The 72089-nt window shown below is 41.7% G+C and overlaps 1 protein-coding gene and 1 long non-coding RNA gene across 2 annotated transcripts; one reads left to right on the top strand and one right to left on the bottom strand.

Moving 5' to 3' along the window:
• Window positions 1-23300: 23300 nt before the first annotated feature.
• Window positions 23301-24500, bottom strand: GAS1 (growth arrest specific 1). Its single transcript, XM_087742613.1, has one exon. It carries the CDS (start codon window positions 24356-24358, stop codon window positions 23369-23371), a length of 990 nt encoding a protein of 329 aa, XP_087598739.1. The 5' UTR covers window positions 24359-24500; the 3' UTR covers window positions 23301-23368.
• Window positions 24501-25592: 1092 nt separating this feature from the next.
• Window positions 25593-56345, top strand: LOC148050556 (uncharacterized). Its single transcript, XR_015700909.1, has 4 exons — window positions 25593-25793; window positions 32328-32373; window positions 33838-33966; window positions 56062-56345. It is a non-coding gene; the product is annotated as an uncharacterized LOC148050556 (long non-coding RNA).
• The last annotated feature ends 15744 nt before the right edge of the window (window positions 56346-72089 follow it).

Genomic DNA, 72089 nt, shown 5'->3' with positions numbered 1-72089 from the left:
GTTGAAGGAATTGACAAGGGATAGCCAAAGAGCATCTTCTCTCCTCTCATTATCAGCATTTGGGAGGCCACTAGTAAGTGTTGTTTTATTTAAATGCATCCCCATAGTGGGCCTGAAGGAGCCTGAGGTTTTAAAAAAAGTATAAATACCAACAACAATGCAGGGATCAAAAAAATCCAATAATTCAATTCATTTTCTACAGGCCTCAAATGAAGAATGTTGTTGTGATATTATTAAGCTCTGTGTGCATGAGAAGTACAAACCATCAAACAGAAAGGTCTAGAGGGATGTAAAAAATTGAACATTCTGCAGAAAAATAGGTACCTTTTTTCTATTGATGGGAAAAATAGATTTTTCTCAGCACCGTTAACCTTACTTCCCTGACACAGACTTGCCAAAATGTTTTATAGTAAGTAAACCCACATACCATTTTTTTTTTCCTAGAATTGATGTATCTGTCATTAGAATGTCTCACAGTGGGCCACAGTCCAGCGCGTACGAGTGTAAACTGCTTGTAATGAAATATGGAAGTTTAGAAATGTGACTGTCGAGTGCCATTATTCTGAGTCTAACAAGCTGATGGAAAATAGTTGCAAAATAATAGACCATCTACAAAATGGAGATGTGGCACCAGCTTCTATTCCATATGTAGTACAGCTGCCTCAAAGAAACTGCACCAGCAGCAGCTGACAATTTGAAAACTTAAAAAAAAGAACACCTGAGCTGGTAGAAATGCATGTCAGAGCCACTGGGGAGCATGCCAATGTATACATAAGGAGACAAATAAGGCAAACACACAAACCTGACTTATATAAACTAGAGTTCTGGAGGGTACCCTATCTCGGAAAAATATGTGGACGCACATCTGGGTATGTAGAGGTGATGCACACACCCATGCACAGTTCTTTAGAGCTATGTCTAAAGAACAGTTGGACACGTAAAGGAGATGGCACACACTACCTCTGGCTGATGTAGACTCCAGGGAAGCAGGCAAAACTTCTAGACCCTAAAAAGTATAGATAAAAGGAGCAATTTTTGCTTTGAGTAGCCACTTCTGGTATTTATCATAAGTAACAATTCAAAAGATTGCCAGAAGTTGGACTTCTAACAAAAGTAGAGTGAATGGCACTTAAGTGCATTAGGGGATTCATGGGTCCAGTCCTCTAAGGCAGGCAGTCGCTTAATTAATTCAGATGTTCAGGTTCCATATACAAGTTTCACTCTGATCTCAGATCTTATTTCCATCTATTACTTTATTTCCACCACTGCCTGTGAGTTCATGAAGTTTTTGCTTTGGTTTAAGTTACACCATAATTAGTTCACCAAAGGAACAAAAAGCGTGTTGCTGCTGCTAGATATGGAAAGTTTTAAGGATGTGAAAATCACTACTACATTGCTTTGAATCCTCCTATTGCTGGGTCAGTTATTATCTTTGCATTAAAAACATGCCAATTAAGAAATGCTGCTGGCCAAGGAAAGCAAGTGCTTGAGAGGGGAGTCCAGACAAACAGCTGGAGTAAATCAGATATTATACTAATGGCAGACAATGGAAGGATGCTGATTTACATCCTCTGCAAATCCAAATCCCAGGCATTCTTCTTGTAAATCACACCAGTTTTTCTGGGAACATAGTAAGGAAGTGTTTTATCTACACTTTATTGTAACACACAGGGCTTTTTTATGATTTCAAAATTGTTTAGGTTTTATTAGTATGAGTTTACAGCTCTTTGTTCCCTGGACCATGTGAAGAATGGAAGCAGGGGGACTCGCTGCTATTTTACTTTTAGCTGGTGAATCATAGAGGATGTCTCACATTTCATTAGTGTTTGAGTCCTTAACTCCTCATATTTCTCAGGTTCTTTTCCCCTTTGCACAATGTATGCAGGGACAAGAATGTGTAAGTGCCACAGCTACCCCATTCAGACTTTCACTGAATTGGTGTAATTGGATTTTGCACCTCAATTTGCAAGATACAGTTCCTCTGAAAACCAACCCATTTTGGTGGGTATAAAAATAAAATGAAATAAAAATAATAATAAAGACAGGGCAGGCATTCATAAGGTACCAGGTCTCCACAGTCTTCAGCTGAGAGACCCCAGATTTCAATGTACCCTGAAAAGGGTGATTAATTTAAAGTGAGTGGAGTCTGTTTCTTTAAGACAAGCTCATAAATCGTGAAAGATCACCACTTCTTTTCAAAAGGCTCTCCACGGTCTGAGTTTCCCTTCTGGGTCAGTAAAGGCATTGAAGTTTTAATGGCATGCCATGGCAGATTACACGATACAGCTGTCCCGGCACCGTGAAAATTAAGTTATGCCCCGTGTCAGCAAGGTTTTTTTCCCTTTTCTTTCCCTACCCTCCCCCCTTCACTCTCCCTCTTTCTTTCTCTCTCCCTGTCCCCTTCTTCATTCTCCTTTCTGCTGGGAAGTGCGCATCCGAGGAGGAGGTGGGAGCCCGGCAGGAGCTGCTGCCACGACTGCTGTTGAGCCCTAGCTATTGAGACTGAGTAAATGGAGCTGATGGGTGAAGAAGAGCCGTCAAAATGGAGGCTTTTGTTCCTCCTCCTCTCCCCAGGGCCCGGCGGCAGAGGCAGCCCTCCCTGCGCACTCACATGCAAGCACCTACTCTGCCTTCCCGGCATCGCCAGACACCCGCCACACTACATCCATCCTTCTCCTCCACACCCAAGCAGGTCTGCGCTGCCCACCCCTCGCCTCCATGGCTCAGGCACCAGTTAGCCCCCTTACGCCACTAAGTCCTGTCACAGGAGGCTTACGCTCTCGTTGCTGGAGATGTTTTTTTTCCACAGGTCAGGGCCTCATGCATTGCCGCGCACATGCATGTGCAAGCACACCCACGCACAAACCCACGCGCAAACGCAGCTTCTTGCATTAAAAGCAATAGCAATACAACCTGGCACACCCTCCCCCCACTATTCTTCTAGCTTCCTATCTTCACTCTCCAAAGAATGAGAGAGCAAAGAACTTCTTGCAGCATGAGAAATCAGTCACGTTAGTCCTTAGTCTGGCAGAGTGGGGATGTGTGAATGGACGAAAGAGATGAGGAAGCAAAACGGAAAGAATAATTTGCAAACCTATCTACAGATATTCTGGGTCAATCATTTCCAATCTGTTCTTCATTTTCATGACCTTAAAAACTTCGATCTCTGAATAGTAATTTAAACGTATTGATCTGGAGCTTCATGGTCTGATTTCTTTAAGGGACCTGCTGAGAGATGTCCACAACCACAAGCCACAGAGGGCCACCAGTTGAAAATTAGTGTTCTATGTAATATTTTTAATACCTCAAGATATTGAGGTATGACAGGAGATTACCCCTATGCCTCTTCAGTCAAGTCAGAGCTGTTTGGTAAATCTTTGTTTTGGAAAATTAGTAAGTTAATTAAGACTTCAAGTAGAAATACCCGTTCTGATATGAAGCCAATACGCTGGCTAGTTTATCTCTTCCAGTCTGGGCCTATCTTTAATGGATATATAGATATACTTTACATATAAACAATTTTGTCCACCTGAAGTGCTTGTGTACCACCACATGCAGTAACTTACCCAAAAGTTTCTGGCTTTAGACTTGCACACTTTGCAGTTAGCCCTCTATTCTAACCCAGGACAATGATTTCAATGGGATTATTTGTGCTAGGGCTCACTAATGCAGGGATACTTTGAGTAAGCTCTTTATTTGTTCCGCTGTTTCTGTGTGTATTGATAGTAGAGGATGAAGTCTGACTACCTGCATATTCAGCCACCTCTAGTTTATGAATGTTTGATTAGGTATTAAAGTATTCTATGTTGGAATTAATTTGCTAATAGGACTTGGCAATTTTTCCTTGCTTTCCTCAGTTGTTCCTAGGTACAACGTGCTGTTCACAGCCAGCGTATCACTCAATATGCTAGAAGCAATGATGATAGTAATAATAGTGTAAAGACTGCAGGATGAAATCATCTGTATATTGCCTTGTATTCCTAAAACCATGGGCATGTAACTCAAGCACACAAAATGTTAAGGACATTTGCCAACACAATATGAGCCAAACTTCACCAGTCTACCAGAAAGTGTCCAGACCTGGGACAAGATGAAATTTTTGCCATTATTCTTGAGTCGTTGCTTGCAATACTTTTCACAGGTGTGACATGAGTTCATGAGAAGAGGGGACTTTTAGCCAAAGGACTCTGGATCAGGAAACATTGACTAAGGAGTTTTAGCAGCCATGTGCCTCCTTATGTACTTTCCATTTGTAGTTGGCATAAGTGATTTGAGAACTGAATGGATGTGATACTATTATATGGGGATGAGGCAGAATAAGGGGTTTGCAATTTTTTTCCTACATAGGTGATGTACAGGCAATAATAAGAGCAACTTTCACAGCACTACAATAATTCTGCTTGGGTAGTAGCAGAGACAATGACATTTGGGACCAACTCATCCCATAGCTTTACCATTGCACTTGTTTTCTTGCATACCTCAGTATCTTAATACACATCGGGAGGGGGAGAGCTGGTTCCTATTCCTATTTGTGTTGTTAGTTGTTGTTAACAGCTTCACAAAAAGTAGATCTTTCCCATGTTTTTTGTGATAGGTTCAGGCCTTTATTGAGTGAGGAGAGCTGTGAGCTGCCCAAGAGCTGTTTTGTTGGCAGGGGGTTAAGAAGAATTGTCTGTCACATCAATTATCTGCCCTTGGGCTCTTAGAAAGTAGGTGCCTAGAGACCGGCCACTTCTCTTGCTTGTACATCCACACACATGGACACCAAAACAGCTCCCACTTTGATTGGAAGTTGCTCTCCCCCTCTCTCAGCGGTGCTGCAATCCATGTTAAATCAGCTCATTCCTCCTTCTCAGTAAAACTAGACAGGCCCCTGCTTTGAATACACTGGACCACACAAGGGAGAGGGGAGAAATATCTTTCTCTCAACCCTTTCTCTCCTTCGTCATTTGGAAGCCTGTGTTCTAATAACAAATGGTAATTTAAAAAAAAAAAAAAAAAAGAAAAAGACAAGCCTTCCCTTCTTCCCTTTTTGGAGCGACAGCTCTGAGCCTTGGTCAAGGGAGCCCATGAATTGGACTTGCAAAAGGCCCGGGAGGGGTCCCTATAAATCTTCCCCACACAGAGGAGGCTGTCTGTCTACTTCTGGGCTGCTGCTCATTGTGACGAAAGCTTAACTGCTTTACTTTCATTCAGAAAAAAAAAAAAAAAAGTCACATAAACCTGAGGTTTATGGATATTGCTTTATTTCTTTGTTGTTTTCAAAGGCATTTGTTTCGTTCATTATTATTCCCTTAGAAGAGTAGCTCATACAATTTTTTTCTACTTTGTTTATTGCCTAATTTTCTTTATTCCTCCATTCTTATGCTGCTGTTTATGAAATGGAAACTATATTAAGTCACTCAACATTTGTGAGAATATAAACAGCCACTTCCTTTGGCTGCTCATCCTAGAAAGACAAAGACAACTACTATCAAAATAATAAAAAAATAAATTTAAAAGTGATTATATATAAATCCTATGTGCCTGTGTGTATAAATACATACGTGCATACACACAGGCATACAGATATGCAGACACAGACACACACACACTTGATACTTTGGAGAAATGTTGGCTGTAATTGCCACAAAATAAACATGGCTTATGTTTTCTCACTGATGATTTTACCCGTCATATTCTGCCTTTCTGCTCAGGACTAATTTCTTGATCCCATTTCACGGGCCACAGAGCAACATACTTACCCATTTAGTAGCAGTACATACATACGTTTTGGATATAGTTTGAGTATGATGTCACCAAAATTACAAGAATATAGAGTATTACTAAACATCACCAATGCATGTGAATTCTTATAATTGTAAGAATGGATTATCCAGCTATATTGCTGTAAAAAGTTTTTTTTATCTCCACAGATTACCCTACCATATAATCTGAATCTGAGAGCATAACAGACAATTTCTGATTCTGAAAACTATAAACAGGGTAATGGAATTGTTAATTTCAGCTTTCATGCATGGCAAATTATCCACGGTCTTTCAACTTTTATCTTAAGGAGAAAGTTGCCTGAAGACTGAATCCAAGACTAAGCATTGTAATGTGAAAGTGAAGCAAAGATACTTTGAAACAGAAAGCCCGTTCCATCCATTTGCAAATAATGTTACAGGTAGAGAGCAAATTGCACCATTTACAGCTATGAGTTTCACCCAGTTCTCAAAATAATTTGACCGAATGAGAAAAACTAGACCTGCAAAATAAGGACAGAGCTGACCATGCTAGGGGTGTGGATGTTCCTTTATACCAGAAAGAGGAAGGGAGAAAGGCGTCTCCCCGTTCTTAGGCACCGGCTTGTTTGGAGTACTGTTTGTGAGCAAAGCATGTAAAGTTGGGCAGTTTGTTTGCGCCTGCATGTGTGTGCATGGGTGGGTGAGGGGAGTTTGAGAATTCCTAATCCTGCAGCTCTCAGGACCTGGAGAGTTGTACCCCATCTGGGGTAACTGGATTAAAAATCTTTTCTCATTTCAAAGGTTTGATCTCAACAAGGGTTTGATGTGATGAAATCAAAGTGGCAGCTTGGATTTGAAAACTATTTGGATTTGAACTTCCTGAAGTCTAGATCTGAGGGAATGGCTGGAGTGGATATGAATGTGTGGTAACTGCACTAATGCCTATATAAAGAAGAAAGTTATGCTTGAGGAAATATAAAAATATCCCATTTTCAAAATAATACCAATTACAGTGAGAATAACCTTATAGCAAAATAACTTTTGTCAACTAAGATAAGTGGCTCTTGTGATATCTGATTTTAACACAGCCCCTCAGTGACAATAATAGAAGACTTTATCTTAACACAGGTGAACCTAAAATAATAGCAGCTACAAAAATTATGTATTATATGGTAATTACTACTATTATTTTGTTGTCCTTGTCACTACCTGGTGTTCAAGGACCCCAAAGACTTGAGAGCAGTTCATTGACCTATCCCAGGGAAGGGCAGATCCCACGTGATTTTGAGTAAGTCACTTTCCCTCTTTCTCAACCTCAGTTCCTAATCTGCAAACTGGGGATAATAATAGCATACCTATTTCACAACGACTTTCTGAGGGAAGTGTGCTACAATGCTTTGAGGCATTCACAGTCTTTGCGATGAAGCCCTGCAACAAATTCATGCACTTTTGAAATTAAACACAAATCAAGTTCTCCATAAAAGCAAATAATAATCTATGGCTCCAGGTGTAGCTTCACATGGAATTAGAAACACAAGCTTAGAGGGAGGGTTAATAAGTTATACATTTATAAGAAAGTATACACAAAGAAATTGTGCATATAACCCCTTAAAAATTAGGTACTCAGAATGAAAACATGCTATATGTACAAGGGCCAAAATACTTTAACCTTGAAAGGTTACAGTAAAGGAAAACAAGACAATTAATGCTGCCTTTTTTTAATCGTCATATACTGTCTATGCATCTGTTCCACACCTACTGAAACTGACTACTGTTTTCAAATGATATAAGATCATAACTTTTATACAGAAGAAATTATTCCCATTTTTTGGTACATGGGAAGGTGAAAAATCCCCAGATTCCCCCTTCTAGCAGATATTTTCTGTTTAACTTAGACAAAAGCATCATATAGTATAAAGAATGGATTACAAGATCTGTCTCTGAGGCATCAAAGAGATCTTTTGTATGTTTATAATGAAAGACTGTAAAAACTTACCAAGAGTACTCCAAAAAGCTCACTGTGTATGAGAAAGAACATCATCATCAACAGCTCTTCGCTGATGACACTTTGGGGTCATCTACGGAAAGAGTGAAATGCAACTTTCCAAGCAATAGACCTTTCTCAAAGACCAGTACCAGCCTGTAGAACCATTCACTGCACATATCAGACCATTAGAAACCCCAACACTTTCCATTCTAACTGCAGATTCACTTTGACCTTTTCTTGCATAAACACACAGCATATAATATGTATATGAGTGCCTGTACATGTATAAATACATACAAGAAGAGAATGAAAAAAAGGATGTCTTCTGCAAAATTGTCTGTAAAGTAAAGATGGAAAACTGCGCACCAGTGATGTCTCTCAGCCTGTACTCTTGGGAAAATCTTGGACAATTTAGTGATATTTATTGAGGTGACTGAGATCCAGACTTGTGTTTTAGATATACCAACTATTAAATTTTACTTCAAACGAAAAAAAGAACAGCATACAAAAAGTAGTAGTGCATAATGTGCATCTGTAAACAGAATTCAGCATAACAGAACCTGTGCAAGGTAATATGCCAAAGGATGGAGAAATATGCTGTGGCATTAAGAAACTATTTAAGTTTTACAGTTCTCTCTTTCAAATGTTTTTCCTTATGTAAACACCTACTATACCCAAGTCTTGAGTTTTCCAGGGTGCCTCTGAATCATCTAGTCCCATCCTCTATGCCTAGTTGTGCTCGTTTTGGCTGGGACAGAGTTAATTTTCCTCATAGCAGCTCATATGGTGCTATGTTTTGGATTTGTGACCAAAACAGTCTTGACAACACACTGTTTCGGCTATTGCTGAATAGTGCTTACAGTGTCAAGGCTTTCTCTGTTTCTCACACTGTCCCCAAGTAAAGTAGGCTGGGGGTGGACAAGAGATTGGGAGGGGACACAGCTGGGACAGCTGACCCCAACTGACCAGGGGGATATCCCATGCCATATGACATCATGCTCAGCAATAAAAACTGAACAAAAGGAGAAGAAAGGGGGTGGCAATCGTTGTTATGGCATTTGTCTTCCCAAGTAAACGTTATGCATGATGAAGGTCTGCTGTCCTGGAGATGGCCAAACACCTGCCTGCCAATGGGAAGTAGGGAATGAATTCCTTATTTTGCTTTGCTTTACCTATTAAACTGTAAACTGTCCTTATCTCAAACCATGACTTTTCTCACTTTTGCCTTTCCAATTCTCTTCCCCATCTCCTGGTGAGGAGTGAGTGAGGGACTGTGTGGGGTTCAGCACTTATTGGGCTTAACTCACACCACTACTCCAGATCAGCAGCATCTTGTCAGATATTCTTAAAAATTGTCAGTGAAGAAAAATCTAGTCCTGAGTAGATACATGTCCAATTCTAACCATAAGAAATAACTTATTCCTCTTCCTTGCAACAGCCTTTTATGTTGTTGAAAACTCTTATACCTCTCCTCACTATTCTCCTTTCCTTTCTTCTCCCCATTTTCACAAGGAGTTTGTCTTGGTTTGGTTTCTAAAGTTTCATCTACTCTTTATGAATTCTTGGAACTAATGGCTAAAGGTTGTGTCTGAAATTGCTTTATCCAACTTTGTAAGTACTATAGGATTAATCTCCTATAGATGTATAAATATCTAATTTATTTAACTGTTGTATCAAGCTGTATTCCCTATTCTGTCTTGAGTTCTTGCCCTTTATTTACTGATACACTAAACTAACACTGCTTGTAAGCAACCTTTTTAAGGAACAATTTGTAGTTAAGGAAAATATAAATGGAATTAAGCATGCTGGCATTCTTGCCATCACATCTTAAAAGGTAAGCAGTGCATCAAGGCCATTTTTTCTCTTCTTGAATCCCTTATGCACTTCCAGAATTATTTCTTTATGCACTTACGTTTATCTCTTAGCTTATATGTTAGACTTTCTGATTTTAGTCCTATATTTCTGTGCTGCTTCTATGCTGTAATCACTTGAGTTAGACACCTTTGAGAATATCATGGTTTGACCATACTACTCGTATTCCACTTTCCATCTCAGAGATAGTTTCATAATCAGCCTCATTCAAACTGTCTTTAAACATAAGATCTCCTGACAGGACAAATCATGAGTATTCCCCAGGTTAATATTGCATTATACTCCTAAGGGGTCAAGAATCAAAATCTGTTTAAAACAACAAAAAAAGAGGATTTTCCCTTCATGTTTCTAGTGTCTCTGGAGGAAGGCAGTGCAGGGTAGTGAAGGATCCTGGGTAAAATTGTAATTCATAAGCCACGCTGGCTGAGTTTATAAAAGGCAACTGGTGTCAATAGAAACTGTGAATACTTTACTTTTCTGGAGAATTAAACTCCATTTAATGATTATCTTAGTACTGTTAAACACTATTGTCTGTGCTGACAGCGTTAACTGCTCTGTCCTAGTCACTGTTTTGAAAAGCTTTCTGACAACAACCTGTAAAAACAAATTTCTTAGTTTCATAAAGATTTGTGTCATCATACATACGTCATCAGTAGGCTAGATCAAGTGTTCTAGACCTGAGGAATTTGGTCCTTTTGAATACCTGTCTCATTGAACAGGACCCAGATCACTGATCTCATATCATAAGGCACTACCTTAATAAGGCTTAAAATAATCCTGAGTTCATGATGAGTAAATGAGTTCTGGGAATATCCTGCAAGATACAGCACTGTTCTAAACCCTCCTTATGGTGGCAAATCACAAGGAGAAGAAGCAGAGCACACTATGACCTTTGGTTGAATGCCAGGATGCTGTACTGCCCAGAGCAGAAAAGACAAAATGCAAGTTTTTATATTTAAGTAGGAAGATCATGACAGGAGTCTAAAAGGAAAGGGTAGCAAGCAGTGCTGGACATTTTATGGGTAAAAGTGCATTGTGAGAGTCCTAATGACGAGAACGGCAAAAAACTCTTTTAAAAAGGTAAGAGATCAAAGTGGAATATGTCCTTAATAACTAATAGTGCTCCACTTTTCTTTCTTTTCTAATCTATGTCATGCTCATTGAATGGACTATAGTAAGGCTACCAAGGCAGCAGAAGGTCTCGGCTATAATGGTAAAAAATAAAGGAAATATGTATAAACTGTGGAATGTGCAGTGCAATCCTTTCCCTAGTAAATCTTGCCAGTTACTGGGCATCAAAAGTATCACAAAAATCAGTGAATTTAAATTTCCATCTCTGTATAGGTCACAGCATGTTAGTCATCTTTTAAAGAAATCAAAGGGAAAAAAAGACTAAAGGGCTTGCCCTATCATGCAACAAACTTTGACAGAAATGAAAAATCTAAACCTCTGCATTCATTACATTCCTGTCCTCAACTAGACTCATCCACTGCAAACTGAACTGAGACACTCAAGTCATTGCATTTAGGGTACTAGTAGCCATTTGTGGTCATTACTTTTCGTTTACTCCAAGCTAGAAATACTCTGTCATGATTAATTCTCTGAATCAACCTGTTCAAATCCATCCACATAATCTTGAGCTTGGAAACCATCTAAAAGAAGACGACAGAGTATCTTCCCAGAGTTCACTCAGATCTGCTCCTCTTATCCCCAACGTATTGTAATAAAACTAGAGGTAGCAAAGAAAAGAGCAGGAAGACTGATCAAAGGGATGGAATGGCTCCATGGAAAAAGGATTGAGAAGGAATGTGGAAAAGCACTATAAAATCAGTGTGGGGCAAGGGAGAGGTGTCAAGAGACTTTTTTCTTTTTCCACAAAAAAGCAGGGTTTCAGGTGGCAAAGTCCCACCAAAGAAAAGGTAAATCTTCTTCAGACTGTGTAGTTAAGCAGTGGAACTCCTTGGTGCAGGATGCCAAGGGCACAGAAGGTGTAGGTGTAGCATGGCAAACTGAAGGCAGAAAAATCCTGCAGTACTGCCAGAAAAATAGAACTATTGATACTCTATCTCTTACACTTTATTTATCATATATGTGAAAGAAAAACTGTAAGCTACAAATTAGTATTATTCTGCTGAAATCTCAGAATAAGTCTTGGCTGCTGAAGACAAAAACAGATTGCTGTAAAAATATCGGTATATATGTGTCTGCAAAGTCCTCCTGTTTGTGTTGAATGAAAGACATGCAGTGAAGTTGTGACAGTGTGGATTCAAATCCCATGGGTTGATTTGATTATATGAGTTTTCCTGCCTCTGCCTAACTGCAAAGGGCTCCTGCCGTGCAAGTTCGCTAAAGGATAACCCTTTGACTCTAGCAATTACTTGTTAGTGTGGCAAACTGAGGCATCACGTTAACATGCACCACTCTAGCCTCAGGAGGAGAGGCTGTGTACTCAAGTCAGCACTGGAGACTCCTAGCCCGAGGGCCTTTTTGGAGCAGTGGGATAGGGATGGGAAAAAAGATGCCCCTGCCAACAGCAACCACACCCAAGGTACCTTCTTCAGCATCTTCCCCAAAACCTGTCTCTGTGTGGTGCCAGCCGCAGCAGCTTGCTCTCCTCACTCTCCATGATGCTCTTCCTGCCTCAGGAGTAGTGGTGTGACTGGGGGAATGGCAGCAAATAAGTAGGTAGTTTTTTGAACACTTGGTAGAAAAAAGACAAGACATTCCTGTAAGTTTTCAATACCACTTCAAAACAGGGAAACCAAGACTGACACAGATATTCAATCTCACAGTTTAAATGCAGCCTGTTTCTTTTGTGGAGATTAGTATAAATACTTGACTATAACATAGGTTGATAAACATGAATGCTAGTGTTTTGTAAAGAGCAACAATTTGTGTCTCTATATCCTAGCTATATCTTGATAGGAAAAATTATTTTGCAGGTGGTGGAGAGTTATGTCAAGATAAATTCATAGAGCGCTTTGTAGGAAAAACATATTAAGCATTCAGCAGCATTTACAAATATACACTTTCTATATCCCACATATCTGTTAATTTTATTTACATATAGCATAGCCAAACATTTTAAGACAACCCATGTCTGGACAAAGCGATATGCATTTTATTAAATCAATGCACACATCAATTTAATATTTTACTACTAAATGTGTGGATATATTTCATATTAAAATGTCTGTGTCTGTATTTGAATGTGTAATTAGCCCCAAGCCTGTTTTAGTCTTCACATTTAGTTGTTCAAAAGTGCAAGTTTTAATGCCAATATTTTCTTTAAAAGATCTGGGAAAACAGTTGTGGAGTCAGTTCCTATAGAGATTACACAAAGTGGTTGTCTGAAGGATAAAATTTTGCTTAAAGTCTCTTCAGTTCTGCCTCTTATCTAGTAGTCACAGTTATGCCAAATGTCTTACTATTTTTTCATCAGGGAGCAGATAATAACTCAAAAGCCTCAGCCAAAACAAACTCTTTGAAATGATCTTATGAAATAATTTCTCCTTGCAAATCCATAAAAATCGCCTCGGACTCCTTATCAATAGAAAGGCTTAAAGAGGGTGCAGAAGTCGTTGAATTATGATGTGCTTGTTTTAATGAAATTCCACTCCTGCTGGGATGTTCCCTGCAGATTTTCCATATTTCAGCATGGGAAAGGTTTGATGCTTTCCTGCCGGTGCCAAGAGTTAATTGAAAACATTTCAGGATAAATTCAGCTTGGGGGCCAACGCTCCCATTCCTTCATTATTCTTAACAATAATAGAGGAGTAATACAATTATTAATAGGCATGTTGTATCCTCTTAAAGAGGCAGTGTGTTTCTGAAACCGTGTCTTTCGCATTCTTTTTCTTAAGCAAATCTGAAACAAATGGAAGAATAGAAATCTTAGGAGAAAAGCAAGCCTGGCTGGTATATTATACTGTTCATCACTTTTTCACCACAGTGAGTATTTAGCTATTGTTAAATACAGGTAGTTACTTAAAGTAAATTTAAAAAAAAAAAAAAATCACTCATCTCGACCAGAATTTTCTGAAGGTTTTTATGTTTCAAGTCTCAGCCCTGGTGTGATATTAAATTATTTTCTTTGAAGGTACGTATATCCTCAGAGTTATTCAAGGAAATTAAAAAAAGTGAAATGCAGTTTTTAATAAAACTACCATTGTTTTAAAGATTAAATCAGTTTTGAAATCACATGTCCTTCTTAGGATTTATGTTTTTAGTATAATGAATCTGAAATAATGCTTTTTTTCTCCAGAATACATGAGATTGTCTTGCTGGCCCAGGGCTACTTATGTGTTATCTCCCAAGGTAAACAATTTGTATTATAACCTTGCAGAAAATATTATTTTAATTTTCATTACTTTTCTTCTGACCTAGAGTCTTGACACATTCATTGCAATTTTGTCAGTATTTACGCACTCCTGATGGTAACTTAAATGTTGAAACTCATAAAAGTTATAAATAGTTAGGGAAACATTTCCAAAGTAATGTTATGTTCTCACATAACTTATTATCATCACTGAGAACCAAGGAATTAGGACAAAAGGTTTAGCATTATTCTCTCCAAATTTTAGGCAAAGTTCTGAATACATTTTTATCTCTTCTTCACACTAATCCTCCCAAAACAGACAACACAAAATATAAAGCATCTCTAATTGTTTGCAGAACTATTTTGCCATAAAGCTCGCCCACTGAAGGATCACAAAAATAGTCCAAACAAACAGAAGTTAAAGGTTTCCTATAGACTACAATGAGTCAAGGCCATATTTGTACCATTTCAAAAGGCTGTATCTGACTTACTACAGTTATTCCCATTTTTTAACAGAAGTCCTGCTGGCAAAAGTCTATGATGGGGTCCCTGCCCATTTTGGCAGCAGACATGATATTTAGAACTGCCCCAGTGTAGAAGACTCTCCAGACAGAGCTGAGGTAGTTTAACCAGCTTTCTGCACCCTGTCTTAATCTCCTCACACAGAAGGACAGCAGGGGTAAAAGGGATTAGGCTGGAACACTTTTCCAAGCAGCAGTGCCCAGTTGATGTAACATCCCAGGAGACAACTGAAAGGCAGGTGTAGTTTAAAACAGTTTTTATACCCTGGTATGAGGGTAAGGCTTGCATAGAATCAGGGCCAGGGTTAGGAACAATTTCTGCCTCAGCTATCCCTACTGCAAACCAGGAATATATGATGGGTCAGAGCTACCAGTGGGCAACCACCTCCCTCGATTTGCACAGCAGAGCACTGAGACCATGCCAGGCTTCAAATCCGGGCTGAGAAAGCGTCACCACACAACGCTTTCACTTGTTCTCATAAAGTTAGCAAATTTTCCCTAGCAAACTGTTTGAGAAAATCAAATCTGCTCCCATGAATATCAAAAAGGCAGACTTCAGCTAGCTTGCAAATACAGCTTAGAGGACAGGATGCTTCTTAATACAGAGGAAGCACTTGGTTGCTACAGCTCTTTTCCTTGCTTACTGCACACAGATCTGGGCAAACCAGACAATATTCTGACCAAAGTGTTGCCAATGAGCTCTGAAAAGACGCAGAATTATTTCTGAATATAATGGCAAGGATTATATTCAGACTCTACATGCAGGCAGTAAGTTCTAAAATTTAGCCCAATACTGCCAAAAACGAAGCCACTCAAGGTTTGTACAGCCCAAAAGGGGAAAGGTTTCACAGTTTCTCAGATTTCCATATCTATCTTTCTTATCTGCTCCTTTTCCAAACATGTCCTCTCCACTCTAGCAACAGCTTTTGCATAGTAACATGTTCTTCAACACATCCAGGCACTCAGCTTTACTCACCTCAGTAGGTTTTTGGCCAACTCTCTAAGCTACACCAGGCCAAACCCATGTTTCACATGATTCACATAACCTTGTGTCTTCTCAACCACCATTTATCTGAGTAATCTTTCACTCTAAGTACAGAAATAAAGCCATAGGCTAAATACTGACATCAGTTACACTGTTGTGAACTCAGACTACCTCTAATGGGAGTCAATGATTTGGAACTATGCAAACAAGACTCTACCTCATAAAAAGGTGAGATGTATCGGACAAGCTATTTGTCACAAATGTACTTTCAGTCATTTCTATACAATACACACTCCTATATTGCATTTGCTTCCATGGCCTCCATTCCTGAGATGCACAGACCAAGACATATGTCTATACTTGACTTCCCCATGTCCTTTAGACTAATTTGCAAATATATGGTATATGCCTGAATACACTAATATGAGAAAGAAAAGTAAGATAGCGTAAGAGTTTCTGTGGACTGCTGCTTTACTTCCTGTTATAATCCACTTTTACATGACATCCAAAATGTTTTAACGAGTTTTGAATGACACTGTAACTCCTGAAAAGAGATAACATGCAGACCATCGTTACTGAGTAATTATTCTGATGGCACTTTCTTTTCCACAGTCGAAAAACTATTTTGTGATTTCACTCGCCTATGTCAGAATGCAATAGGATTTCAGAAGACAGGTAAGTATCCTGGTAGAGAAGTTTCCAGATTTAGGTGTCATCACACTAAAACTACAAAGATCATGTCTACAATAGTATTTCCTCAACTGCAGCCACTGGTTGAATTAGAAGAAGGCTTAGCGCCATTGCCTGTGGATGACAGGAAAGTGTAGTGCTTGTATTTGTTCTGTTGAAAGAATCTAACCTCATATATTTTTTAAACAATGAAAACTAGCACAAGCCAAATACACACTCACACCATAAAGTAGTAGGTGATTGCATTATTTTAGTATAAGACATTATAAACAGATGTGGCTTGATTTCTGTATTAAGAGACGACATCTAGCAAGCTATGTTTATTTCCATGGGGATGTGTTTTTGTGACTACACAGAGCACCATAATCTCTCAGATAGTACTATGTTAAAAATACAGACTGTGTCCACATTGTCTATATTTATATGTAGGCATACTTACAAGGGAGAAGACTTGGTTGTCTTGTATTTCTATTGTTTTGAGGCAGCAAAATACTGTGGTGATGAGTGCCAAGGACATGTTTATAAACAAGTATTTCTGTCTTGGAAAGGAAAGGGAGGTCCCTTCTGCACTTTCAGTTTCCTCTCAATTCTCTTCCCAGTCCTGGCCTTCCCTTTTCCAATCAAACTGCCCATTTTCCAATTCATAAGTGTTACCATCAGACGGTCACTTTCCTTTTCCCCTTTATATTCCTTTACATTTCAGTATTTCCCTTGTATTATACTTCCTCTCTCCCTCTTGTCTCCAGGTCCTGAACTAAATTATATGCTTTGGTCTCCACTCTCCTCCTAAACTTCCACTGACCCCTTAACTGTTTTCCACCGTCTCTGGCCTTGTGGGCCTGTGTAACAGCTACCTCTTCTCCCCAGCCTTCCTGCATCTCCATCGAAGTGTGCCATATGTATTCCTGAGCCTGATCTCACTCTAGATCTACCCAAGAGCATCTTGGATTTCCCATCGTCATGTCAACATTAAAATTACAGAATTATAGAAAGTTATTTAGATGGGACCTCTGGAGATCATCTACTCCCACCTTCTGCTAGAAGCTGTATTCCAGCCAACACTAGATGAAATCAGCTGCGGCTCTTGCTAGCCAAGTCTTTAAAACCTCTAAGGATGGAGGTGCCAGAGTTTCTCTGGGAAACCTGTCCCAGTGCTGCACTACTCCTCCTGGCGAAGTTCTTCCTAATGCTCAGTCTGAACCTTCCAGCCACAGTTTGTGCCTGCTGCACCTTGTCATACCTTCTAACACTACCAAGAAGAGTCTGGCCCTGTAGTCTTTACAAGTCCCTTCCAGTGGCTATAGGCTGCTGTTAGATTACTGGTGGCCTCTTCTCAGCTGGACTAAAGTTCAGCTCCCTCATCTTTTCCTCATTCGTCACAAACTCTAGCCATCCTGCCAGCCTTCCACTAGCCCCTCCAGTTTCTCAATATCCTTCTTGAACTTGAGGGAGGAGTTGTCTCAAAACTGGACACAGTGTTTGAGGCGCAGTGTCATGAACACCAAGAACACCAGGATGACAACTTCCTTCTCCAGCTTCTGGAGATGGGGAAAAAAAATCCTCTCCAAAACTGAATATTCCTCTTACTTCCACACTGCTCTTCATTTTCTGGCCCTGGCAACATTACTAAAGCCAGTTACCTTTCTTTCCCCAGCTCTGTTATTTTCAATCTGTGTCTCAGCTCACCTCTTGATAATCTTTCATAGCTTCTTTCTCCTTATTAGGAAGTACACTATTTGTTCATTCTCCAAACCTTCTCTACACAATGCTCATCTTCTTTCCTCACCCCTTCTTCCTCTCACCCATTCAAAATACCACTTTTGAAAGGGAATTTCTCTTTACACAGCCATGTCTTTGCTCTGTATCACTTTATTAATGTTGGGTTGCCTACACCTCACACTTCACCTTCTGACCCATCCTACTAAACCTCAGTCCATCTACTTCCTTACTCCAGGGTGTTCCTCCTTCCCCTCCCTGACTTATGTCCAAGGTATAGTATTAGCACTATGTCACTGTGTGTTTACAAAAATCTCTCATCATGCACATTCACCTTCTACTATAATATCCACTTGGCTCATAATAAATTAATGAAAAGAACTTTAAAAAAAAAGGGTTTTTTGTCAATGACTATTTTGATTTTGGGCACCAAATGCCGATCACTAGCAGTAGCTGCATAAATCATCCCTCTTTATTGTTTTATTTTTATGCCCTTCAGTTACATTTGCACTGCCTGAGTTTTGGAGGTAAATATCCAAAATATTAGCTGAAAGCTTCCTCAGAAAGCGAATCTTTCCCACATCCTTCCCTGCAGTTCCTCTTTAAGAGGTGTCAGCATGGCTGAGAGAATGAAGTGGCTCCACATTGTTTGCCTGAACTATTATGTGTTTAACATTTCCATAACAAAAGTGCCACTCGACTTCTCCCCGATTAATGCAGCTCGAGGGCTCTTGTCCTCCTTTAATAAAACATTGTTGAAATCATTTATTTAGAGCCCCTGGTTACTAGTGGGAGAATGACCATCTTTGTGCCAAAATATAGTGTATACAGTCCACTATTTTGTAGTAGATCATTCTGTTATTTAAGAAATTGATTAAATGGATGTCTTAGAAAGTATTTATGCTAATAGCGCATTACTTATGTCATTCAGTCAGTCAATGTGAGCCTTTTCAACTGTCTACCACAGCCAATGCCTCAAGTAAAATACAGTAACTTTCGACTTTACTGCTTACAACTCTGCATCACAGACTTGAAATCTCACAGAGAAGCACTGCTCTTCCCATTTGGAAATGTTTGCTGTTGCAAGACTACCTACTTTTCCTGAGGACTTGCAACGGGTATGTTATCACAGGCAGTGTGGCAGCGTGTGATGTTATTACTGGGGACAGGAACAAAATCGATTGAAGGTCTGAATTTGTTTTAGTGACATTGAAGATGCAACGCAACTCAGTCACTCAAGCAATGTTTTCTATGACTCAGCTGGTGATGACGTTGCATCCCACTACTTTTTCTACACAGACCTTGGTTATTTTGGAGTTCCTCTCACCCTCCTCCAGTGTACTCAAATGAAAAAGCAAACCAAAAAGCAAGTACTGGTTTTGCATTGCATTGAGGTGGAATTTCCTGTTCTGCACCTGCAAAGTTGTCTGCAGCCACCTTTGCATCCCTACCATAGACATGCGCTACAGATGCATGCCTGCAGTGAGAGATCTGGTACACTAGCAGCTCTTAGGACGAGTGGAGAGGAGATTGCAACTAAAATCCATCATGCTTTCCAATGTGACCATGAAAGACTTGGCCAAACCAGAGCTTTGCTTTCCCTCATTGTAAGGCTTCGTTTCATAACAATTTTGAAAGTTACGTATGCCTGCCTGTATACATTGGTGTATATTGTTAAAAATAAACAGAGACCTTATGTTATGTCCATTGTGATTGCATACAAAAGCTTTGCTGTGCGCTTGGGTGATCAGTGAAGCTTGAATCTCCCTCTATTTACTGTATGGTCACTGTCAGTTCAATGAACTGCCTCCTTGTTCCCCACCATTGTCCCACACTCCCTTAAACATTTGTCACTGGAGTGCCTCCAAAGACAAATAAACTGTCACCAAGAATTCAAACCTGGTAACTGGGAATGAAAAGGGAGCAGAACCTACTGGATTATTTTACATGAAATGGTGGAGAGCTCCTTCTCCCCCCGGAAGAGATTGGCTGGACAGGACCTTGGCAAGGAGCACTTTCAAATATCCAGACAAATGAGAGAACTTCCTTTCCTGTGGAAAATCTCCCTCTGTCAGGGAACATGAAGTCTTTTCCTCGCTTAAAGCTGTCCTTGCTACATCCCTTGACATTTCAAGAATTTCCATTTGTCTCAAAACCAAGCAAAAGAAATACGAATTTGATGGACACCAACATCTGCACAGGCTTTGTAGGCTGGGACACATACCAATACAGGAAGCCTTTCCTCCTGGAAATTGTGCTTACTCCGACAACATGACAAACCCCACAGAGTTATCTCCTTACGGGGAGGAGCTCACAGGACAGAATTAGTTCAGCCGTATTTATTGTACAATTATTTAAATTAAAACAATCCACTTTCTGTGGGGAAGGAAGCATACAGATGAGTCCTCCCTGCCTAGTGGTGCTCCATGTTGATTTATTCCAGGCAGATGCTTTTGACAGGAGCCTGTAAAATCAAGTCTTGAGTTTATTGCAGCAGTTAATTATCAGTCCTTTTCTACTGCTAATGTCTTTACTCCTAACTGAAGAAAAATAAAGGCTTTTAGCTGGGACTTAATTTTTCATCAACAATGAGTTAAATAGTCCTTGTGGGCGCTAGCTGTTGACAAACTGAAAATATGTTTCTGAGCATCTCCTGAAGAACTGGAGAAAATATTTAAGATCACCCCTGTGCAACTGTGAACTCAGCACTTTGTAAAGAAAGCTGACTCTATTTACACGTCTCACCCAACTACTCTGTCCTCTTCCTGAAGAAACAACGTCTCCAGCTTTGTTTTAACAATAAGCTTACTCAACCGTTCAGTTGACTTTAAAAACGAACTTCAGATCATAGCCGCACACCGTACTCATACACTTGTTTGGTATCACAACTACTTGGGGGTTGGTTTATGTGTGCGCACGTGCACCCGCGTGCATTTATCGCTGGGCAACCCAATCAAATTCACACCCTAAAGGAATAATAAAATAATCTGTCGTTGAAATAACTAATCCAGAAGCAGGGATTTCTAATTTTGTTGATTTATACAACAGACAGATGTGGATTTGCCTTCTGTCAAGATCTGGTAAGATGAAAAAGACACTATCTTGCTAATCTGTCACCCCCTCAGCCAAAGTTTATTTGTGGTAGCTTTTAAACTTCTGACTCGCCTCCCAATCACGGCATTTAAAATGAAAAGCTTTAAATAAACACCACGAATAGAAGATAAATAAACTCCCCCCCCCCCTTTTCCTTTTTTTTTTGTGAGTGCCTAGCTCAGTGCAGTCCAAACTCAAAATCCCCAGAGGACTGAGCTCTCTCTTTTGTGTTAATGTTTAAAAGATTTTCCAATGCTGGAGTTTATTCCTACTGCAAACATTTCTATTTACAAGGTCAAGTGTATCAGCACTCGACACAGCTTAAGAGTGTAATTATTTATCTAAGGGCGTTTGAGTGTAGATCAGTAGCTCTGGCAGCAAACCAGGCTTCAGCGCGATGCAAAGCAACCCCTAAGAACAATATTACAAGATCTAGTAATTGCTGATCCCTCCAGCGTGTTTACTTTTGCATTCTTCGCTGTAGGAGAAGGCAGGCTGAATGGCCAACTTTCGTGCGTTTTGTTGCGGCCCCCTTGATGCGTGCACCGCTGCCTGGGCGAAGCCTTGTTGGAAACGCTTGCCACCTCCGCGTGATGTATTTCTCACCATTTACTTGTTTGCACGCCCAGGAGCATTTCTAAGAGCGTCAGTGAGAGCAACATGCCTCCACTTCACGAAGAAAGCCCGGCGCGCTAGTAATGCCACATACATACAGCAGCAGTGTCCTTGAATTGCTTTACTCTCTTCTGGCACTGGCAAGTTACCATGCCAACGCATTATAAAATCAACCACTCTTTTAAAGTAGTACTTTCAAAGCTGTATTTACTTCTTGCATGTAATTATTCATTAAAGTAAGAATAGCAGTAATTTACATCTATGTAAAGTATTACAGGCAGACAGAGATTTTTGTTTGTTGATTGTTTTTGGTTTGTTATTCTGTGGTTCGCAACCCCCCGCCCCCGCTCCCTCCCCCTCCCCCCTCCCCGGGGTGCTGAGAGTTCAAGTGTCCCTGGAAAACAATTTCACTACATCCATTATTTAAAGCTCTTTCTTTACTAATTTACACGTTTAGAAAATACAAAAAGCCATACATATTTAAAACACAGGCCTTTTTTACGCCTCCTATAAAAAATACAAGGTTTAAGGCAGCTCAGAAATGCATTTATACAATTCTACAACGTTCATAAAGTCTCTCCAAATAAGAAAGTTAGCTTCCAATCTATAAAATACACTGTACATTTGATGTTCTAGAGAATACTTCACTGAATCACTGTTGCTGGTATCCCTTTAAACATAAAATGAAATCTGTACCTTTCCAGAAAAGAATAGCAAATGCAATTATCTGGCAAATAGGATGTGGACTTTAAACTTTTATTTTTTTTTTCTTAAATAAATTATCCCCAAAGCATACAATTTATAAAATTGTATATATAAAGAAGAGCGACTGGTAACAAATCCCAGTTTTAAATACATTTTTTATATAAGATTTACCAGAGGTCAGCACCCTGATATGACAAGAGGCAATATAACTTTTCAGGATATTTGTACATACATGTTCTCGATTTTAAAAGTGTCTTTCAAAGATGGCAGTGCAGAGCTCTCTTAAAACAAAAGTTGCATTGTTCAGTATAGCCAACAACTCTGAAAAAAAAAAAGATAGATTTTTTTTTTTTATGTCGCTAGGTTAAAGAGGAAGAGACGGCTGCTGGCACACTTTTGTTATAGCGAAGATGTGTGTGCAAGAGGGAGTGCTGTAAGCCACAGAATTTATTCAGTCTGCTATTTCCTTAAATCTTATTAACGGCAGATGCGGCGTAGCCCCCTTTCGGGCACCACTGCGTGACGAAGAGCGCGACTCGGCGAATGACAACCAAGCTGTTGGCTAACCCAGAACGGCGACAGCTCTGGCAGCGAGTTTGGGCAGCTCGCCTCTTCCTCACCTTCATGTCAAGTCGCGTACAAAAAGCCACCCCCAGCGCGCCGCGGCTCCCGCGTTCTGCCGGGGGGGCGGCCTCGCCCGCAGTCTCTCGCTCGGCCGCCCGCTCGCGGCGAGCCCGGGGGCAGGCTGGCAGCAATTGCATAGTGCACACTCGAGACCAACGCCCGAGCAACCAGCGCCCCGCGGCCGCCCGCTCCGTTCCGGCCACCGCCCGCGCAGCCGGCTGGCAAGGCCGAAGGCTGCCGGGGAGGCGAGGCGAGGCCGGGCCGGGGGAAGGGTGCGGCGGGGCGCCGCGGGCAGCGGCGGGGGCAGAGGGGGGAGCCTCCGCCTTCGGGGAGCCGCGGGGGGACGGCGCGGGGGGGGCCGGACTAACGGTCGGAGGAGCAACGCTCACGGCGTTTCAAACCGCGCCGCGCGGAGCGGCCTCGCCGGCCGGGCCCCCCCCCCGCCGCCGCGGGCGGGCCCGCGGGGCGGCCAGCGGCGGCCCGGCGCGGAGGGAGGGAGGGAGGGCGGGAGAGACGCTAGAGCGGCGGCAGCAGCGGCAGCAAGATGGAGGCCAGCAGGGCGCAGGCCGCGGCGGCGGGCCGGCCGGCGCTATCCGCCTGCACGGGGAAGCCGGGCTCGGAGCCCGCATTGTCCTCCGCGTCGTCCCTCCCCTTCTGGCTGGGCTCCTCCTCGTAGTCCTCGTCGTAGTACTCCTCCAGGCCGCCGTCCGAGCCGCCGCTGCTGCCGGCGCCGTTGCCGCCCATGTCCGCGCCGAAGCAGAGGCGGGCCATGTTCTCCTTGACCGACTCGCAGATGGGCCGCTCCAGCCCGTCGCAGACGCAGTCGTTGAGCAGCACGGCCTTGGGCACGGCCAGCATGTCCTCGATGACGGCGCGGCACTCCGGCGTGCAGCGCAGCCCGTTGAACAGCTTCCCGCAGTAGGTCATGTAGCGGTTGAGGGCCAGGCTGCAGCGGCTGTCCCAGTCGCAGCGCCGCCGCGCCTCCGTGCAGCCCATGACGCCGGGGCCGCCGCCGCCGGGGCCGCCGCCCGGCCCGCCGGGGCCACCGCCCGCCGGGCTGCTGGTGCGGGGCAGGCAGGGCTCGATGGCGCGCTTGGTGGCGCGGCAGTTCTCGTCCTGCGCGCAGTCGCAGTCCTCCAGCGCCGGGCCGCGCCGGGTGTGGTTGAGCTGGATGAGGGCCGCGATGCAGTGGCTGGGGCACCGCCGCCTGGAGGAGGCGGCGGAGCCTGCAGCGGCCGCCGGCCCGTCGCCGCCGCCTCCCGCCGGCGGCTGCTGCTGGAGCACCGGGGCGCACGCCTCGGCGTACTGGTTGTAAGCGTAGCTGCACTCGGGCTCCCCCTGACACTGCAGCACCGCCTGCCAGCAGATCAGCCGCCGGCCCTGCACCAGCGAGCCCCGCGGCGGCCACACGGCGCCCAGCGCCGCCGCCAGCCACAGCCAGGCGGCCGGCCGCGGCCAGCGGCGCCCGCCGCCGCCTCCGTGCCGAGCGGGCGAGCGGGCCACCATCGCGGGCGGCGGCGGCGGCTGCCGCAGGCGAGCGGGGCAGAGGCGCTGGTAGACGAGGAGGAGGAGGAGGAGAAGGAGCTGCCGCCCGTGGAAAAGTTTGCAAAACTCCCGCCGGCCGTGTGCATGAGGTCTCCTCGCATCAATCCATCCGCGCCGGCTCCGAGGCCCTCCAGCCCCCGGGAGCTGAAACCGGCGGGGCTGCGGTACGAAGCAGGCGCCCGGGGCCGTCCCGTGCCCCCCACCCGCTGCTCCCGGCTTGGCGAGGCGGCGGCGGCGAAGGCGCCCGGAGAGGTGGGGGGAATCAGTGCAAACGGGGGCTCGGAGGAGAGCGGCTCCGGAGTCCGCTCGGGGACTTGCAGGCTGCGCCGGGAGAGCTCATGGTGCTGCCCTGCTCCTCGTGCAGTTCCGTTTCTCTTTTTTTTCTTTTTTTTTTTTCACAAAATAAATGCCCAGCTGCTGCTGCTGCTGCTTCCTCGGGAGCTTTTAACTCTCCGCTCGCAGCATCTCTGCACATGCCAGCCGCTCCGATCCCATTCGCAGTCCCGGCTCCGCTCACTCCCTCTCGGTACGGGTTGCGCTTTCGGGTGGCGGGGAGGAGAAATCTCTCTCCCCGCTAGCGAGAAGATAGCACGGGGAAAGGAGAAGAGGCAGCCTTCAGGGTCTCTTTCTCTCTGGGCGACTGATGCTGCTGCTGTTGTCAACAAGCCCTGCAAGCTGCTCTGCGGATCCGTCTGTGGATCTTTTTTTCTTTGCAAGGCTTTAAATACAAAAGTGCCCTCCGAGCAGCAGCAACGTGCTCTGATTAGGCCTCATTATGCATGCATGGAAAAGCAAACAAACAAAAAAAATTAGCAACGCTTCTTCTTTTACACATCCCCCCAGCCTGCGCTCTCTCGCTCTCTTTCTCCTTTTCTCCACTTTTTTCTCCCTTCGCTCGGCCCCCTTTCCCTGCCTCGCCACTTGCCATTGGTCCAGCCTGTTGTTGAAACTTTTTTTTTTTTCCCTCCTCTCTTTACGATCTGCTGGAGGGAGGGAGGGAGAGAGGGGGGCTGGCGGGCAGCTCACATTCAAAGCTTGAAAGGAAAGGCTTAAGGAGAGTGACAGCCCCCCGAGGAGCCCCTCCTCCCGTTAAGGCGGCGCAGCGCTCGGCCGAGAGGCGGGCGGCGAAGGCGGCGGCGGCGGCGGCGGGGCGGCTCGGCGCTGCGGGGCCGGCCGGGCGGCTGCGGCGGCGGCGGCGGCGGCGGCGGCGGCGGGGCTCCCCGGGAGCGGCGTGCTGCCTGGCCGCCCAGGCGACAGGGCGGGCGGCGGGGATGCTGCTCTTAAGCTGGCCCCGCTTCTTGCAGCAAGGGGGGAAAAAAAAGGTCTCTAGCCCCGAGTGATGTGTGTACCCAAACTACCCGCTGGTTCAAGTGAGGGCAGAGCTGCTTCCCCAAAGGTAGGGAGGTCAGCCTCAAAACGGGACCGACTTTGTTCTTACTGAAATCTAAAGAGAGCTCCTGGTTTCAGTGTGTTGGTACACTGAGGGAGAGCAAAGTTAACTCTGTTAGTGGTGTACTGCGACCACGTAAGTACTGCTTTGCTATGCCTTCAGTATTGCAACTTAGTTTCCACTTGCCGCATCCCCCACCGATTTTAAACTCGTTCAACTCAGCCTCTCGGCCGGGGTTTTGTGCACGGGTCTGAGACACTGACCTGCGAGGATGCCTGTCGACAGAAATACAGTAGATCTCAGTATAGTTCTTTGATACTTTATGAAGATCTGCCAATTAGTAAAAAGTTGTTTAAAATCTGTTAGTTAATAGGATGAAGTGTGTTTTCATTGAAAGCAAAATACCTTGCCGACATCCTGCCTTCCTGTTATACTCGCTGTTCGCTTTGCTTTGCTTACAAGGAAGTCGACACAAAAATACAAATATTAAGGCACAGCGAGAGGAGCATAACAAAATAAGTAGTGGTGCATTTACCCATTGCCTTTCGTTCTAGTGCTACCTTAATTCCAGAGCAACATCGTCTCCAACCACAAGGGGCATCGGTATCTGCTGCCTGTCAAAACTGGCGCTTTTTTCATCCTGAGACTATCGACTCCATCTGTCACAAAAATTTGGACTAAATCTATTTTCCAGAAACTTGGGGATCTTGGGATCCTATGCGGTGTGGACTGATGTCTGTCTGAAAGTGCGTGGAAGGTGGAATGGCAGTGCGGTGTGGCTGGGAGTCAGTACCATTGATGTGTTGAGAAGCATTCGTAACGATTTGCTCCATTGTCATCAGTGTTACAAGCTGCTTGTGTTTCTCCTTCAGTACGGTTTTGCCCCTTCTGGTGCAAAAATTGTGTTTGCTTGTGGTTTCAAATCCGTGAAAACTGCATTCAGAAACCCTGCCTTCATCCACCCAGTTTAGAGCCGTTTCTTTCAATTCTTGTTTAATAGTGTTACTAAAAATGCCAGGTGCCGTTCAGGCAGGGTGCGGTAAATACACATTGCTGTCTCCACTGGGCTCGTTCATGCATTAGTTTGCAGCCCTGTTCACTGATGAGAACACTGTTACTGGTGGAAGTTGGCTAGTTTGGGGTGGGTAAGTTGGAGATGACATTGCTTAGAAAAGTCGCTTAGAAAGTGCTGCCACGCTGCCTGATTGCTAGGGAAACCGGTCCACATTGGTGCAGCTGGAGGGAAGGGGGCCTGGATGCTGGGATGTTCCAGGCGTAGAAGGCAGGATCACGCCTTGGCATGGGACAGGGGTCTCCTGAGCTTCCCCAGCACAGGGGGGCAGGAATGGGTGGCTATCTGTCCCAGTGGGGCTGCCTTCTGCGGACAGCTGGGGGATGAGCTCTGCCCCCTCCCAGCTCCTGCCTTCATCTGCAAAATCCATCCCGCTCGGCTGTCCTTCGTTTCTGGAGCAGAAAGCAGGCCCTTTGCTTTGTTGAGGAATGGCAGCAGCTGAACTTCGGACCTCCCAGGAGGGGGAGTAGAGGAGCCTCCGCTGCCGGCCTTGCATCCTTGCGTGGCTGGGAAGAGGCTGCTGCGATGCTGCCTGAGCAGGAGGAGGATCAGTGCATGGTCCCACTAGTGCTGACAGGCTTCCCTGGCTGGGGACAGCGTTCGTTCTGCCTGCTGGTCTGAAGGGCAGGGCATGGCATGAAGCATTGCGTCATTCGTAGGCAGAGATTCTCACATACACCTTTCACTTAAGGAAATGCAAGTTCCATGCAGTAATAATGATAATAATGGAAATGTTGACTTTGAAGTTTGGAATTTGCAGTTATCTTTGGTATCATACAACTGACAAAAATCATAACAGAAGATAGCTGGCCTCTTCACTTTCCACACTTTTTAGCCATGTAGAATATGATTATCTACATCCAGGATTATATATCCTTTGTTGATAAATTAACTTCTTAAAATGGTTTAAAAACATACTAGTCTGTCTTTATTTAATGAGCATTTGGATTCTGTCCGTCCGTATTTGTAACTGCCATTTTGGATAAGGACTTTGGGGCTCACGGTGCTCTGTTGGAGGAAGGAAATCTTTTCTTGTGTGGAACTAAACCTAGGGAAATAACTCTCTGGTCCCTCTTCTTCAGTGCAGGTTTTCTAATGGCAGAAATGATACTGTCAAATTCAGCTTCTCAGTTTTCAGAGTAGCTCTAAAAGTAATGAGGAAAGCGACTTTGCTCTTTTTCACAAAGCAGCATCTAGGAAAATATATCCCATGACTGGACAGTAAAATAAGATCTGATAGCTTTCTTAATTCCCATTTGCTATGTTTTCCGTTCTCCATCCTTTCCTGTTTTAGCAATTAATTTCATTCTTTACATCAGCTCTCCAAATTGTTACAGAGTAGCAGTCTTCCATCACTAGGGGTCATTTTGGCAGCCAGAAAAGCCAGTATGTATCTGATCTGCATTTATTGTAAAGACTCCTGGGCACCTTTTTGTTTAATGCTGGCATCTTTTCCCCCTTTTTATTTCACACCCTTTCCTAATGGATCTGCTTTCCAACTCATGTTTTCTTTACTTTTTTCTCTGACCTATTTTACATTGAGAGTGTTTAGAAAATAAGAAAATCAGATAGACACAATAACAATTGACCTTAAAATTTAGCGGTTCACATTCAGATGTAATTAAAAATATGTGGCCTATATATGTGGTTAATTCCTCTCAAATGATTTCTAAGCACATTTCTTTTATTGGATTATATTGCTTTTTCTACATTTCAAGAGATTTACAACTATGATTAAAAATGTCTGGCAGGAGTCCTGTGCATTAATTAGCTGATAAAATTTCAGCTTGTGCATCCAGTAATATCTTAGTATGTGCCTGATGGAGATACACAGTGAGAGAGCACCTTTCCTTCTTGAAGAAGGGGTTGAATTCTCACTAATAGAGGATTTCACCTGTCAGTGAAAGGGAGCCTCTTACCGAACTCTGTCAGTAGTTCTCAGAACCTTGGCATCACAGTGCCTGGGGGTCACAGGAGGCAGTAAAAGTCCTACTCATATAGCAACATTCTTCCAGTAGACATGGCCCAGTAAGGTGTCACTCACAGTAGCCCATGCAGATGACTGAATATGGACATGTGCATACTGCTGAGTTCTTGGATTTGAAGTACCTTCAGAGACCCATAAATAATAACTTCTGCACTCTAAAGTTACAAAAGAAAAACCTTGTGACTTAACAGACTTGGGGGCGGGGGGAATGAACATAATGCCTTCCCAAGTGGTGACTGTTTCAATGGAGAAGTGAGGGCAAGTGAAGGCATCTAAATTAGGTTCTTGCTCCACATCTGGAGTAGTTTATTCTTTTATTGCCTGTGCAGGGCTGTTTGGGAGATTGGGGTCCTAAGTTAGCCACCTAAAGAGTGAATACTCCCCAAAATAGTAATTTATTCACTAGAATGTGCAGGGCTTTCCAGTGTGAGCATCCCTCCTCTCTCTTGCTTTAGTCAGAAAGAAAAATAATGAACAGGGAGGATAGTGAGTAATTGTATTGATCAACACTCGCCTCATTGAGTTGAAGCTTGTAGCTGATGAGACTACTGCACTTCATGCTGTAGGATCAGTTAGACATTGTTATGTAGGCTATACATTTTTAAGGTTATCTTTGCCAATGTAAAGTCTTGTGAACATTACTGAGGGCATTCAACACCTGGCCTTCAGGCCAATTATTTTGAACTAATTCACCTATACATAATCTAGGATTGATCCCTTCTGGAACAGGCTGCACATGTCCGCTTGCACACCAGTCAGCCTGGGGCTCCTGTTGACACCCTACGATACTTTATAGCCTTTTTCCACTCACTGCATGCTCCAGACTGCCAGCAGGATTTGTTTATAGCGTGGTTCTTGAGACTATGTGTTGCATGCTATGGGGCATGATTTGGGAATGTGTGGGAGCAAAGCATGCTGATGTAGCATTGGAGGACTGTGTGGGGACTGTGTAGGATCACCTGTATTGACTCTGGAGTGTGCTACGTGTGGAGATGCTCCCTGGTTGCCTCCCAGAAGAAAGCTTGGGAATGAACTGACATGTATGCTGGATGGAATTGGAGTGACTCAAGCCGTAAGCAACTGACTGTACTTCAATCTCTGAAGTGTTATGGGAGCAGAGAATAAAAAGAAGTGCAGATGGTCTTGTCTTATTACAGGACGGGGACAGGCATAGAAAGAGAATGTGGAGTGGGCCTGTTTGGAAGAGTTGGAGGCAGGATATCATTAGTAATTTTGGAATATTAATGACTTAGGTCCTGCAAATACAGTGCTGTAACGGTTAACTGCATACATAGAATCATAGAATGGTTTGGGTTGGAGGGTACCTTTAAAGGTCAACTAGTCCAATCCTCCTGCAATGAGCAGGGACATCTTCAACCAGATCAGGTTGCTCAGAGCCCTGTCCAACCTGACCTTGAATGTTTCCAGGGATGGGACACCTACCGCCTCTCTGGGCAACCTGTTCCAGTGTTTCACCACCCTCATCATAAAAAAATTCTTCCTTATATCTAGTCTGAATCTACCCTCTTTTAGTTTAAAACCATTACCCCTTGTCCTATTGCTACAGGCCCTACTATTTTTAGTCCTATTTTAGGCCGTACTTTTGGCTGCCCCCATCTTTCTTATAAGCCCCCTTTAAGAATTGAAAGGCTGCAATAAGGTCTCCCCGCAGCCTTCTCTTCTCCAGGCTGAACAACCCCAATTCTCTCAGCCTTTCTTCATAGGAGAGGTGCTCCAGCCCATCTTTGTGGCCCTCCTCTGCACCCGCTCCAACAGGTCCATGTCTTTCCTGTGCTGAGGACCCCAGAGCTGGACGCAGTACTCAGGTGGGGTCTCACCAGAGCAGAGTAGAGGGGTGGAATCCCCTCCCTCGACCTGCTGGCCACACTTCTTTTGATGCATCCCAGGATACAGTTGCCTTTCTGGGCTGCAGGAGCACATTGCCGGCTCATGTCCAGCTTTTCATCCACCAGTACCTCCAAGTCCTTCTCGGCAGGGCTGCTCTCAATCCCTTCATCCCCCAGCCTGTATTGATACTGGGGGTTGCCCCGACCCATGTGCAGGACCTTGCACAACCTCATGAGGTTCATGTGGGCCCACTTCTCGAGCTTGTCCAGGTCCCTCTGGATGGCATCCTGTCCCTCAGGCGTGTCAACCACACCACTCAGTTTGGTGTCATCTGCAAATTTGCTGAGGGTGCACTCAATCCCACTATGTAATTGATGAAGATATTAAACAGTAGTGGTCCCAATGTGGTCCCCCGAGGGACACCACTCATCACTGGTCTCCATCTGGACATTGAGCTGTCGATCACTACTCTCTGGATGTAACCATCCAGCCAATTCTGAGCAGTCCGCCCATCAAATCCATATCTCTCCAATTTAGAGAGAAGGATGTTTTGGGGGACTGTGTCAAAGGCCTTACAGATGTCCAGACAGATGACAGCCATAGCTCTTCCCTTGTCCACTGATGTAGTCACTCCATCACAGAAGGCCACTAGGTTGGTCAGGCAGGACTTGCCCTTGGTGAAGCCATGCTGGCTGTCTCGAATCACCTCCCTGTTCCCCATGTACCTTAGCACAGCTTCTAGGAGGATCTGTTCCATGATCTTCCCAGGCACAGAGGTGAGGCTGACAGGTTGGTAGTTCCCAGCATCCTCCTTTCTACCCTTTTTAAAAATGGGTGCACTGTTTCCCTTTTTCCAGTCACTGGAGACTTCACCTGACTGCCATGACTTTCCAAATATCATGGAGAGTGACTTGGCAACTACATCAGCCAGTTCTCTCAGGAGCCTGGGATACATCTCATCAGGTCCCATAAACTTATGGTGGTCTCAAACCTGATGTTCTCTTACAGTGGGAGGGACTTTGCTCCCCGAGTCCCTGCCTTGAGGTCTATCCAGTCAAGAGGATACATAAACTTGCTTTAAATATATTTTTAATTCAGTGTCTCTTTTTTTCTCAATATGCCTTTTCCATGTATAATATTTACTTAAAAACTGAGTAGCATCCTTGTAAAGTTGGAGATTGTTATTTATACATGAAATAGTAAGTATCATTGAGAGTATTTACCCAGTGCATCCAGTACAGTAAACATGGAAATATTGCACAATACTTTGCTGGACTTCTGCTTTTTTGAACTCTGTTCCAATCTAAACTACAAACTAGACCACACATGCTGTTAAAACAAATCTAAGAACAGAGTAGGACTCCAACCCTTTTTTGGTCCTAACAAAACCAAAAATAATTGCAAAGGCAACATATTTCTGGTCACCTGTTAAGCCAGTTAGATAAAGGTTTTAAATGACCATGTTCTACAAAGATGAACGTAAACCACACATGCTGTCACTATGTCAAACCAATTTCAACCATCACAGTATATGGGAGTTCTTTGTTGGACACGTCAACATATACACACACAAAAGCAGTTAGATGTTTTGTGTTTAGTTGTTTTCGGTTTGTTGATTTTTTTCTATTTTCAGATTTTTCAGATGTTTACAACCAGATATTCCCTGAAGCAGCCAATAGGTTTGTGTTTCTTTGAAATTCATATAATACAAGTTTGCAAGAAATAGGAAATTCTGAGTTTTCTTATATGAGAAGCATGAAGAAATGAATAGGTTTGTGGGTAAGCAGAGTTCCACTCTATATAGTCTGAAGGACAAAAATAAAAGTAGCAGTTTCATTTTTGTGGTTTCAGATTACACCAACACAAATGTAACATGTACTCTGGAAGGGTAATACCTAATTTGGTCTCCTACTTCTTCTACATCCAGATTCAATTTCTGTATTAGAATTTGAAGATGGCTGCAGTGAACCATGCTGTTCAAAAGCATATCCCCAATTTTTTCAGTTATCAGGTATCCTTGATATATCCTGTGATGATGTTTGCCTAAGGCTGCGTTTACACACAAAAGTAGCTGTGGTTAAAATAAAACTCTTTCAAAACAATTTCATTAAAGTAACAAAAATCTAATTCAACATAAACTTGGAGTTAGCACACTGATTTTGGGTGTGTTTCAATAGGTCTCTTTAAGCACAGCTGGCTTCATATCATCAAGAAATGGTGATGTCTTTATTGAGTTGACCTGCTATAAAAAAGTGTCAGACTTGTTTATTACACCTTCTTAGAAGAGTTTCATTCTTTCATTGTACTAAAACAAAATGTGTATAGACTAAATAGTACGCTAAACATGAAGTAGGCATGCAAATATTTCAGAGTCCTGACCCAGATTACCAAATTCAAATAAATCAGTGTTACTCAATAAATAAACTGATTTAAGTGTGCTCGGGCAAGGATTTGCTCTGATTTAACTAGGTCTTTTAAAAGGCAGTTTTAGTTAATCAGTGCAACTTTTGATACAGCCAGCAGCCTAAACTCCCTTCAGTTCATTTGTTCATTTGCTTGAAATACCAGAGGAGAAGAATGAATTAAGATGGATTTTTATACAGAGGGAGATAGCTTGAATAATTAGCAGATTTTATGACAAGAACAGCAGCTATGTTCATGCAGGCACATGCATCGTTCTTCCTACACTTCACCTAAAATTAAAAGATATTAAAGCAGTTAGTAGAGTTCCGCTCCATTCCTCTATTACGCCCTTAGCTGTGGTATCTGAATGCTGGGATTAAAGAAAAATGTCTGTGTGTCTTAAAAGTTTAATTTGCAAAAGTGATGAATGATTCAGTTGCTTCCATATTAGGGGCACGGTCTGAGACATTTCCCGACAGCCTGATTCTCAGAATACGTCAAACACCTAACCTTTGAAAATCAGATTTTCTAGTTTGACAATCAAAAAGGAATCATTCACAGTCACAGATAGCTTTGAAAATGTATCTCCTTTCTGCAGCTATCAAAAATTAAGGGCTTCAGAAATGGTGGAGAAACACAGTCAGTCATAAACTTGTCACTGTGCCAATAATAAGCATTAAGATACTGAGCTGGGAGATCTCGGTAACAACACCGCATAATAACTGTGGTTTTCTTTTCAGGTGAAATATTGTGTTCAGGGCTTTGATACATCAAAATACACTGAGCCACCAGCCGTTCTCAGACATGTTTCAAATGAGCATTCTGTTCTTCCTAACCAACAGTGATCATTCTCTGTGTGCATCGTGGAGGTGAGCTATGCTGTCATCTTTCTGCTTGCCTGAGGCGACTACTGTTTTCAAAGTTCCCCAAAAGGGATGGACCAGATTAGGGAGACTGTAAAGATGAGACTGGAGTTGGTACTTTTGGGAAAGTGGTTAGCAACAGCGGTGCTCTGGAGGTTTCCCAAACTCTGGGAACTGAGTTGTACACTGGCATCATGCTGCTTTCTGGAGCCAGACCTAATATCCGTGGCTGGATAGCCCAAACATGTCCAGAGGCTTACAGATATTAGACATTAGAGATGGAAAAGAGGTTTTGGAACATTCTCCATCCCTACTGCAAGGTTATGGAGTCAGTGTAAGATTAGTCATTGTGTTAAATTTTCCAGTGGTTTATTTTGGCCTATTTTTAAATGTTCTAAGTGATAAGTTAAGGGGTTTCTACCACTTTCTTTCAATAGATTTCTTTGTTTGGAAACATCTCTCATAACTGATGCAAATTTTTACTGCCTTTAAATACCATTGTGCATAGCTATATTTCATTTTCCCACCCAGGTCATTTTCTATCAACGTTAATTCCTGTGGTATTCATGAGATTAATTATCAGAGTAATTATTGGATAATTAGTTATTCATTATACCCATGCCAATTCAGTTCATTATGCTGCAGGTGAAACTGCTGTTTGTGTAGCATTGTCTAGTCGCTTTTATCTGATGTGTTAGCATTCAGATCTTAAGTAGAGCTAAAGCAGACTAAGGTTCGGATTTAGTATAACACCATCACAAATATTCTTGTAAAATCCAGTCAATAGCGTTTGCATTTGCTTCATTCTGTTCCTCCATTGGTTTTATGCATTCACCCCACAAAACCGTTTAGTACCTGTTTCTTCCTTTTGTTCACAGTCTTTATCCTGTTCTGCATACCCTGCTTGTGCTTATGGGCTACAAGCTGGAATATAAAGGCTTAGAAATAGTGGAAAGGATATTCCCTAAATTAAGATTCATGTCTTAGGAGAAAAATAGCCTTACGAATTTATACCCTGTCCTTGCCTTCCACGTTTGGCATTTGCTTCTTTAATTTAGCTGTAAAAGAGAGAAAGTTCCCTATTCTCTGCCTGCCTCTTTCTTAAGGTCCAAGTTGGATTTGTTCCAGGAATGGTCTGAGTTAAATTTGCAGAACACTTGCTTTCGTTATATTTGTTTCATACCAGTGGGAAGACACTATAGAGATGCTATATAGATGAGGTGTTGCAACACATTCATGGTACATCTTTTGGGACTGCAAAGCTAATCCTGCTTGAAAACTTTTTATAATACCCTGTTTTCAAAGGATATGTCTATTTCATAGTAATTTTTAACCTGAGTTAAATAACTGCCCTAGACATCATTTTTTTGACAGAAAAGCGGGATCATTAATGGATTGCTTGCTTTGGGCTAGCTGGGCCTTATGACTTCCAACATGTTATTTCTCCTCAACTAGAGTGAATTCCTATGCACTGAAAAGCTTAGCAGTGTGTTCTGATGTGGATAATCTGATGCTTACTGAAAAGTAGTGCGTTTCCTCAAGGTGAAATCGAAGGATCATATATGCCTGTGGGTAGTAGCAGTGTCTTTTACCTTTTTTTTCACCATTCTTTATTCCATTGCAGAATGGTTGCCCTTTTGTGATAACATCTTTATACATATTTTTTCCTGTGTCTCCATTTTTTCCCTTACATTCTTCTCTCTCGGGCCCTTTCTTGATTGCACTTTTTTTTCAGTCTGTGCTGACATTTAGGAAAAAACAGCAGAGAAGAGGTCCTCTATTTGACCATACTTATTGATACCGCTATGGCCTCTCTGGTTGCCTTTTGCCAACTTTCTTAACTCAATTTCCTTTCACAAAATTATTTGTCAAAGGGAAACCATTGTACAAACTCATACCTAGATGTATTTCTGTGAGAATGCGCATCAGGGTCGTTTGGGTGGCCATCTTTAAATCTTTCTGTGGATTTGGGAGCCTCCCAGAGACCAGGAGTTACCGCCAGGTGGAAAATTGCAGCCTGAATGGCACACTACAAATATTCAAGGCTTGCTTACAGCTCAGATCAGAGCAGATAGTTCAGAGCAAGCCATTCTTTGAATGAATTCACATAGAGTGTTTAGTGAATTGTTAAAGAATGTGACAAAATATAAGTTTGCTTGCACATCATTTGAGAACAGAAAATGGGGCAAAAACTGTCAAACAAGAAGTTTGTTGTGAATGGTTCAGGCAGTATTAGTCTTCTTTTAGGTGGAATGTGACCCTGCTAACCCTGAAGTGTGAGTTAGACCTTTGATGTTCACGGGGATTCAGAATTAGGAAGACAGAGTTCATCCAGCCTGAGACAGTAGTGTGTAAGCAGCTGGTGCTAACTCTCCCTTTCAGTCAAACCAGGCCCAGTTTGTGACCAACCTTGAAACTGAGGACTGAGATCTAGTAGAATACTTTGAAGATCTGGGCAAGAGGTGGCAAGACATCTGTTCCTTAAAAAACAAAAAAAAAAATTGATGAAGATAGGAAGGAAAGAAAATGGAGGAGAAACAGTAGAGGTAACAGGGAAATCTTTTCTCCTGTCTTCTCCCTAGTTTTTGAATAAATAATTAACATATATTGAACTATCACTGTCATCATTATCATTTTAGCATTTACTCTACTGGACCATTCAGCAAGGAATAAAATACCTTTGTCTTTTACATGTCTTGATTTGACAACTCAGTGAAAGAGAAACAGGGGTTTGTTTATCAGAAAACATGAACGTTGTAGGGAAAGTGAGCCAGCAGTGTGCCCAGGTGGCCAAGAAGGCCAATAGCATCCTGGCTTGTACCAGAAATAGTGTGGCCAGCAGCACTAGGGAAGTGATCATCCCCCTGTACTCGGCACTGGTGAGGCCGCACCTCGAGTAATGTCTTCAGTTTTGGGCCCCTCGCTACAAGAAGGACATCGAGGTGCTGGAGCGTGTCCAAAGAAGGGCAATGAAGTTGGTAAAGTGTCTAGAGCACAAGTCTTACAAGGAGCAGCTAAGGGAGCTGGGGTTGTTTAGCCTGGAGGAAAGGAGGCTGAGGGGAGACCTTATCATTCTCTACAACTACCTGAAAGGAGGTTGTAACGAGGTGAGGGTCAGTCTCTTCTTCCAAGTAACAAGCGATAGGACAGGAGGAAACGGCCTCAAGTTGTGCCAGGGGAGGTTTAGATTGGATACTAGGAAAAACTTCTTCACCAAAAGGGCTGTCAAGCACTGTAAGAGGCTGCCCAGGGAAGTGGTTGAGTCCCCATCCCTGGAGGTATTTAAAAGATGTGTAGATGTGGCACTTAGGGACATGGTTTAGTGGTGGACTTGGCAGTGCTAGGTTGACGGTTGGATTTGATGATCTTGGAGGTCTTTTCCAACCTAGACAATTCTATGATTCTGTGATTCTATGAAAATGTCCTGATCATGAGTGTGAAAAGCATCACAATTTTTCTCCACTTTCAGCCTTTTAGATTCAGTGTAATCCCAGTAATGTTCACATCTGCAGGATGTCCCTGGGATGTGAGAATTTCCATTGGATAGGTGCAGCTATGTAATAAATAAGTTAATGTGCTCAGACCACACCTGAAAAGGCACAGGAAGAACACAAGTTACATTTCTTTTGAAACAAGTAGGCATTTATGGTCGTTGTGGATGAAAATCATTCCTGTACAAATAGCTAGCAAAAAGCCTTGTGTATCCTCTTCCCAGAACTCCAACTTAAGTGCTTAAAACTGGGAGATTTAAGGTTGAAGGGGAGTGTCTATCTCTATGGTCCACCTATGTCAGGAAAGATTTTTATACAGGGGACAGGTCTTTGTCCCTAAGGAAATCTGATGGAAATGGGCTTTGTTCATGGAACATGCCCTGGAAACAGTGAGAAACTCTTCTCCGCACTGGCAACATGGTGAAAATGCAATTGCAGTTGTGTCGTGGCTCTTAAAACCATTGGTACCTGTTGCATCAGCAAGCACTGTCCTGTAGTTTGGGTCAATATTTCCCCAGGAGGGTAAAGCCATTTGTCATGTACCTGCAAACTTTCTTCGTTGTTCTCCCCATGTGTAGCACTGGATTATTTTTGCCTGCCATAGAATTTTTTATTGGAACACATTAAACAAAGCTAAATTCAGTAAATGAAAATTATTAAAACTGCTTTGTATTTGACAAAAATACAAACGTATGATTTTTTTTTCCCAAAAAAAGTCAAATTATTAAACTGTAGTGTTGTTTAGGAGGAAACAGCTTCCTTCTTTATTCAGCTAAGAGGTAGTGTACAAGGTCATTCATTTAAAACCAGGGTAATTTCCTGTACTTTACTAAATCTTGTCTTGTAAAGGTAGAAAAACAGAAATATCAAAAAGGCTGTACGATATATAATGCATACTGTGTTTTCTGAACCTTGCAAAGAACAGTTCTTTCAGTGCCCTCTCCTTGCTCTCAACCCTAAGTAATCTATTACTCACTGCTACTCTTATCTGCTTCTCTGTGGAATGAGCTAGTCTTGTTTCAGGAACAAATGCTTGTGCTGGATAAGGTCAAGTTGAGTACGTTTTTGGTAACCAAATTTTAATCTTGCTTTGTTGTAAATCATGAGAAAGCGTACTGATTTTCGTCAGTGAGAATCCTTAATTGGACCCCAAGTCTCTAGTGATCGCTTTGTAATGTCACAAATTATCTGTAATCCACTTCTGAGGTCACAGAGAAACCTCCCTATATTTGGTTCTGTTCTGACATTGTTTCTTTCTAACTTTGTGCTTTATATAATTATTACAGAATAAGATGCTTGGGGCACCTTTCGTTTTTGTCCTGTAAGAGGCTAATAAACCATTAGGGGTATTTTACAACATGGTGAGTGCTATTTTGCAATGTTTCATTAGCCACAAATCCACAAGTCACCTTCAGGAATTCCAGATGACAGACTGAAGGTATTTTTGCAGCTGTTCTATGGGAGCTCACGAAAGTCTTGTTCCCTTTAAAGAAAAAAAAAAGACAGACCTTTTTATGTATCAGTCCTTTTGACAGTCCTCTGTAAAGCAAGAAGAAGACTCATCTCCGTTACAGCTGAGTACTGTGCATTTTATCCATATGCCTGTGGATAGTTCAAATATCATCTCTCTTGTAAAATACTTTTGCTGTAGCATTGAAGGAAGTGAACGCCTTTGAATAGGATATAATATGCTCCAAAATGCTTTGAATAGCTGTTCACTTAATAAAATATTGCCTAAAGCGATGCTATCTTCTGACTATTATATGGTGTTTCATGAGTTGACTTTTAAATTGAATTCCCTGCCATCTTTATGTACCGGCGAACATCTTGAAAAAATCAAGCTACAAATAGTGACTGTTTTCTAAAGGTCAAAGAAATTGTAAGGGGAAAAAAAAAGTCTTTTCTGAAAAGAAATATTCAGGAAGCCCTGAATATTTATATACTGATATCATCTTTAGACCTCCAGGGTGTTTCAGAGTACAGACAGCTACAGTTTTTAATAAAAATGTTTTCCAAACTGAATTTCATTTCTCATTTCAGATATATAAAAAAAGATTAGTTTCCTGACTCATACTCCTTTGTTTGAGTTTTAACAGTTAATGTTTGGTCCTTTTCCAAAACAATTTTCTGTCCTTTTTAAAAATGCTAAGGCTTGGGATATAGAACTGCCAATGACTGTTTGAAAAAACATATGATAAAGACTTGCCTACAAGGTAGTGGAAGGGGATGGACCATTCATTTGAAATGACCTCCATTTACATGACAATATTTTAGCATGTACTACCTGGTGAGATAATGCACATTCTATACTGCTATTTTAAAAGTGCAGTTGGTTTACTGAGTATTAAATCCGTGTGCAGCTGTCTGTGTTTGCCCATCTGCTCTGAGTGCTGTTCTGGCAGGCCTCCATTTTTCATCCTTACCAGGATGCACCAGCATCTACTGTTCTTTTCATGGTAATGAGATATCACCTATCCATTTAAATGCTAGTCCTGCTCAAGATCAGTCCATTTACATGTGTGCACTATATCGCTTTACCATGTTTTCTACACTTGTCCTGAGACATAAAGAGGAACTGCCTCTGCTTGCCATATGGGGAGAACTGAAGGATCAGGAATCTTGAAATGAAATATTGCCATGAACATAATTAATAGACTCTGACAGTCATTAAACAGTCTGTAGAGTACAATGGGAAAGGACGTCTTTCTCTTTATAAAGAGTACAAAGGCCAGGTAGAAGGTAAAGGAGCAAAGCATATGAAGTCCTTGAATAACATCTGATGCAGAGAGACACAGGTATAACCTGGTCTTGGCCTTCAGTAAACTTCCAAGCATTGGCAAGCCATGTGAGATAGGGTATGAGACAAGATAGCAATGGAGTGATAATGAACACTTCACAGCAACAGCCTCACAGCCCACCTTCCCACATTAGACTGATTCTCCTCTGACTGGCAGCAAGATGTTGGATTTGCAAATGGAAGCAGCCGTAAGTTTCTGCATGGCCACAGGAGTGCTGCGCCTGTGCTCACCTGGGTGGACTGTGCACAGTGGCTTGATAGCTGGCACAGGAGCTGGTTTGCACAACCAAAGGTACATGGTAGCCACCATGTAGGTGCAGTTGTTATCATCATGCAATGAAGCATTTCATCTGTGTTGGCTGGACACAATGACATCCAAAAAGACTTGAGTTGTAGGGTGTCATAAATTGTAGGGGCTTTGTGAGTTTGAATCCTGTCCCACACTATCAGCTATTGTCTGTCTTCTACCTTGTCCATAATAACTGGCCAGGCAAGACCCCAGATAATGTGGGAGCCCATAGCAGGACATAGGGGTATTGAATACACAATCTGATTGCTGAGGGCTGGGTACAAAGGCAGAAGAAGGGATGCTTGCCTTGTGCCTGTAGTTACATAAATGTCTTACCATCTAGTATGGAGTAGTTAGGGTGACCAAGACAGCTGCTAAATGTGACCTAGACAAGCTCCACATGAACCACATGTGCACACACCATGGTCCCAGCAAAACAGAGGCTGTGTAGCTTCATGAAGCGGCAATGAGTGTGTAAGGGAAGGGAGAGAACCTCATCTGCAAGCACTGGAAATGTGAGTTCCTCTTCAGGGGTACTGTAGTTTCTACAGTCCCCAAGGAACACGGGTTAGTGGAATTCTGCTTCCAGGAGTTCCAGGCTTTGTGCACACCTGCACAGGTGTATAGAAAGACTAACATATTTTGGGTAGCACCCAAAGGGGGAACTGGGAGCAGTGTGCAGAAATTAGGAAAAAAAAAAAGACATTCTCACCTTGGAGAAAATCACTAGAGGGTGATGATTATAACTTTGTTATACCTGTGTTTCAACCCTAGACTAGGCAAAACCAGGGAATATGTGGAAGGGAGAAAGGCTCCATTCAAAAAGGGGGGCTATGGGTTGGCTGTTTGCAATTTGGCCAAGCAGAATGGGACTGGAGAGGTTTTTTTACACACCATGTCAGGTTTTCCTGAGCACTTATTGAGCTTGGGTTTGAAAAGAAGCAGTGAAAAAGAAATATTTGATTTATCAAAGAGAATTTATGCAACAGATTAACCTTGAAGGAAGAAGGTTCTCTCAGCCTTGAAGCATATGGGATGCAGAGGAATTTGCACAAAGGATTCCTCAGTGGGTTCTTCAGCATGGCAGCAAGGAAACAAAGCAGTGAAGAAATGCCGAACCCTACCATCTGTCCTTCTGAACAAAGTAGTGATGTAAAAGGAGAGCTCATGCTAGCTGAAATCCCTGGGCGCTGCTGGCTTAGGTTCTCATAAAGTGGGGCTTGGCTGTAGCATTCCAGATCCATGCACCGACCTGGCAGATAAAAATCACAGCATAATTTGTGACTCCTGGAAACAAATTAATGAATGCAATAAAACTTTGTGTTCTTTCTCTCAGAGATGAGAGAGAGAGGGAGAAGCAGAAGAGAGGGAGGAGCAGAGTTAGTTGCAGTGTTCTGGTTTGGTGCCTGTATTCTGTCCAACTTGTCAGTCTTCACTTCCCTAGCCCCTGGCTTCAGAGCTCCTCAGCCAGTTTCCTTTTCATTCCTCTCCAATCACTCCAATATCTACTATGCCCTCCATACTCTCTTTCAACTTGCACAACCTGTGCCACTTTCCCTTTCCCATTGTATTTCTTTGTGTACAACACACTCATTAAAGAATAAATGTACCATACGTGCCATGTCAGTGTCTGCATTTGTAGCCCTTGCTCCTTTTATTTCACAGTCCCCCTTTCATCTTTCATTATCATTTACACAAGTAATAAATTTCCTCAAGGTAGTGTTCTGTTGTATTGTTTTCTCTTCACAGGGTCTGTAGCAAAGGGTCAGTGTGGGATGTGAAAAGAATGCAGGAAAAGAATGATGGGCCATAATACTAAGCTCCGATTAAACAGATACAGATCACACTCTGGGCAAAGCTGGAATCTGGTGTTCTACTTAGCATCTATCTCCTGTTCCACATTTCATAGGCAGATGTGTTAACTGCACCTACAGTTTCTGTATGTTCCCCATTATAAGGCCCCTTCTTACAGTTGCTACTAAGTTTGCCAAATTGTTTTAACTGTGCAGGCTGAAAGTTTTCCATTCTGGGTATCTACTTCAGGTTGAATTTAGAGAGGCTTTAGAGCAAATAAAGTATGCTATTCATGTTTAAATTAATTTATTTTTAGTTGACTCTTCAATCCTACAATTTGAAGCAAGCCTTTGAATTTTGTGGCAAGTAAAGAAGAGGGCATGTTGCCCTCATGCCAGAATGTGCCCTTTGCTTACTTGTGTTGGGTGGGGAAAACACTCCTCACGTATTTGGCCGTGTTTTGTTTTGTTTTTAAATAATTCAGCACAAAATTAAGAATTAAGCAGACAGTTTTGCCACAGAGTCCTTCTCTGCTGAGCACGGCCCACAGCAGACCAGCAGGCACTGGGTACAATTTTTTTTTCTCAGTTTGTTCTTTCGGGTGTTTCTTTGGCTCCTTTGGGTAGGAAGTTGCAATGAAAGAAGGGCTAGTTTCCTGATTAAGGCAGATGAGGGCTTCTTCAGCGACAGGATTGTTTCTCTACATCTCCTGCTGGACCACCATTTGAGTCTTCTTGTACAGCCATTTTTGTGCCCATCCAGGGAACACACCTGCAGACAGGTTTGCAGAATGGCCGAGAGCTCACAGGAGCGAGTGAGGCTGATTGCAGATGCCCCATACGTGCAGTAGGCAGTCAGGTTCTAGGTATGCAAAAAAATCAGAGACCACCAACTTGTTTTTGACAAGTCTGGCATTCCTTTTTCAGTACTTCACACTCCCAGGCTGTAGAGTGGGAATAGAGAGCACTGAACCTGCAAGAGGTCTAGCAAAGGCACAGTAAGAGCATCCCTACAGCTGCCAGGAGGGAGTGAATACTTGTGCATGCAGTGCAGAGCTTAAGTATGTTGCGTCAAATAAATTGGAGGCCCATGTGAGAAATGGGAAGACGAAAAAGAAATAAAGAATAGCCATCTGCTTAGTGCATGAAGCACAGCTTGGATGGGTCAGAGGGAGGTTTGTGTGGCTATGTGGTAACTTACATGCAATATGGATTGGACAAATGGCATTAAGATTGGGAAATCTTGCAACTTCTCATTCCTAATCCTTGACAGCTTGACGTTCCAGCCTGAACAATTTTTTGACATAGGTGTTTAGGAATGTAGAAGGAGATATGTACAGTCTGTAGCAGCCCAGTTTCATTAGCATAAGTTTGGGATTTGCTGTTCCTGCCATGTATGTTATACAAAAACTCTTCTGAAATACTTTGGAACTTTGAAAAACATTTTCAGGAGACTGTTCCTTGTGTCTCTTGGCCTGTTAAGCAAAGTGCCTTGACTGCCATGAGGAAGAGAAAAAAATAAAACTAATACTTTTAGAACGTATCTAAAATAATTCAAGATCACTTCCATGAATAAAAATTCACTGTTTTAAAGCCCAGCATCTTAGACTCTCTGCATTTCGGTGAGTTGGTCTGCTGGGAAGCTGCTAAAGTTCTTCCTGTTTCATTGACTAGGACAACACACACATACAACTTTAAAACCAGGACAATTTCGTAATTTTCAGAATTAATCTTGCCTGTCCTGGACCTCATGGAGGTATAATTTCTGAGGAAATTCCACTTCTTTGGATGGAGGAGGGAGGGAATACTTCCGTGGCAGGTTGGCTTTAAAATATAAATGGTTCTTTCTGAAGCAGCTTAAGAGCCAGGAATGCCAGACTGAATTGGTGAGATGGATTAATGGGCAGGTGACGCAATCATAGTTATGTGATAAATTGCTTGGTTATTTCTTTATCAAATGCCCTGCAGTACAATATGTCACACAATTATCACACACGTACACGTAGCCTACATACGCATAGGAAGATGTCTTGGGGCAGATCCTCAGCAAGCATAAATTGACTGAGCTCCCCTGAAGTCCCTTTAAGTCCTGGAGTTTTGCCGTTTTGTACCAGTTAAGGGTTTGGCCCCTTTGTCTCCATCTATGTTCACTAAGCTGCAGACCAAACTGGTGATTATTCGTCTTAGTAAGCGTTGCAAGTTTCTGGCTCTTGTTTGTGAATGAAAAAAAAATGTTCTAACATGAAACTGGGCTTAGATCCCAGTTTTCAGTCATACTCTCCATTAAAAGATGAAGGATGTGGCATACATCACCTGAGAAGCATAAATCAAATAGTAATAGTGCTGTTGTTTTCCTAAAGAACTCAGGGAAGGACTTAATTGTGTTCACATCTCCTACTGCATCTAGCCTGGTGTCCTGACTCAGTTGCATTAAGATTGAGAAATCCTTACCAGGGATACAATGCATACAATGGTTACAGTCACTGATGTAATACTGGCGCCAGTAAGCTTTATTTTATTTAAAAAAATACTACTTTCCATGTACTTTAAAATAGTATAGACATAAAATATTTTTAAAAAAAACAGAAGCTCTGTCTGTGTAATTTGATGCTGAGCCTTAGCAAAACAGGCAAAGTTCCAAATATTTTTCCCTGCTCAAATGGTTTAAAATATGTTTCCAAGGGTGATTTGGCTGGAGAGGCGACCACTGGGGAATTACAAGCTGAAAAGTTTTATTTTTTGTGAAGATCTGTATTTCTGTGAAGAAACCGCAACTGCTTCTAGGGCTGGCCAGAAGCCAGAAGTAAGGTATGCTCAAAAAACAGTCATTCAAGTCTCATTAATGAAGCTGAAAGCAAAAAACATTTTTCTTAAAACTTAAAAGAAAGACACTGACATAAATCCATTGCAAACAGAATACCTCAGCTAGTATGTAAGGGCCCTGTCCTGTGAAGACTTCTGCCCACATTTCCCCTACCTTGCTTACCACTCACACCAAATTTTTGCACGGCAGAAATGGAGTCATCCTTACATAAGTGTTTGCCAGACGGGTCCTCCCTTTGTACTTAATTAGCGTTTGACATATTCAGTAGGAAGTCAGATCAACTAGAGGCATAAGTAACACATAATTTTGCATTGCCAGGGGTAGTTTAATTTATGAGCTTGTTATACTAGTAGCCAAATGTTACTTTTGGCAAAAAGAATGTTTACAATGTTGTTGTTTGGACAAATTACAACTGTTTTTCCTTCAGGGCCTGGTCCACACACCCCTGCAAGGCAGAGAAGACTGTCACTGCTTTCCAGAGTGGGGTCCTCTTTCTGCTTGCATGTGGACATGTAACAACCATCTGACATCTTGGAGGACTTGGCTCTTGGGAAGCCTGTGAGCAACCCGGTTGGGAGGCACCTGGGCTATCTTATCTAAGTGCCAAGTAGCACCTACACTATTTGTTTCAGTGCCTGGGCTAAGACCTGAGCAGAATTAGTCCCATCTGTGTGCTAGGGCTTCTTCTCTGTAAGCATCACCTGCCTTCCTGTGCTGGACATGTTTTCCTAATATGCCCAAATCTAGACTGCAGCGCATATCACCTTGCTCCCATTTAAAAAACTATTACAAACTAGAGTAGCATTTGCATCCCATATATGCCCAGGTGGACCTCAGCTTTGAGCACATGGTGATCTCTGACTATCAGCTTCAGAGGAGAACATCTCTGGTCAGTCTTGCTCAGAAATATTCCCACAGTTGTGGTTGGGCCTTTTTCACAATAGCCTGGTGGTTACAGAGTTTGCCCAGGAGCTGGGAGACGGGAGCATGCACCTTCTTGTTTGCTGTTTCTCTGGCCGCATTACTCTGGCATTCCTCTCTGCATGATGGTACAGCTTTGACAGGGAAGGTGGGAATGCCCTCTCCAGAAACATCCGGTAGCACACATTTTGTTGGTAGGTCAGAACTGTGGGGTTTTCATCCAGTGTGGTTTTGGAGACCTGACAGCCCATCACCTCCCTTCTAGGCTGATTGCTCATGCCAATATGCCATCATACAAAGAGGGGAACACACTAGAAATAGCCATGCTATTTCTGAAGTCCCAATCAGTTTGTGCCTCAATGTATGGACTCTGTGCTTTTAGGTGAATAATGTGCTTGTTGAAGTGGGACATCTAAGAGGTGTGTGCATGTTTAAGCACTCATTTGCTACCAGCACTTCCCATGGAGTAGTCTGCTGTCCACCTGCTCAGCCTCTGAGTCTCTTGAACCTCGCTTTGAAGCCATCCACCTTTTTCTGTTGACCAGAGTCAGTTTATATACTGAATTTATATACCGAATGTGCCTAATTTTTAGAAGTCATTAATCTCTAAATTAGCAGCACTACATCCTTTCCCTGGACCTCTCTCCAAACAAGAGTCGCTTTCATTTTGCCACCTCTCCATTTACTTCCCCCTTAATCATATTTCAGGAAATAGCTACTTTGTGTGGCGTGCTCCCCTATGGCGAAGACCAAAGAGTAGATGAGAGGAAATCTAGTTAATCCTGACCAGCATAGCGTTTAAGGTAATTTCGTGACTGACTTCAGGAGGACTTGTGTCCAGCACCCCTGGGGCCCTGAGAGCAGCTGTGTCATGGAAGCCAGCAGCAGGGCATTAGTCTTGCTGTCCATGTTGTGGAGGAGTCAGTACTCGGAGCAGATTCATACCTTCAACAGACCAACATTAACTCTAGTCCAGACTATTATCACTGCAGGTTTAGTGTTCAGTTAACAATGAGTTATTGCCTGGTAAAAATGGTAGGGATTATTATATAGACACTGGGCCTCAGGGAAATGGCATATGCAACTATTGCTGTACTTTGATCATAACGTCCTAAGGGTCTTGGTATGCACACCAAATTCTGATTATATTTTACAGCTTTCTCTGCTCTTTTCCTGTGTCTAATTCCTTTATGAAAGAAAGGACCAGAAATATATTTAGCCTGCCAGGAAATAGCCATGGTACCACAATGCAGATCACAGAATGTTTTGCAGAGGTGACCCATCCTTCGAACAGCCCACAAGGAAAATCTGAAATTTATCATCTGTTCAGACATTGAATAATTTTTCATGTGAAATCCTTTTATTTTTATTATCCTGAATTAGCTCCTCAAACAGCTGCTTTACTTTATTTTTATATATTTTACTGCAGTGCAGTTTAGTGCTCTTTCATCCTCCTTTCTTTCATTAACTTTTATGATTTGTCCCAAATAATATCTGAGAACTGCCTTACTGAGATTGTGTGAAAAAAACAGAAAGAATTAGCAAATACATTTTAAAAGGCTACATATGCAAATATTGCCAGGGCTTTTAACCAAGATGGTGCTCTGAAGACTGACTACTGAATAGCTGTGCTCTTGGCAGTCTAACTTTTGTAAGAGCTTCTAGGTTAAAGTAGACACTCTCTTCTCCAGAGAGTTATTTAGTGAGCACCTCTGTTTTTATACAACTACTGCAATGAGTCCTTACTCCTCCTCCGTACTGCCAGCCTCCTGCTCCACACACACAGCCTCCAACCTGAACACCAGCATGGGCATGGGGAAGCAAAAGTCAAACTTCTGCACTGGCATTTCGTAATCAAAGCTCACTGGCTTGAAATCTTTCTTCATTTAGATAATATCAAAAAAGGTTGCTCTAAATTGTGTCAAGAGTCAGACAGTGGAATGCAAAGATTCCTCCCCACCACTGCTAAGCACAATTTAATAAATCAGAGTGAGTGTGTCTCCAGGTTATATCCATTTAACATAATCTCTTCAGGCTGAACCAAACTACCAGGACTGGATTCAGAGAGCTCAGTGGCACTGTTGAGTGATTCTTGCAGAGATCATAATACTAGATATTGGAGACGTCTAGTTCTACAATGCTCAGGGGAGCAGGTCAGGAGCAGAGCACGTGCAGGATGATGCTCTTCTGAATCAGTCCTCCCAGCCTCTGTGGTCAGCAGTTGCACTGCATTGGCCCATCGTGGTCATCCAATTCCTTTTTAAAAGAGTTTGTATTCTTCTGGGCTGTGCCACATACTGTGGCAGAGGGGTCCACATCTTAATTATGCGCTCTGTAAAGAAGTGTGCAAGGGATTTGTTTTATATCTGTTACCTGCTATGTTCACTGGTATTCTGGGAAGTAATGAATAGACATTCCTGGTTTACTTTTCCCACAACACCTGTGACTTCATCAATATCCCACTCAGACATCTCTTTTTTTAGGCTGAAGGTGCTAGTTTGTCTAATCTCCACTAATTAATCCCTACTAACAAAATTACACAGGTTAAATTAGTTTTACCTTGTAATAATTGTCTTTCAGGAATATCTAATATCTGCTGCTTGTTATTTTGCTGTTTGGACATCTTGATAAGAAAAGAGAGGGAGGATAGAGCAACAAAAGATGAACTAAAATTGTGTATAAATGAGGTAGAACACCCCACCAGTCTGCTGTTTTCTAACAGCGAATCCAAAAGGCCAGTTCCCCTTTTGAAGATGTGGCTGGTGTTACCCTTAGGATGTAGAAGGAAGAGAATTTATCTATGTATGGCTTGATGTTACTCCTGCTGAAATTAGCTGGTGTCTGAAAGTCACTGCTTGGAGCTGACTCATTAGACATGTAGTTCATAGCCTTTCATTGAAGTTGGCATGGGCTTCATTATTAATAAAGTCCTGTGCATGCATGCATTACATCTGATTAGCAAATAACGTATTTTCATGGAAACACTAGGTATCTCTCTGTGGGGAGGTTTGAAATGCTCCTTCAAGTTCTCTACATCTATACCAATAGTACACAGATGAAGTTCTGTACATCCATACCAGTAACATAGGCTTTTTTGGCCTCTTGGTGGGGAGGTGATGCTGGCCATTAGAAGTGGACCATTTGCCTCTTATTCTAGCTAGTAACTATGTTTAGTTTTTAATTTAAAAAAATACATTGACTGCAAATCTGGGTTGGGCTTTTTTCCAGTTAATGGATGATCACATACACAGCAAATCTTTAGGAAACAGTGGAGCTATTCTGCTTGCGTTGTCGCATACGGTGCTGAGGATGAAATAGGTCAACAAATCAAGTGCAATCATCATCACAATTTGTTTTCCCTTTCAACATGGCAAGTACCTTAGCCCAAAGCCTGTTCTTTAGGGGGCAAATCTATTCCATGGTGTATTATGCTGGAATGTGCAATAAAAATAAATTATTTCATTTGCACAATCTCTAAGAAAACTGCAGCTGTTCGGCTGCATCAGTAAGGAAAAAACACTTGAAAACTTCAAAGTGCTGCGGCAAGTTCCTTCTGCCTTTCTACCCATGAAACCTAACAACTGTGTCTGCTTTATTCATTAAGAAGCCATTGGTTGAGTAAGAAGCTAATCATGCCATAGATGCTTCTAAGAAATGGGACATTAGAGAAACTCCGTATTACATCTGTGCTGAAGGTGTCCTGAGCCTCCGGAGAGAGAAGAAACATTTGAGTTAAAAATGTCGATCCTAAAATGTGAGGAAAAGTATTAAAAATAATTAAATACTTAATCGTTTTTACTAAATCATACTGTGCACAAAATAGAATCATAGCATAGTTTGGGCTGGAAGGGACCTTTAGAGGTCACCTAGTCCAACCCCCCTGCAATGAGCAGGGACATCTTCAACTAGATCAGGTTGCTCAGAGCCCCACCCAATCTGACCTTCAATGTTTCCAGGGATGGGACATCTACCACCTCTCTGGGCCACCTGTTCCAGTGTTTCACCACAAATAAAAAGACCATTCCTTACCTTGAAAATAAGTATAGGCTGTTATATATAGGATAAAGCCAAATATGTGTAAAAATGCTTGTATTTTACTTTAAAATATTTTTGAAACATTAGAAAGTTGGTTTATGTGTTTGTTTTCTTGAAGACACTGCCTACCTTATAGCCACAGAAAAACACTTGAGACTCCTTATAAGGATAAAAATTTGAAGAGCACCTGAATGCCTGTATAAAAGTTACAATTTCACAAGTAATTTCTGTGCTTCCACATGTCAGTACATGCTCAGCACAGTTACAAGGAGTGCCTTTCAACCTATTTTTCAAAACTGTGTATATGAATTGTGAGGCTGCATCCCACTTCCAGACTTCCTGTGGTCCATTTGGGATCCTTAGGTTAGCTGCAAAATGAGTGAGACTCAAGATTCAAAGAAACACATTTTTAGAAGGATTAAGACACTTGTGAATTTCCCAAAGTACCTGGAAATTGAAATCTTACTGAACCCATACACTTTTAATGAACTGCAGTTTATCTACAATTTAAAAGAGGACATTACAGTACACATAACAGGAATGAAACCTTGAACACTGTAGAAAAATAAAAAGAATATTTTGTAGCTTTGCTTGGCAAGTACAGATTCTTGTTTTAGAAGAGCATGGTAAGTGTGATTCTGAAAACTGTCATTTCTCTTCAGAAACAGTGCAGCAAACTCTCATTGCCTTCTGTTTTTGAGTACCCAGAGAGACATACCCTGAATTGTCCACATTCCTCTGAAATCCTATGGGCGATATCCAGAGGTAACAAATAAGTGGTATCACTGTACTCATTTTACTTGCATTCACCAAAATAAAAATAGAATCTTTTCAATGGATAGCAGGAAAATACAAAACATCTGCATGGACACAGACTATCATAAGTATTTACAATCAGAAAACTTAGTATACTTTTTTATTTTAAGAGAATGTTGAGAACTACGGCTGAGCCAGGAGGCTTGGTGGTGCTTTCTAAATACTCCCAGACTCTTTGATTTTGTTTTCCACTTAGATTAAATAACAGTTAAAATTCATGCCTTATTTTTGTAATTCAAAATGATTAAATAAAATATTAGGACCAGCAAGGCAGACATGCTCTGATAAATTACAGTGTACTTTTACTAGATTAACAATGTGTTAGCTTTGACATCAGCTGTAATATGATCCAGTATTGCGAGATGCACTTTTGGATCCTGACACATTTATTGTTAAGCCTGGCATTTTTGCTGGATTTTTTTATTATTATTACTATTAAGAGCTGAATGCATGTAGGTTATGGGGCAGGATTTTTTTACAAAGTGACAATGTGCAAGCTCCTGCTTGAAACCGCTTTACATGCCAAATGAGGTTATGGAGAGTCTAGAAGTGAGAGCAGAAGTCAGTACACAAAAGGGCTTGTGTCTTAAGATGTTAGTCTGGAATTTACCTTTACGTCAACCTCCTGGTCTACTCAGACAAAAATGTACTGAATGTCAGTCATGGATGGGCAAACTGAGGGTATTGCCGGTCTCTTGACACTGCACTATTTGAATGTGATGGATGTAGAGAAATTTAATCCTTCCAGAGGGAATCAGGTGGCACTGTCAGGACAAAGAGTGCAAACAATTTTGTACTGGAAAAAACTTTCCATTTTTGTCTTTTTGTGCCAAAAATGTTACAGTCTCCAGCTGTTCTGTGTTAAACACTAAATCTACTAGAGAAAAGAATCTCAAAGAAAAGGTGAAACATCGAATAGCATTTTCTATTGGTTGGATTATGTTTAGATCATATAAAACATGCTAAAAATCATTTCCCAGGCGCTGTTAAAACATCTGCTTTCTGGATTAGAAAGCTAGACATTCAAATCCAAGCTGGGAAAAAAAACGATAGCCAAAAGCTGTTCTCTTTAAAGGCCCTTTGCTGCAAACAAGTGAATTGAGTGTTTGTGATATCTTCCTATTATCCCAGAAGTCAGTCTGAGCAGACGGAGAAAGAAAGCAGATGTCCTACAGACTGAGACACTGCTATTTGAAGAACAATATAAGTAACCTTCCAAAAAATAATTATTTAATTTGGGCTTTCCCTTATGTCATCCCTGTGCTAAAACCGAGTGTTTTCCTTTGTGCTTTTAAATCAAGAAAGGAGAATGGAAGTGTCTGGTTCTTTGACATTTCCACTGAGTTTTTAGCACTGTGTATCACTTTTCCATCAATGCAGGGAATCCCAGCACTCATCCTGGCAATCTTATGTTTTCCTCTGTGCCTCACAGTTTCTCCACAAATGATTTATTGTTTACGTTTCACAATAGCACCTCACTCTGGACCATGACTCTAAACTTCTTCAGATTATAAATACCAATCTTATGGCAGAAGCTGAGTACCATAGGTCAGCTGGGCAGAATTTGCTCTTGATAGTGGTATGAACTCTTGTGATTTTAGCATAAGCTTTTGATATCTGGCGTTCCTTAAGATTTGCACATTTCTAGATGTGTTCTTACAAGAATCTGACCTTACACTCAAAAAATATGTTCCTATTCTTGTGGTAGCCTAGAAAAAAACCCTCTTGAACATATGAATTAAAGTTCCCCAAATCTATTTTTCGAAATCTTGTAATTTTAAGCCCATCTCATGATTTTGGGAATGACTCACAACTTTTTTATTTTAGAAGTTCAGAGTACTGTAATGGAATGCAGAAAGCTGGTTACAGAGTGTTGACTCTTTTTGTCTTCAGTGGCTGACTTGCATAATTGAAGACAGCTGAAAACATACTCTGGTCAACATTTTCAGAGCTATTTTGGGGTCAGACTTGTGAACAGAGATAGCTGAAAACATCATGTAGTTACTTTTTTGGTAATTGTTTTTTAATTACTTGTTTGTAAAAAGTATACTGTTGTTTCACCAGAAATATCTTTCATCTGAATGCTGAGAACATGAACACCCAAAAGGTTTGGGGTTTTAGATTTTTGTCCAAAGGATATCAAAGCAAAAATTCTAAAAGCAAGTGGCTAATTTTTTTAATCTGGACTATTCAGTCCTGGCTTTTCTGTAGCTGCTACAGAGGTGTTATATATCATCAATAAGAGTCATAATCTAAAAAACTCTTTCTACTTCATAAAAACACCAAATAGTCTCTAAATTCTCCGCAAATTTTTCTTAAGTTTCTTGTATTCTGGAAACCGTGCTATTACCTGCAAATTACACCAGATCTGAAAATGTTTGCTGAATGTTACTAGTAAAGAATTAGCTGTCCATGGATTATGCACGCTGCAATGTCTGGCATTGTGTGTACCAACTTCAAAATGCCTAACCAAGGGTCACTAAAGTGAAAGTACAAAGTCTGTCACACACACACGCTAATGGCTGAGTATATGGAAACCCAAAATATACATTTGACAGAATCACCTGGACAGGATATGAATATCTGTGAAGATGCAACCTCTAAGAGACTCAGCCAGGAAGAATCAAGTCATCATACAGACATTCATAGTGCACTTATACATTTTTGTCCAGTATTGGATCAGCTCTATGGTAAACTTGCTCATTACCAAATATCAGTCCGTTTTAGATGTTTTACCACATCAGTTTATCTTTAGCAGTCACTCAGAAATCACTTGAAATAGGTTGATTGCTTCCCCTTCAACACACAAATCTACTGCATCAAGTAGCTATACCAAAAAGTGTATGGGAGGGACACACTGATGACCTGACTCTGCCAGGTCAAAGCCAGTATATTGCTGTAGACCTCTGAGCCTGAAGGGAGCTTTAGTACAGAAGACAAGAGAAGCTTAGCAGGTCACAATGATGCTATGTTGCATGATCTATGGTGTCCATTTGTTGGTAAGATATGTGCCTAGGGTTAATTTGCTTTTATATTTTGAATAACCCAGATAGACTAAGACAAGAAAACATTACATATACACAGGACAAGTTAGGTGGATGCAGAGACTTTCTACTGTGTAAGATTTTAGTAGTTATAATGAAATGAGACTGAGGGTGTGTGATAACTTGGCACTGTTTTGGCTTTTGGCTTGCTTAAGCTGTAGTTCACTGCTGTATCCTGGGAGTACAAATTAGACACAACTTGCACAACAGTGCTTCACCAGGGTTGAGTAAAGCTTACACTGTTGCTAGACTCTGAACCAAGGCAAGGCAGCATCTCAGATTTGGGGATGGAACCCTCAGGAGATATAGAGACAAGAGTAATTCAATCACCTCGCTACATGCAGGACAAAGGAGGCCATGCACCATCTCATGCAGCTTGTAGCATTTACATTATAATTGAAACCAGAACAGCCAGAGGAGGTTATTTAGCATCTGCAAAGCATCTTAGTAGATGCTTAATGAATTAAGGTAGCTTATGATTTTCAGAAAGCTGAGTATTATCACTTTAGTTGACAGCCTATCCCAAGACAGATAATTATGTTGCTGTTGACCTTCTTGTCCTTTCCTCTTCCCTGTATCCTGCTCACGGCCACTTTTTATTCTGTCCCCTTTTTACCTCTCCTTCTCTTTCCTTTGCTACCCTGAGGCAGGTAGAATGAGAATCCCCGTGGAAATGAGTTATGCATTGCTTCCTGTGTTTCATCCTTCCCTGATCTGTCTTAGTGTCTTCATCCTTCTGCTTGAATTCTGCTGGTTAAATCATCCTTTGTTGGATAAAGCCCCAATCTCCAGCAAAGCTTTGTTTGCTGAAAAGCCTCTCTGTGATGACCATTACTCTAGCAGTTCAGTTCCTTGCTAACAAAGGTTAAGACTCTTTAAAAAGACAATTTTTTTTACAAGAAGACAAGATTTTAGAAATTAAGAAAATTACTCGAATCAGTAAAAAAAATGGTGGCCAGTAAAATCTCAGTTTCTTGACTTCAGTTCTGTGTCATGACTAACACATTTTTTTTCTCCAATTCAATATTTTTTTATCTGTAAAAACAGAAAGCTGATTTCACACTGGTTTTCATAAGAAGATGTGGGCTACACAGGAAATATTAGCGTCAAAATAATACTGATTATTTTTTTTTAATAACAAGAGTTGCAAGACAGAAGAGGACATCTTGATATCTTCTCTTGGAACATGCTTGTTGTTCTCAGATATTACTGGAGTAATTTCAGTAATCAGTTGTCTTCCTACTAGGTGTTATTTAGCTGTTCTGTCTCAGTATTCAGATACTGTAGTGTAGAAGTGGAGTCTCGTCACATGATACCCCTTTTGATCCATTTTTGGACAATATAAACTGTTTAAAGAGCAGAATATGAATTACTGGAATAATTATATTGTTCATACTTAAATATTTTTTTCAAACACAGTTTGTGTATAAAAGTAGTTCTGAAAGGAATGTAAAGCTTCATGCTTAAACAGAAGGGATTTTCAAGTCCCAACATTTTATAGTTACTTCATCTCTAGCAGTTATTAAAGAAAAGATGTGTAAAGCAAGAAGAGAGAAAAAAAATAAAGTGATGTTATGGCATCAGTATCCCCCTTGAAATTGTACATGTGCAGGTTCAGCACATTGTATTCGCAGCACTCATCCAGTTGACCTGCTGATAATGCGATGCTTCTCTTTTCCTGAGTTAAAGAGTATAGGCAAAAATACTGAAGTGAGATCCAGCTGACTGTAGATTTTAGTCATCTGGAAGTTAGGCATCTTGTCCGGCATCTTGTCCAGTTATCTCTTTTTTTGGCTCTTTTGTAAGCCATCTCTGGTCTTTGGTATCTGGGGCAATGCAGAGCACACCAACATGAGTGGACAATTTTGATTATATTGGCCTAATCCTTTAAGCTGTGTGCAGATATCTAGAAGGTCCAAAATTGTCATGTGCCAGCCCTGAAGAGCACTTGTTTTGTTGGACAGTTCCTTGGTCACACCAAGAGCAAGGTAAAAATGTCACTGGTAATTGCATGATAAAAGCTAGTAAGAAACTGCGTCTGTCAGCGTGAAAGCTAGAACAGTGCCTAATAATGCTATTTTTATTTTTCAGCTGTTGAAAGACCTAGTCCATCTCCCAGTGGTACAGAAGAAAAGAGTCCCACTGACATAGTCAGGTATTGGTCTGAGCCTAGAAGGAAACTCACCACAACAGCATGAAGGCAGCTGCAGATGGAACTAATAGCAGCTCTGGATGGATATGCAGAAACAACAGAAAAATGATAAAAGAGTGGTAAAAAAGAATTGCGGTTCTATCTCTGGATTACAACACAATTGCTATATTGGGTAAATGTTGTAATTTTTATTTATAGGAATAAAGATTTCCTGTTTAGAACATCCAGACCCTTATAAACCTGTATTTCTTTCTAAGAGTTACTTCTCAAATTGACAAATACTGTCTGTCTGAATAATTTCATGATTTAGGTGAGAATGACTAGATGTGTGTTATTCTTTGTGTGACGATGAAGCTCATCTCAGTGTCCTCTGTTTCACACTTCATGCTTGTTTCCATCTTTCCCTTTCTGCAGGGAACTGTTTGTCCCCTCTACCCAGACCCGGCATTTGCTGCCCGACTCCCTTACTTCCTTTCTTCCTGCTTGCAAATCTCCCTGTCACTCAAAACAACCTGACGTAGCAGAGGGGACTTATTCTATAGCTGCCTCTTCTCACAGCTTGCGTATGTGCCAGCAGGGTCTGCCAAGCCTAGGATCGGCCTGGCCTGCCAGGGAGGCAGACCCAGCTCTGAACTGGGATCAGCAGCCATCTGAAGGGGTCAGAGCATCCCATGGGACCAGCATATCATCTAACTACAGCCTTTGACATGCTTGTGTAGTTCACTAATATTCTGATGTAGCTTGTATCATGCTGAATTTATGTGGTATACACCAAGTATACATAAAGTTAAAGTGCATGTTCTCTGACATTTAAAGACTTTTTACCATGGCAGCAAGTACTGAAAGTCTGAAATGCTCATTGACGCAGGAGGCTGCCACAGATACAGCTTTTCCCAAGATGGTTATAACAAACTGGTGTTCAGTTTTTAGACATGCTTTACCTTTTCAAAGGGTGAGGATAAGAACCAAATATTTAACTCAGTACCTTTCTAGCAGACATAAGCTGGAACCACTCCAGTCCACTTTAACCCCTGGACACAATGTTTACTCACTAGACGATCGAATGCCAGCTGTTATAACATGCACAGCTCTGCTCCAGCACACAGCACAAGTAGGTGTATTTATACAAGCTTGAGGGATTACTTACAGACAAATAACACACATAAGATGATGCTAATAGACAGCTACACTATGGAAAGCAGAGCAAAGGAAAGGATTCACGTTCAAAAGAAGTCTAGAGTTTGCAAAATAAAATCTGCATGGGAATTTCTGGTCTACTCATGGAGAAAATCATCGGGAGTACAACACAGAAAGGTTTCTTTTCCAATGTGTGGCACTTTTGCCTTGCAGTGCTGTTTGAGGCGGTCATGAGCCACACAAAGTCCAGAACTGAAATTTGTTTACTCTCATTTTCCTTGAAGTCCTAAACCATGTTTCTCCTTTTAACCTTTTATGGTTCCAAGTGTGAAAAAACCCCATAAACCAGCAATTTTTGCTGAATTTCTGTGCTTAGTTTTCTTTCAGACAGAATCTAGCTTTGGTCCTTTTCCCATTTCTCTCTACCCATATCTACACAGCCACCCATCTCTTATTCAGCCTGACCTCCTTGCTCACAGACAAGCCTGCTGGGATGCCAGCCTCCTTTGCTGCTAACCCTAATCTCAGCCTCCTCCTTTCCAACACAAGGTACCTGTTCATGTACTTGTCTAAAGCTACTCTGTAACCAGAAATCTTTCCTGCTACTTGATTGCTGGTAGGCTCATCAGATTGCTCTGATTTATGGATGTGTGTAATTAATTTACATCAATAGGTTTTCCTAAGCCTTTCAAGGAACCATTCATCAAACCCTTCAAAAGTTTTGGCTCTCTGACTGATCTAAGAACTATGTATTCTTTATTCCTGTGCCTGATTTAGTTATTGAAATCCCAGTTTACGGCACTGTCCTATTAAATATGTAGTTTCCCAAAGGCTAGTTGAAATAGCTAAGCACTCGGAATGACAGAAATGTCGAACTTTTGGCAAACATTTGGTATCTGCTTTACAGTGGTAGAAATTACTCTGGGTCATTGTTGTTGTTGGAAGTAGTCTTTCCAGGCTGAAGAGAGATTTTTTACTAAAGGGATGTAATCAGAAAATGACATTGTCTTCATTTGTACCATGACTTAATTTGCAAAAAGTTCCTGATTACATTCACTACCTACAGTTTATTGGATGTGGGGGGAAACATAGTGACAGAGAACAAGGAAAAGACTGAGGTGCTTAATGCCTTCTTTGCCCCAGTCTTTAATAGTCAGACCAGTTGTTCTCAGGGTACCCAGCCCCCTGAGCTGGAAGACAGGGACGGGAAGCAGAATGAAGCCCCCATAATCCAAGGGGAAATGGTTAGCGACCTGCTACACCACATAGACACACACAGGTCTCTGGGGCTGGATGGGATCCACCCAAGGGTACTGAGGGAGCTGGCAGAAGTGCTCGCCAAGCCACTTTCCATCATCTATCAGCAGTCCTGGCTAACCAGGGAGGTCTCAGTTGACTGGAGGTTAGCAAATGTGATGTCCATCTACAAGAAGGGCCGAAAGGAGGATCTGGGAAACTACAGGCCTGTCAGCCTGACCTCGGTGCTGGGGCAGGTTACAGAGCAGATCATCCTGAGTGCCACCACACAGCACGTACAGAACAAGCAGGGGATCAGGCCCAGTCAGCATGGGTTTATGAAAGGTAGGTCCTGCCTGACTGACCTGATCTCCTTCTATGACAGGGTGCCTGCTTAGTGGATAAGCAAAAAGCTGTGGATGTTGTCTACCTGGACTTTAGTAAGGCCTTTGACACCATTTCCCACAGGATTTAGATTGGATATTAGGAAAAACTTCTTCACTGAAAGGGTAGTCAGGCATTGGAACAGCCTGCCCAGGGAAGTGGTTGAGTCCCCATCCCTGGAGGCATTTAAAATACATGTAGATGTGGTGCTTAGGGCCATGTTTAGTGGTGGACTTGGCAGTGCTAGGTTAATGGTTGGACTTGATGATCTTAAAGGTCTTTATCAACCTAAACTATTCTGATTCTATGATTCTATAGGCCCATTTGGGGCAATAGGAAGCATTGTCTAATACCTAGAGCATAGGATGAAGAGGTTTTAGGACACTCTTCTCATTGTCACACTTATCATGGCTCCTTCTGTGAGCATTTCAGGTGCATCATCATTGCCTAGCTTCTTCTCTGATGAAATGAGGTCATGAACAAACATCTTGTATTTCACAATTGAGTTGAAAGGGTTTACGTTTATAAAGTATTTTGAACATGAAATCTACCAAGGAAGGAAAAATACAGCCAGTCCCACTATATTTGTTAAGTCCAAAAATGTGGTTTCCTGTGATTTCACACCTAGGTTTATGGGTGAACTGTTACATGGGGGAATAGTTAGCCTTGCAGCAAACAGCAATGTTTTCACTAATGGCAACAGGAAAACATGAGTATAAAAGCCATTAAATGCCTGTAGGAAGAGAGTATTGAGCTGACATTGTCCATCTAAACAGTAAAGGTCTGATGCTGCCTTGCCGTACAGTCATGTTCATTTTGCCTGGATGACACAGAGTAGAAATTTAGGTTGATTTTTGCCCTTTCTGGCAAGATCCCTATAAACATTTTGACGATCAGCTCAGAAACCACATGCTGCGGCTTCCCCCTCAGCTCCTAGGCAGTGTGGAGTGCCCATCAGAAGCACAGTCATGATGGTAAGGTTTCCAAAGGAAAGCTGGCAGGCAGTTGTTAGCTCAGTGTTTCTAGGGTCATGGGTACCTGGGTCCAGCTCAGCTTGGAGGAGTGGGAGGCAGTGGCAGGATGGGTGAGAGGGAACAAGCCCTACTTCTTCTAACTGAACTGGTTTCACCCATCTTAGCACTGTAGAAATGCTCATATAGAAGCAAGGAGGTGGACATATTCAAGGGGATGAGTTCATTTTGCACTTAGAGTGAGATTCAGCTTCTCCATTAGGCTGCTACACTTTCCATCTTCCTCTTCAATACAGAATGGATTCTTTGAGAATTTCTATTCATATAGAGGTTAAAGCCAATTAATACCAAGTCCTTTAAAGAAGCATAGTATTGCTGTTTGCATATCATCTTACTGACGTTTTCACTCCTTGTGACATGGTGAGGTTAGGTTCTATTTCAGTTTCCTGACAGGCTGTTTTTTCAAGGCACATGCTAAATTTGCAGGCCAAACAGTGCCTGTATTATTATTCCAATGCTGTGGTAAGTAATGTGTAATATTTAGACGTGTTGACTAGTCACATACGTGAGGGCAGGGACCTTGAGGGTGCTGCTTTGGAAGGATGAGCAGGCAACGAGCATCTGTGTGTGTGTCAGGGTCAAACATCTTTTCCCCTCATCTTCCTTTCCAATATCAAGAGAATGGGTGAGAGATGTCCTGGAGACCAGCTGATTTCAGAAACTTCTGAATAAAATGGAGGCATTTCCCATGGTCTAAGCTCTGCACTGACAGGATTCAAACCCCTTTGTCAGATGGGATGAAGTCAACATCTTTGCTCCCAAATGGAAGCTTCCATGTTCATAAAAGCATCTTCCTCGGAGATTCAGAATAAATCATTTAGCTTAGAGTTTAAAATTAATTGTAAAGTAGGTCCTTTAAGAAATTCAGCATTCAGTACCACAAGGAAAAAATTTTACAGGTTCTCCAATCTTGCCAGAGTGTTAAAATTCTTTGAAAGCTTTCACATAAGCTGGTGTGACTTTGCAATCAAGATGGTCAAGGGCCCCATAGTTCTCCCTCTGCACACTTAGCTTTTCAATACCCTAGTAAGAGAAAATGTCACTGTTGATTTCTCTGGTCTTAAGGATGGAAACTAAGTATTGCACTAAGTCAGACACTGACGTAGGCTTTACCGAACAACAATTTAAAAAACTTCTCTGCCACATCTACATGTTGAAAAATGAAACATATTGAGAGGCAAGTGTTAAATACTTGGGTTTGGCGACATTTTGTTGAACTGATGCTAGCTTAACATGCAAGTCCAACTCTAAGAGTGTGAAAAAAAGTCTTTCTGCAGTACATAGGTAAACCAATCTGCTACCCACATGCTCTGCTAATGCTGGCAGCCAGCCAGGGAACAGATCTCAATTAAACAGATTAGGCCAAAGAAAGCATAAAGCAGAATTCAGGCAAATTACCAAAAATTGCCCTCATTCAAACATACCTCTCATTTGAAGTCTAGGTATAAACTGTGCTGAAATGTCAAAAGTACGTTTGAAAGACCTTGGCAAACTTGCACAGGATTTGATACATGTCAAGAGGCAGCACAATATGAAGCCACTTCACTTGAACACAGGCTGGATGTGTTTGAAATTCATCATATTGAAGCCAGCACTTGCTTTGCAGGCCTCGTTAGAATAACCAAATGATACAATGGCTTCTTTCTAAATAAACAAACGGGGCTCATAGGCTGCTAAGACTTTTTTTTCAAATACTTGGGCTCAGATCTGATCAGCTGCCTCTGAGCCCAGACAGACTGCCCTGTATGTTGGCTGGCAGGAAGGAGATTTTATCTCTTGTGTGCTTAGGCCCCCATAATTGCATCTCACTCCTGACTCCTTCAAAATAACGAGTGTATCCTCCCCACAGTTTGCAGAACACATGCGGAGGAAATAGCAGGGCTGCAAGCTAACTGGCACAAAAATTCTAACCAGATGATGGAAAAAATGTTTGTCAAACTGAGAGCACTTGAGAGATTTTCTTCTTCCAAGAGGACTGTATATAATCCAGTAAATAGCCTCCCCTGGAATCGATTGACCCTATCTTAAGAAAGCTGTTACTTGTTATTCCAGTACCATTTTGCCAAGCACTGTTTTAACATACACAGGAAGATTCCAGGGTATAATATTCCCTCTTTATTGGCAGACATACAGAGTATGTTTGAAAAAAAGAGGGACAAAAAGCCCCAAAAGCAATAAATGACACTTTGGAGGGGGAAAAAAGCTCATAAAACAGCATTATTTTCCCAACTTTGTTAAATAAAAAAGGTCATTAAAATACTTCCAAAAACCTAATGCTTGTTTTGCTGAGATTTTCCGTGAAATGATGATGGTTTTTCCCCACTTGCTTTTGCAGCCCTGGAGCACTTACTTCAGCTCCTTCAGAAGTGGCCTGCATCACTCAGTACTGGAATAAGTTATTTTCAGGCCAGATTTTCAGGTGAAGCATCAGTGAGTCATTAGGCACTAGGCACAGCTCATGGTGTTAGTGTTTCCCCATCTCCAGAGGCTTTCCTGCCTCATTAACACACTCACTTTCAAAAATAACACCAATTTACCAACAGTAATTCACCAAATACCTCTGACAAGACCAAGTAAAATGATTTTCTCAGTTGCTGAGATAAAATTAAGGAGCCAAACCTGCAGACTGTATAAATAAATCTGCCTCTTTTTAAGCCCAGGGAGTAGCACTAATGTTCACCAACTGAGGACTGAGCCCCCATCTAAAGTTCAAAGAAAATTTCCCTAGCAAAGATACATGTGAATGCAGTCTGCTGTGAGATAACACAGTCGGGATAAAGCTTTGCCGTGAAATCTATGCTCAGGCTGTTGCCAAACATGCCCAAGATGGCTTGCCTGCAGTCAGTCGCTGTCTTCGTTCATCTCAATCTTTGGGGTTATTGCCACCTGTGCCTTGTCCTGCCTGTGTCCTTGGTATCCTCACTGTAACAGTTTTTGAAAGGATATTTCATGGACAATTTCACCCTTTCTACCTGGATTCACTTCAAGAGTAGAGAAGAGTCCTGTGAAGCAGAGTAACTTCATTTAGAGGAAAGATAAAATAAGATGGGGAAAAGATTGGTGCTCCTCTAAAAAAATCAGAGAAGGGATTTCTGTGGAGGGATCCTGAGCGGTCATCTAGTCTGCACCTTGCCTGAAGGCAGGGTCAGCAATGCTCCCCGTCACTGCAGCCAGATGACTGTTTAACCCATTTTTAGAAACCTGCAACAACGGTATTTCCACACTCCTTGCTGCACACTATTGCAGTGCTTTATAGCCTTACTGGTAGAAAGCATTTCCTCCAAACCACTTAATACACGCTTGATGTAACTTAGGCCCAGTGGACATGGAAAAAAAATGTATTCCCTTCCTGGTTATAGTTTTCTTTTACATATTTTAAGAATACATTAACTAGTGTAGCCACCTCTTCTTTAGAGTTAACGCTCCCACTTGCTTAAGTCTTCTTTTGCAGTTAGTTATTTTCTAGACTTCCGATCATTGTCCCTCAGACTGTCTCTTAGTGATCTTCACTGTCCTTGGACTGCAACATCCTCTCTTCAGAGCTTCATGGCTGTGCTGACTTGCATTCACTATAACCTTCAGCTTCTTTTCTGCCCTGCTGCTGTTTGGCCAGTCCTCTCCCATCCTGTCTTTGCACAGCTGCTTCCTCGTATCTCAGAAGATAGTGGAGCTGCATTTACCCCTATTAAAATATGTCTTCATATCTCCTGATCATCATTGCAGTGATCAAGCTTGCTGACCTGTGAACTGAGAAGGTGCCAAAGAGCACTGTATGGGAGTTTTCCCTCTGTGTTTCTTCCCTGCCCACCTTGCGGTACCTTCAGACCTTGTGTTCCTCCTTCCTCATGTTCCTGCAACAAATGTAGTCACCTTCTGTCAGTCTGAGCTGTTGTAAGGGATAAAAAGTTCATGTCAGTCTCACGTTACCTCTCCTGTGGCATCTTCATTACAAAGCCTTCTGCCCTAACAGGGTTAGTAACTAGTTTTACAGCTTGCTTTTATTTTGAGCACTGGAGAATGATTCTGCACTAACATCAGGCGACCTTATGCCCTATTTTTGCCTGACTGCAAAGTTACGACTAAGAGCAACAATCTTTCTCTTATTAATTTTTTTTTTTTTTTAAATTAAAATGGTTCAGGTAACCAGTTCTCAGAATTTACTACTAGTTCTCTTTTAAGCTGGGAGGACAGTTTTTTCTGAACTCCAAAGGTGTCTCAGCAGTCATAATCTATGGCTTATACGAAAAAGAAAGGATAAAACTGCCCTCAGATATGGTTGTACTGTGATTAAACCAGAACTCCCTTGGGGGATATAAGCACATGACGGTGAAACAGTACAGGACAAAGACAGCGGTATGAGGAAAGTGTTTCTTTCAATGTGTACCCTTAAGTAGGTACCCTCAGTGCTTCCATTTTTCAAAAAAACCTACTTTGGAACTGTTTGGATTACAAAATTCAAACAAGGTCCATAGAAGAAGCAAGTGATTGGTAGCTTAGTTAGTGGACTGATAGTGAAACTTTATGTGCTCAGGCACACTCCCACAGCCTGTACTGAAGAAGAATTGGGGGTATCTGTGCAAGAAGAGAATTCATGTTATATGTTGCCACAGCGGCTGATTTTTTAAACTTCTTTTACTGGAAAGCTTGTTTTACAAAGCTTGTTTTCCTTTAATTTTTGAGTATGAAATGCTTTATTTTCGATTCTCCCACCACTTCACTAACAAAAGGGGGGTTTCCCATTGTTTTTAGATTTTCTTCACTTTTCTTCCATAGTGTTGCTTTGTGCTTATTGGCTCTCTGTTAAAGCCTGTTTTTTCTTCTCTTGAGTTAACTAGCCAACTGCTTCTAGGAAAGAATGGATAATTGTTGTGAAACTTTGGGGACATTAGGCATGCTCTAAGTTTCAGTGAACAGCCAAGTGGTTATTTGGCTTCTTGCCTTTGGACTGATTTTGTTTTAGTCTTCTGCCAACTTTCATTTTACATTTACCAGGCAGTGGGAAAGTCACAGGCCAGTTTGAATAGGTGTAATAGTTGGACCAAAGAACCTTCCATTACAAGGACCAGAATAGCTACAGTACACCCCTTGCCACCATAAATGGCTACACCTGAGAGGGAAGAAACCTTACCCCATTTTGTAGGTGAAGACCTGGAACCCAGGACAAACAAATAAAATCCCTGATATCATGCAGGAATTTACAAAAGGAGCAAGATATGAACTGCATGTCTGTGGTGGCAATGCAGCATAATTTCTATTGGAGATGTGGCCTGTCTAAATCCTTGGATCTTCTTTCACTATCCAAGGCAAACATGTCCCATAGTGCACTTTAGTTTTCCAAGGTACCCAGTAGAAGCTATTATAGATGCTGTGGAAACTCCTGCTTCCCAGCCTGTTGGGGACTGCAGTCTCTTGCCTGGAGCACCCAAAACTCCATCAGCACTCCAAAGCTGTGCCCAAGTTTGCTCAACAAACACTTTTCCCTCTGCTTATAGATTACTTTCATTGCTTAACAAGAATCTTCCTCCTGTTATGGTATTTTTTCCAGAGGGCTTGTTGTAAAAAACTTCTTTTTATATCCCAGCATTCAATCTTTTGCAATTTTTTTCTTTGTTAGGCTTTGGATATTTTTAGTATATTGTAGTACATTTTCAACAGATATTGCCTTCAAACTACCTGGCTGCCTCAAGTGTTTCTGCAGATTTTCAAATGTTTTCCCAGAGCATTTATATTTTGTTTACATTCTTTTCTTCCTTCCCATTTTTTTCTGTTGAGTTCAGATATCATTGAATGTCTTATCTGTGGATTTGTGGTACAATACAGTAAGCATTATATTTGAAAGAAAATATTTTCGCTATAGCATATCTTTTATCATTGTGTTGTAAATATTTCTTGAGCTTGTTTACAATATTCTTTCATACCACTCTTTTATCATTTAAGTTTTTGAAAATCATACCATAAAACATTAACCCTCAGTTATCCTCGTCTGAAGCTGAATTAATTCTGTTGGTATTCTCCCATAATGCTGACTCAGCTTTGTGCTTGGGTGGGATGTCTTAAAGTAGAAGGTAGCTCCATGTGGTCATATTTGCTCTAAAGCAGTAAGGAAAATACTAAGAACTATTATGAAAAGAATAGGCAAGAAACCAGAAAATGTTGTTACATCACTGAACATAGTCCTGGTACACCTAACTCTTGAGTAACACCTTCAGTTCTGGTTACCCCACTTTAAAAAAAAATTGCCCCATTTGCAAAGGCAAAGAAAAGGGCAAAATGATTGATGTAAGTACAAGGCAAATTCCATGAGGAAAGAACAAAAATAGCCTTGGATGAAGGGGAGATATGACAGGGATTCTTAAAAAATCACAAGGGACAAAAAGAAAGAAAATAACAAAATGCTACACCTTAATGCTCAGTGTGAAAAAAAATAAATTAAATTTTCAGACAGGAGCTTTGAAATGAACTGAAGGAAGTCCTCTCTCAGACAACTCATATTTAAACTGTTGAACTTATTGCCACAAGGTGACATGGAAGCCAAAGGTTTTGGGTGGGTTCAGAAAGTGATCTGACAATTACATGGAGGTTCTGTCAGGTGTAGTGAAAACCTCTACCTTTGGGACTATAGTATCCTTTCACTCATTTTTCCATCAAAATTTTGTTCTTATCACTGGTGGGCAAATTTGTTTTAAGGGACTTAAGCCACCATTTTCTTGACCACTTCCCAAGTGACATTATTCCACAGTGTAAAAAAAACAAAAAACCCCACTCAGTATGGATGAAAAAATCCACTCTAGTATTGCTACCTTATTTTTACTATTGTTTTCCTTCCTTTTAAAAAGGGGTTGTGAGACCCTTCTTCATTTACAGCAGTTATGTAGCTTGTGTGGTTCCCAACTTTGAAGGTATGTCATCATACAGGTCAAATTTTGCTGTCAGTTCCACCAACAGAAATCCAGGCAAATTCCATCAGCTTCAGTGCTGCTGTTCCACGTTACACCATGCAGCAGATTCAGCTACAAATAAGTTTTCTGGACCTAGATCCTTGCTTAAGTAATGGAAGGCTCAGAAAGAGGCCGGTGATTTTTCATCAGCAGTAAAAACCCATTGTTTTTCCTCAGTATTGTAAACAAGTCCCAAGAAGAAAAAATTAAAAATATTTTTCTATAGCTTGATTTAGTTTTCAATTAGGTGGGAGAAAAGTATAACAGAAAGCTAATATTTGCTTGGGGTTTGCTTTCTGTATTGGCCAAATGAACAAATTCCTCTAGCTATTTATGAGACTTTTGATCTGTTTTCACATGCTTCTCACTGAGGAAAGCAGCCACAAAAGCTAATTGTTATTCATCATTTGTGCTATGGGGGTATCCAAAGTACAACTAAGACTAGGTACACAACACAAGTACCATGTGTTAGGTACTGTACAAAAAGCAGCAAGAAGTATGTCCTTGCCCAAAAGGAATGGGAATATATTTGCTTAAGTACTGTAGAAACCCTGAGTGTTACATTTCATTCCTCTGGCTTTTGGTCACACTTGTAGCACCATTTATAACCCTTTCTGGCTTGGTCTGTGTGACTTGATCCAAAGATATGTTAAGACAACGCTCACAATGTGGATGAATGGATAGGAAGATGGCTTTGCAAACAAAGTGGCAAAATGGGAAGCATTTTCTTTTTGTTTCTATGTATTTAATGAGTATGAATATGAGAAGAAAGATGACAAGATAATTTAGAAATAGTAAGGGAAACATTCACTATACTTTATGTTGACAGTATTATACTTGACATGCCCAGTATTGCAGTGATGTCATTCTTTTCCCCGACAAGTTATTATTCAGAAACAATGACCGATGTAGTGCAGAAACTGTGATAAGCTTAGAAAGTATTCTTTTCAGTTTTTCTCTTTTTTGCACTCCAATATGAAGACTCACTCAATAATAAATTCCAAGGGTTTCTGCTGCTTTAACCAGGTTGCTTGATGCAGGGCAAGTCAGCATGCCTCATTCTGAATAAGGTAATCTCTCCTTCCCTTACAGACTTGGAAGTGGAGTTTCTTTGTCAAACCCAGTTAAATTATGGCACTGTACCATCTTCAGCCACTCAGTGAAACTGAAGCTACGTGAGAATCTGGAAAGGGCTAGAGCATTCCTGGGGTACAGTGGCACCAGCATCACTGATGCTGTCCTGTCTTTGTCACTTTCACTCAGGAAGTTAATAGCACAATAATCAGGAATTTTTGAAAATGCTCAGCAGTCTCTAATGTGATAATTTTTTTGGAAGAGCACCACACATGAGGTACATATTCAGAGGAGGAAACTTGCCCATGCCCTCCAGTGAGATGCTGTAGCCTTCACATTTCCACAAAGGCTGCCAAGTGTCTCCCAAAATTATACAAATCATTAACATTGATAACATTTGCCTTCTCGAGTTACCAATTCTGCTCATAACGTCCCCACCATCTATCCCCTGGCTTGCTGCAGCTCGCTGCTGCTGTCTCTTTGCATGTCCATCCTTTGCCTGATTCTCAGACTCAGTATTGGCAGTTTTAGCAGTTTTATTACAACAGCCGTTACATTTGATATGCTTTTGCTAAAAACCTCAGCTGCCAGACTCTAGTGAGTCCATATAATCTCTGCTTTCACTTGTCAGGAAAAGAGCATTTGTATCCCTCATGGTTGCAGAAAAAAATGTAGAAACACAAAGCAAGTGAACCTGAAAAGCTCAGAAACCACAAGGCAACTAAAAAGGTTTTTTTTTTTTAAAAAAAAAAAAAAAACAAACAGCAACAAAACCAAAATCAACTTCTTACTTCTAAGACAATATCATGACAATTTTTTTTGCAGCCCTCCCTCACGGTTTTGGTATGCAGTACACTTAGAGCTTTGAGCAGATGCTGAGTACAACTCTCTGTAATTATGCTAATCAAAAAAATCAGATCAGAATAAAAATCCCTGCCTCTCTTAGTGCACTGCACATTTTCTTCATCTGACGCAATCTGAGTGAGAGAGTAACATTGCAGAAAATACTACCTAAACATAAACCATCCAGTTTCTAGCTGACCTTCCTTTCTAGAAGAGGGGAAGAAAATGGCCGTATTACTTGCTATTATTCACAAATTGCCAAATAGTCAGTCAAATTAAAAATAAGTTTTAAAGAGCCAGACAAAGAAGTCTGAGGATGTAAAAAGCGAGAAAGTACATGCCAAAGGCCATAAGGTCTGGCAACCCTTGCATCCAATGTTAATCAATTTTTGATTAATTTTTCATCTGTTACTTTCACTTGTTTAAATAGTAATGCTGCTGACATTAAAAGCCCTGACATAACAGTGTAACTTTTCAAGACAGGCTAACTTTAGAAGGCTTGCTGGGAGATGATGAAAGGATGCAGCAAACTTACGAGGAGCTGGCCTCCAAATTCATCATTCAAATAAAATAATAATTGGCTCTGCAGATCTCTTTCAAGCATGGATCACTGTGCCCAAGTGCCGCACATTTATCCCAGATAGAGAGGTAGTGCTGCATGGGGCCCCTTCACGGCTCCGCAGGTCTTGCACAAGGTAATGAAAGGGCTCCCAGCAGCATCTGGTATCAGTTTCTCCTTTGCCGTGGCAAACTGCTGGTGTTATAATCAACTCTCCATGCCATTTGTTTTTTTCTTCCTTTGTAGTCCTTGTGAGAGGTTTCTCTCTCAGATTTTTGATTTACTGTTGGGTTATTTCTTTGTAGTTCTGTGGTAATTTCTGACAAATGGCCAAGCGCTTTGAAGTTCACTCTTCAGAAATGGTTTCTTGGGCTGGGGGAAACAGAGAGACCAAAGTTCTGTTAATTCTGGGTCAACCCAAAAGAAGAATGATATGGCATTAAATACAGGGGGATGCAAGATTTCACTGGAACCTGAGGCCTTATGTATCTGCTGTCTGGTCTATGAAGAAGGACACAAAGTCAATTCCAAGTATCATCATTTTGTCAGTCACGTCAAAGGCTTTGGCTCCTGTTTTCTCGCTCCCTCAAGAAAACAAAGTGGATCAAGGTTTTGAAAGCTGACTTATCCTATAACAGTGCACTTTCTAGCTTTTTCAGAGGTCTCAGGATCTCACGGGTTCCCTTCACTTATGCATATGAACCTGCGAGTTCATCTGCAAATGAGATCTGTGCCAGTGTTTTGATAGAAGTTTCTTCTAGCTGGGCTGGACCCACACATGGCTCTTTCACTCTTTGCTTCCTTTGATTTGATGTTTTAGAGCAAAGGTCCTGACAGACACCACCACAGAACAGTATTCGTATAAATGCAGCCAAGAAAAGTTTGTTCTTAGATCTGGAAGACCATGTAGGAATGGTGTACTGTGTTCATTACATTACCCTCCATTTGACCATGAAAGGACCATCTTGTATACCTACTTGTAAACCATCTCAGATAGCATCAGTAGCAGCCTTAATGATCTCTGAAGTCCTTTTATAGCTGTCCCTGTTTAGAAGATGTAATTGCCCTCAAACAGAGAGCTGGAAGGTTTAAAACATCCCATCTTCTGCTCAAGGAAATGCTACCAGGTCCTTTACCGTATGCTTGTCTTCCCTATTCCTGCAATAAAGAAGGCAGGGGGAAAAAGGAAATGCCTGTGTAGTCTTTTTCATAATAATATAACTACTGAGCACGTAGAGGAATTGTCACACAGCCGTCTTTAATCCAATAAGAGGTTGTTTTTCAGACAATACAGACTCAACCAGCAGAGAGTTAAAATGATAAACATGGAGGACAGATGAGTTGGCACCCACTAAACAATCTCCAGTTCAGAAAGTTGCCCTCTCACTGAGTCTTGGAAGCCTTGTGGCTATGACAGAGGAAGGATCACCTTGTTTCCCTAAGTTTTGCTTTTTAGAAAACTGGGTGATAAGCTAGCGGGCCTCCCTGTGACTCAATGTAGCTCTTCTGTTCTTTAATTCTTCTGTTTTTGCCAAGGCTGTAAAGCAAGACTGAATGTTTACATGATGCTTTGTATTGTTTCTGCATGAGGCTCCTGCTTTCTGTACTTTCACACTCCTTGTCTTAGGTACAAAGTTGGGTCATGATTTTTTCAAGTTGCCTGGGATGTTTCAGGGGAAGAAATGCATTGAATCCCTTAGAGTGCTTTCAAAGCCTCCATCTAAACGTTTAGGAGTTAAAAACAGTTATAAATAACTTCTTGCAATCTGCTTAGCAAATGGCTCCGGAGTTCAGGTTCATGCATGTCTAGGCCTAGTATTCAGCCACAGTCTCTAAAATAAAGTTTCCATCAACCATCATGTTAAAATATTCTTGCCACAGGAAGCCAAAGGATGTTGCTTCTTCTTGAGCAGATGGTTGCTCCACCATCACCAAACTCGGAAGCAGCTGTTGTTAAAAGTGGTTCAGCCTCCCTACTCCCAAACCACTGGGAGCACTCCTCAGAGGCTGTCTGCCCCGTGCCAGGCGCCAGCCTGCAAACAAGCAAGAAGCCATTCACCTCTGTTTCAGCTGCTGGAGTACAAGTTAAATGTTAGCTCCTTCCCTCAGGAAGGGTACTTCTCATCCTGGCCCAGGGATTGTGCTCCTTGCTGTGGGATGGGAATGCAATAGTGGGTGTACAGAAACCTCCTCCCTTTTGGAGCTAATCCAAGAGGGGTCCCTTCACATGATGGCTCGTGGCAGGACTGCTATCTTTGTAGGACTTCTTTTCAATGGCATAATTTAATTTCCAGTGTTCACAGCTGCCTGGAACACAGTTATCCTTTGAATTTGGCTGTAGGAACGCTGAAGATTTATGTGGCGTACTCAGCAATAAGAAGGGAATGGCGTTGCTTTGATCTTGTTCTTGTTTTTTTTTTATTTTACAGTAGGTGACAATATGCAAGACCATATATCCTACATTCAGAGAGGCAGTCACTTTCCTTGTGTTTATTTTCACATTGTATCTTCTTCAGTTTCAGTAGATGACCAAAATTTTTTTGTTTCCCTTTGTTGTACAATCAATTGACCAATGTAAAATCATGAAATGCCTTTTTAGAGAACAAAAGGTAGCCTGTTTCCCACTGATAAAATAGCTGTTTTAGCACCTGTAAATCTGTTTTGCATTTAGTGGAAAACTTTATTCCATGCTGATAACAGGATCAGAAAATGGGCCTTGACAGCATGTTGTGATTTTACAGTATCCAGGGGTAAAACTTGAGCTA

The sequence above is a fragment of the Nipponia nippon genome, unplaced genomic scaffold (assembly GCF_047370975.1).
Source record: "Nipponia nippon isolate SJK-2023a ecotype South Korea unplaced genomic scaffold, ASM4737097v1 scaffold_8, whole genome shotgun sequence".
Classification (NCBI taxonomy): Eukaryota; Metazoa; Chordata; class Aves; order Pelecaniformes; family Threskiornithidae; genus Nipponia; species Nipponia nippon.
The sequence above is the reverse complement of the archived record's forward strand: the minus strand, read 5'-3'. Positions and strand labels throughout refer to the sequence as shown.

Excerpts from the sequence above, each read along its gene's own strand:
- GAS1 (XM_087742613.1), bottom strand. The coding sequence starts at position 24,358 with ATGGTGGCCCGCTCGCCCGCTCGGCACGGAGGCGGCGGCGGGCGCCGC.